Here is a 72,089-nt window from a genome sequence, read left to right as displayed (position 1 = left end):
GATAATAAATTTTTACATTATAGAATGCTATTCATTACAGAATTATATTGTACATATGAGCCAGATTCATCTGATGTATATGATATATATCGATATATATATTTATAGTAGAAATGTCCTATTAAACAGTATGAGGAATGACTCCAAAAGCATCTCACTCCAAGCTAGATTTCGGAGTGAACCCTAATTAAGTGAAAGAGGTGTAACCTGTTCCAGGATATATAAGGAAGTAAAGATGGATCCCATAACCAGCTACTGAGGAAGAGGTCAGAGACCTTGAAACGCGTATAGCAGGACGGGATCCTTATATTGAAAGAGACACTTCACCATACCGGAATCACCAGCACGCAGAGTTATGGACATAACCGCATAGACGGTAACTAACATTATTCTTGACTCAAACATAGGAGCCTCGAACTTATCTACAAGCGAGGACTCCCTGACGCCCTAACCTCGTGGATCGTTGGTAAAACACAGGACGCCAACTACACGTGGGGCGCATAGGAGTCAATTGTAAGCAGGTATTTCATCTACCATAACGATACTGCAGAGTGGAGCAAGTGGAAGCTAGCCTACAGCGCTATAAAGAAACCGGGTGAGTGCACTAACCTGTGGTGGGACGCCACCACGGACTGATACGCACAAGCTGGACCCCAAATAGTGAGTAATATTGAATTGTAAACTCACGAAGATACCGCATGGAATTGTGAGCCTTTCCTCTCAGCATAGATATAAGACTTTGTAGCGCAATACAGGTGCAGCGCATATAAAGAAACAATAGGGATTTTCTATATTTATTTATTTATTTATATAACTATTTTTATAATAAGTTTAAATTTTTATTGATATATAATAGCGATTCATATTGATATATAACAGTGACACTTCTTATTGGATTTATACTAGCGATACTTTATATCAGACTGAGTTATTAATACATTGTTCTATTTTTATGTAATATATGCTGTAGTGTGACTTAATAAATAATTTATACAAATCGGACCAGATGCAGATCTAAGATTAGACCCGAAATTCATGTGGCCCCTAAATCATCAGATCCTTACAGACCTGAGATGAGACCCCAAAATTAATTTGGCCCTCTAAATAATCATATCCCTTCAGACCCCAAATTCATGTGGCCTCCTAAACCCCCTTCCCTCAGATCCCTGCAAATGTTAGATCAGACCCCAAAAATTCATCTGGCCTCCCTAAATCAGCAGATCTCTACAGTCGTCAGATCAGACCCCAAATTCATATGCCCCCCTCCCAAAGATCCCTGCAGACCTCAAATCAGACCCCAACATTCATGTACCCCCCACAGATCCCTGTAGCCTTCAGACCAGACCCCAACATTCATATGCCCCCTCCCACAGATCCTTGCAGATCTAAGATTAGACTCCATAATTCTATGTGTCTCATCCTGTCCAACAGATCCCTGCAGACCTCAGATCAGACCCCAATATTTATGTGCCTCCCACCCCCCTCAGATCCCTGCAGACAAGATCAGATCCCAATATTCATGTGCCCCCCCACACTCAGATCCCTGCAGACCTGGGCTCTGGGTATCCCCATCTCCATAATTTCTGTGGCCAACCTGAGCTCTGGGTGTCCTTTCCCCCTACTCACCTAGGCATTGTTGCCTGCTGCGCTTTCCCTTCACCAGTAGCAGTGCTTTCCTTCCGGCTGTGCTGCTGACTGTGCCTGGATGGTATTAGAGCGGTGCTTTTCGTTTCTTTCATACTGATGGAAGCGCTCATGTTCTCTTCAGTGATTTTTTTAACTGACAGACCAATGAGCGCTTACATCAGTATGAGAGGAAAGAGCTCATTGCCTGATTACTGGAGCCTGAACCCACACTGAGCTGGCTTGCTTCTCCCCTGCGCGGCGGTCCTAGACAGATAGCAAGTGTCTGCTCGCAATCTGTCAGACACTGACACTATAGACTGACTGGCCCTGACAGCTCAGTGAAGGCTGCTCCTTACCACACATGCCAGTTACAATGGCAGTCAGTTTTTACACTATCTCCTTGTCACAAGTACTGATGATAATGCCTATACCCACCACCTTTTGTTTCAATAAATTGTTTGAGATGAGGAAATCACCATTGCATGCTTCTACTTACAGTGGATATTAAAAGTCTACACACCCCTGTTAAAATGTCAGGTTTCTGTGATGTAAAAAAAATATAAATTTTTGAACTTTTTCCACCTTTAATGTGACCTATAAACTGTACAACTCAATTATCGAGGTACCGTTTTACAGAATAGCTATGGATCTTATAGGGCCCGTACCAAAGTCCACCAGAGGGCACCAACACATCTTACTCATCCTAGACTACGCCACTCAGTACCCAGGGGCAGTCCCACTGCGACATACATAGGCCAAACTCATAGCTAAGGAGTTAAGGGAGATGTTTTCCTGAGTAGGACTACCTAAAGAGGTTTAGACCGATCAGCGGACCCCTTTTATGTCCAAGGTGATGAGGGAACTCTAAGTTGCTGCACATAAAACAGCTACGGGTCTTGCTTAACAGGGCTAATCACTAGCTACACTTCTCCCCCCCTTCCACCAACGGTAAAGGAGGATAGGTCCTTTTGATCTTGGTACCTCTGGTGAGGCTGGACGCCTGCTGGTGCGCATTAAATTGATGGACCCATACATCTTGACACTGAATCATATTCCACTGCAGGTATTTCTGGATCAACCAGCCCCACCTCTTGGCTGAAAAGGGGGGGGGGGGGAGGGGGAGGGGGAAGTGTAGCTAGTGATTAGCCCTGTTAAGCACCCTCTATGTGTACCCCCTGATGAACCCAAAGATTGGGGGAAACCCATCGGGATGATAGGGTACTTAGTGGTTTGTTAGGGCGTATTAGGGCAATCCAGGGGAGGTACACGAACGGAGGAGAGGATGACCACCTTTAGGCCTTCGGGCTGAGGAGCAACCAGGATCATTATAGGGAAAGGAATTTCCTCATATGGTTGTTTCCTTGCATACACCTACTCCTGGGCCCTTGATTGATCTGAATAAGGGTATTTTTGTGTATTGTTTAGTTACATCTGACCACTTAGGGTCATTTTAAGGATATCTATTAAAGCTTATGTTTTAGGGTTCCACTACTTCTTTTTCGATTTACTGGGAGTCACTATATCCATTTGATTATCAGATAACTTTTTGTTTGTTGATTTGGTAAAAAGTGCCATTTCCACTCCTTAAAATGTTCGTACAGGGGTGCACTTTCCAAAATGGGGGTCACTTTTTTTTTTTTTTTTACTGTCTGGGGACCTCAAAATCCATATTTTGCTGTTTCCCTTCTAAACCCTGCTGTGCACAATACAGCAGGACAGAAACACAAATGAGGTGTTACCAAATTCAGCAGAAGATGGGTAAAAAATAGTGGGGTGCATTTTCTCCTTTTACCCCTAGTGAAAATGAAAAATGTGAGCCTTTAGCGACATTTTTTTGTAACAAAAAATAATATTTTAAATTTTCAAAGCCAAACTTTTCCTAATTCCAAGTGCTCACTACACGCCTTGGAAGATTCCTTGAAGGATGTAGTTTTCAAAATGGGGTCACTTCTTTGAGGGGATTTTCACTATAGGGGTACCTCAGGTGGTCTCCATATGCAACATAGCTCCCAATTACCATTCCAGCAAAATCTGCCCTCCAAAAGCCATATGGCGCTTCTTCCCTTCTGAACCCTGCCATGCGCCCATACATCAGTTTTTGACCACATATGGGGTGTTGCTGTATTCAGGGGAAAATGGGTAACAAAATGTGGTGTGCATTTTCTCCTGCTATCCTTTGTGAAAGTGAAAAAGTTTGGCCTAAAGCAACATTAAAGAAACAAAACAAACAAAAAACACGGAATTGTTCAACTTCACAGCCAACTGTGAAGGGTATATTCTATGAAACTCTTGTAGGGTCAAAGCACTCACTACACCTCTCAAAAAATTACTCAAGGGGTTTAGTTTCCAAACTAGGGCCACTTTTGGGGGTTTTCGCTATAGGGGTATCTCAGGGTCTTGTCAAATGCAACATGGCACCTGAAAACCATATATACAGGAAAAAATTATTAACATAAAAACATTTTTAAATTTTAGCTCCATTTTGCATTAACTCCTGTAAATAACTTGGTGTGTAATTTCTAAAACAGGGTCACTTTTGGGGGGTTTCTGTCGTGTAAGTGACTTCATAACTGAATTGGTCTTAAAGTCAGTTTTGGAAATTTTGTTGAAATTTAAAAAAATTGTTTCTAAAATCGTTAGCCTTTTAACATCCAAAAAAAAAAAGAAGACATTTTCAAAATGATCCCAACATAAAGTAGACATATGATGAATGTTATTTTATAACTATTTTATAAGGTATCACTATTTGTCTTAAAACCAGTTCTAAGAAGAAAAATCTGATATCTGACCTTAGTTAAACAGAGTTCTGAGAAGAGCCAAGTTAGTGTGCAGGCTGGGAGTCGTAGTTTCACCACAGCTGGAGGTTGCTGATTCCTGTGATAGATGATACTTTGTGTTGGTCTATGTGTGAAGTGAAAAAATAATTATACCCAGGTTTCAAAATGTTTAATAAATATCTGAAAAGTGTGGCGTGCATTTATATTCAGCCCTCTGTACTCTGATACCCCTAAATAAAATCCATTCTGACCAATTTCCTTCAGTATGTAATTTGTTCTCAGTATACCTACAGGCCTGTGAAGTGAGGTTTGTTAGTTAAGATTATTGATCAAACAGCATAATGAAAACCAAAGAACACACCAGACAGGTCAGGGATAAAGTTATGGAGAAGTGTAAAGCAGGTTTAGGATATAAAAAAAATATCCCAAGCTCTGAACATTTCACAGAGCACTGTTCAATCCATCATGCAAAAATGGAAGGCGTGTGGCATAACTGCAAACCTACCAAGACATGGCCGTCCATCTAAACCGACAGTCCAGACAAGTAGAGCACTAATTAGAGAAGCAGCCAAGAGGCCCATGGTCACTCTGGAAAAACTGTACAGATTCACAGCCCAGGTGGGAGAATATGTTTACAGGACAACTATTAGTCGCGTACTCCACAAATCTGGCCTTTATGGAAGAGTGTCAAGAAGAAAGCAATTTTTAAAAGCCAGCCATAAGAAGTCCCATTTGTAGTTTGCCACAAGCCATGTAGGGGACACAGCAAACATGCGGAAGTAGGTGCTCTGGTCAGATGAGACCAAAGTGGAACTTTGTTATGTAAATGCAAAACTCTATTGGGGTCATTTATCAAACTGGTGTAAAGTAGAACTGACTTAGTTGCCCATAACAACCAATTAGATTCCACCTTTCATTTTTGACAGCTCCTTTGGAAAATGAGAGGGGGAATCTGGTTGTTTGCTATGGGCAACTAAGCCAGTTCTACTCTACACCAGTTTAATAAATGGCCCCATATGTGTAGTGGAAAACTAACACTGCACATCACACTGAACACACCATCCCCACCGTAAAACATGGTGGCAGCATCATGCTGTTGGGATGCTTTTCAGCAGAGCAATGACCCTAAACACACAGCCAGAGCTACAATGAAATGGTTTAGATCAGGGATGCTCAACCTGCAGCCCTCCAGCTGTTGCAAAACTACAACTCCCAGCATACCCGGACAGTCTACAGCTATCAGCAGGGCATGATGGAATTTGTAGTTTTACAACAGCTGGAGGGACGCAGGTTGAGCATCCCTGATTTATGTCAAAGCATATTCATGTGTTAGAATAGCTCATTCTAAATCAGATTGAGAATCTGTGGCAAGACTTGAAAATTGCTGATCAATCTGGGCTTGAGCTATTTTGCAAAGAAGAATGGGCTAAAATTTCAGCCTCTAGATGTGCAAAGCTGGTAGATACATACCCCAAAAAACTTGCAGCTGTAATTAGAGCGAAAGCTGGTCCTACAAAATATTGATTCAGGGCTGAATACAAATGCACACCACACTTCCAGATTTTTATTTATTAAATTGTGTGAAAACCATGTATCATTCTCTTATCACTTCACACATACTGGCTACTTTGCTTTGGTCTATCACATAAAGCCGGTAATTACTCACCGGTAATTCTGTTTCCTCATGGTCACGACAGCACCACCAGAGAGATGGACTCCCCCAGGCACAGGAAACCTAGAGCACAAAAGGAAGCACTTCCTTCCCCTTCATCATGGAATTACAGAGATCTAGGAAGCCTTCCAGTTAGTTAACATCTTAAAAAATGCATACAACTTAAACAACCAAGAATCGGCTAACAAAATATATATATTTTTTTACCACACCGCGTGAACACCACTTGTGCACAAACAAAATAAAAGGGTGGGAAGTCCCGTGGTGCTGTCGTGACCATGAGGAAACAGAATTATCAGTAAGTAATTACCGGCTTTCCCCCTGTCACGACAGCACCACCAGAGAGAATACCAGAGAAGAAATTTAGGGTAGGACCACCGCCTGAAGCACTTTACGGCCAAAAGTTAAGGAAGAAAAGGAACCCACATCCAGTCTATAGTGACGGAAAAAAGTGTGTGGAGACGACCAGGTAGCCACCCTGCAAATCTGGTCGATAGAGGCCCCTCTCCTTTCTGCCCAGGAAGCTGCCACCGCCCGAGTGGAATGGGCCTTCAGATTATCCGGAGGAGACAAACCTGCAGAGACATAAGCCGTAGAAATGCCCTGCCTGATCCATCTAGAGATGGTGTCTCCTCTTACTTTGTCCCCTTTATTTGGCCCTGCCACCTGAATAAAGAGTCTATCAGACTTCCTGAAGCTCTTAGTCCTGTCTATGTATTCCAGAACACATCTACGTACATCCAACATATGAAAACGCCTTTCTCCTTTGGAAGAGGGATTAGCACAGAAGGAGGGCAGTATCACCTCCTGGGACATATGAAAAGCAGAGACCACCTTGGGCAGAAATGCTGGTTCCGGCTTAAAGATTATTCTGTCTTCTAGGATCTGAGTATAGGGCTCTCTGACAGATGAGGCTGCTAACTCCCCTACGAGCCGATGTTACTGCAACCAAGAGGGCGGTCTTCTGCACTAGCAGTCTGAGAGGAACATCAGTTAAGGGCTCAAAGGGACCTACACATAAAGGACTGAAGAACCACTGAAAGGTCCAAAGATGGCGATCTTATCGGTACGGATAACTGCAATCTCTTGACTGACTTAAGGAATCTGATGATCCAGGGATGATCCGCAATCTTCTGGCCAAACAAAGCTCCCAAGGCCGAAACCTGAACTTTGAGAGTGGCCAATCTCAACCCCTTTTCCAGACCTTTCTGCAGAAAATCCAAAATATCCGCCAAGCTGGGTTTTCCTGGGTCAAAGGAAGCAAGGTCAATCGTGGACAGAAATTTTCTCCAGATTCTGACATAAATCTTATGCGTAAAGTCTCTCCTGCTGGCTTGTAACGTGGAGATGACGGCATCCGACAATCCCTTAACTTTTAAGGTTAACCTTTCAATAGCCAAGTCGTCAAATGGAGATTGAGCACCTCCGGATGACATACTGGGCCCTGTAAGGGCCGTTTCACCCGAGCGGATGCCGTGCGTGACATCCGCTCCGTGAATGACAGCCAAGACCCGATGCAGACTGCAGAAGCACGAAGCATTAACATGATTGATAATGCTCCGTGCCTCTCTCGGGGGCGGAGCCTGACCGCGCTAGATGGTGGAAGCAAGAGAGTAGAGCTCCCGCCACCAAGCCTCTATTAAGCCACTTATTCAGCACACTAACCATCCGGAATGGTGAAAATCCAGCCGAAGAACTTACCGGGCAACTCTGCATCAACTTTGGAGAGTTCCCAGCTCCAGCAGAACATGGAGAAGTTCGTCAGCCGCCAACCCTCACAGCAGGCCGGGCGCGCTCCTAAGATGGCGCCTCGGCTGAAAGATACGGCCCTGCCTCACCCCGACTCCCCGGATTTCTCCTCGCAATCAGAGGTGAGCGATCCGGCCACCCTCACCAGGAGCTACCTGGACGAGGCTCTGTCTAGGGCTTTGGCCCCTATAGCCGCTGATCTAACGGTCATTAAGACAGAGGTCCGCCCTATTGGAAATAGGGTGGAGACCCTAGAACAAAACCAAGACTCCCTGATAACTTTTAACACGGCGGTTAGGGTCACACTAGACTCACACCGCATGGCTATAAACAGCTCCCTATTGCTCCTGGAAGATCAGGAGAATAGGAGTCGTAGGAAAAATCTGAGAATTAGGAATCTCCCTGAAGCGGCAGACAAAGACGACTTGTTTAAAGTAATGGGGTCCCTATTTGAATTACTGCTTGGCCCTGACAGAGCTAACAATGTTGTGGTGGAAAGAGTGCACAGGGCCCTGCGCCCGAAACCCCCGCCATCCGATAACCCCAGAGACATTATATGTGGGCTGCTAAGCTTTAGGGACACTGAAGCGGTCCTACAACGAGCTAGATCTATGGGAGAAATCCAGCTTATGGGCTCCAAAGTACAGATATATCAGGACATTGCCTCCTCTACTTTACAGAAACGACGGCTATTGAAACCCCTCACTGATATTTTGCGCTCCTCAAAAATCGCATACCGCTGGCTATTTCCTTTTGGCCTCATCACCAATGGGAATAAGCGCTTCACTATTCGCATGCCAGAAGACCTACGACAGATTTGGGAGCCACTTAATCTGGAACCTATGTTCATATCTTCTTGGTTGCCGATTCCTTTGGAGGAGGACTTACCCTCTTTACAAGTCCCGCAGAAATGGTCTACAGTCAAGAAACAGAAGACTAGAAGAAATGTCGGTCCTTCCAGAATGGACACTAATGATTGATTGCTGAGTCAATCTTCTTTCTTTATTTTACCTAAGTCGGGCATTGTATAGTGCCTGCTTCTTATTTGAGCCTTGCTTGTTGAATCTGTCTGTCTTGTTTGTCCCCCCCCCCCCCCATTACTATATTATTCCCCTTCATGTAACTTACTGTTATATACTGTTTTGATTCAGGCTGGATCTACAAGGCAAGCGCTTTAGTATTTTTCCTGGTCACCGTTCCACCGGTGTTAGTCCTTTTACCTTGTCATCTGACATGGGCTTAAGACATTTGAGGCTTGGGTAGATCAGGCTATCACATGTTATTGTTCTTCTTAACCCTCAATTTTTTGTGCGCAATAACTACGCGCACACTTGGAGCCTTGAGTTTTAGCAAGCTCCTTTCAGTTATTGTATGGTTTAATATGTTGGATCATAGAGCTTTCAATAACCAGCCTTTAGTGAAGTATAATTCTTACAGATGACTGACCTAAAACTAAATGTGACCACTTTTAATGTTAATGGGGGTAATAACCCTATCAAGAGGAGTCGCATCTTCCAGATACTAAGATCGGGCAAGTCACAAATAGCTATGCTACAAGAGACGCATTTTAAAAAAGACAGGGTCCCCAATCTAGCCCGCTCCTCTTTTCAGCATTGGTTCCATGCATGTAATAATTCTGCAGCCTCTAGAGGGGTTAGTATTGGTATACATAAAAGTGTCCCCTTGCGCGTAATGGCGGACCTTGAGGGGAGGTTCCTCTTCTTGAAAGGCATTTTGGGTGGTGTAGAAATCACTTTATGTAACGTCTATGCTCCTAATAACAATACTTCTAAATGGTTGAACAGAATCTTGCGCAAAATTTTCATTTTTTCCTCAGGTTTGTTAGTCATAGGTGGGGATTTTAACTTAACATTGAACCCCCTTTTGGATGCCTCCATTCGCAGGTCCGCGGTCTCCGCTGTGGTACTAAAGTGGTTACTTAGCAAATTTAGGAATATGGGTCTATGTGACGCATGGAGATCTATACATGCTGACAAAAAAAAAAAGAGTACTCTTACTACTCGCACCCCCATAAATCTTATCAGCGACTGGATTACTTTTTCATCTCTGACAGATTGCTGCCTCAGGTCGGTGGAGTTGAAATACATAGCATCACAATTTCGGACCATGCTCCGATTACTCTCTCATTAGTCGTTCCTGGGGCCTCTGGTAGGGAGTGGGTTTGAACCCTAAATCCTACACTTCTATCTACTCAAGCTGACACTGTCTCATTTGAGAAAAAAAATAGCTGACTATTTCACTCTTAATGACCTAGAAGGGACCTCTCCAGCTTCTCTCTGGGAGGCGCATAAAGCTGTTGTAAGAGGTGAGTTCATAGCATTGGGCTCATTCCTAAAAAAGAAACGTGATAGTCGCCTAAATTTTCTTCTTTCTAAGATCACTTCCCTTGAGCAAACACATAAAAAGGTCTATGTCAGAATCCGTTTTGGAGGCTCTTCTGGCTTTAAGAAGAGAGCTAGGGGATCTTCTGAATGTTAAAGCTGCTAAAGCTTACCTCAAAATTCGACATAGACAATATGCACATGGGAACAGAGGGAATAGATTAATGTCGGCCCAAATCAAAATGAGAAATGAACAATCCTACATCACTAAGATGCGAGATAACTTGAATGAGCCAGTATCTGACACCCCGTATATAGCCAAAATATTTAACGCATATTATTCTGCCCTATATAATTTACGCGGGAAAGAGTCCCTTACTGCCATCCAGAACAGGAATATCCTTACTAATTCCTTCTTATCCTCGCTTAACTTACCAAAATTATCCCCTACTGACAGCGAATCTATGACCTCCCCTGTCACCCTTTCAGAAGTCCAGAAAATCCTTAACTCCACCCCCTTGGGAAAAAGCCCCGGCCCTGATGGACTGCCAACTGCGTATTACAAGAAATTTTTCCATGTATTAGGTCCCCACCTGGTATCTTATTTTAATTCAGTATTAAACGGTGCTTCCCCAGCAAAACAGGCCTTTGAGGCTCATATTGTAGTCCTCCCAAAACCTAACAAAGATCCAGAATCTTAGTCTAGTTACAGGCCTATATCTCTCTTAAATGCTGATATAAAACTATGGGCCAAATTAATAGCCCACAGAATTGCCCCCTTTCTGAAAAACCTCATAGCTCCAGATCAATCTGGATTTGTTGGGGGGCGGGAGTGCAGGGACAGCACTTTTAGAGTTCAGCTGTTAATTCAACACGCTTTGAGATCTAAAAACAATCTGACTCTGTTAAGCACGGATGCCGAGAAGGCGTTTGATAGAGTAGATTGGGGGTTTATGGTGGCCACCCTAAATTTGTAGATGCAGTGATGTCCCTGTACTCAGCCCCTCATGCCCGGGTGAGGGTTAATGGCGTTCTATCCCCTTATTTCTCCATTTCTAATGGCACTCGCCAAGGGTGTCCACTGTCCCCATCCCTTTTCATTCTTTGTCTAGAGACAAAGCGACATCATCAAGGGGTTTAGAGTTGGATCGACTTATCACACCGTAGCGGCCTTTGCAGAGGATATGTTGCTTATCATGTCAGACCCGGTCACTGCTTTCCCTGAGGTTTTGAAACTATTAGACGAATTTGGCCATATATATAATTTCAAAATTAATCTTCCTAAATGTTCAGCAATGGGTATTAATTTACCCAGGAATACAGTGGCTGGCCTATCCAACGCCTTTTCCTTTCAATGGTCTACATCCCATATTAAATATCTTGGTGTCAATTTAACTCCTTCCCCCAAACACCTATTCCGCTCAAATTATATACCCTTATTGTCTGATATTAGGACACAATTGGAAAACCTTAAGATCCCCTTCTTGTCCTGGATAGGTTTTCAGGAGGTTTTTCCTGCCTATGTCCTACCTAGACTATTATACCTTTTTCAGACCCTGCCGATCTCCCTTCCTACTTATCTCAAATTCAAACCCTCTTCTCAGGTTTTATTTGGAAAAAATCTAGGCCTGGGCTATCTTATAGTTGCTTATCCTAGCCTATTGTCAGAGGAGGTTTTGGCCTCCCAGATGTTAAAAACTACTACTTGGACAACCTGATTAGACTGCATTCGGAAATTCTCAACCCTAATTCCCACAAACTAGGTTGTCAAATAGCCAACACTTCCTGGTCCCCCTCGGAATTGGCCAGATTATGGGAGACCTCGCCTCCAACCGTAGTGGTAAATAACTTAAATAACCCCTCGTTTGTAGGGATCCACAAAGCTTGGAAGAAATTCACTTCTCAAGTGTCATTACCAAAAGGCCTCTTTCCTTTCACGCCAATCCGCCTAATCCCCTATCTTCTTCATTCAGATTATGTTGACGTCTTTAACTTGTGGCCTAGGTTTGGTAATGATGTGGTGGGTGACGTGCTGAAAGATAATAAGGTACCTGATGCTGAGGCTATGAAGACATCTTATAAACCGCGAAAATGGTCGCATTTACATTACCTCCACTTTAAAAAAATTTGCTTGGAATATCTACACAATGCTCCCCAGGGGTATGATCCCTCTTGGTACGATGTTATCCTCCAGTCTCCAAACCCTAGAAGCAAACTACTCTCATACATTTATAACAAAAGTCTGGAACCAAAAGATAAGTACCCTCTCTATATCGCCCAATGGGAATCCGATCTGAATACACATTTCTCAGATGCAGATGTAAAAAGGATCCTTAGCCAGTCACATGGTTTTTCCCGTTGCATCTCTGTCCAGGAAAATGCTTTCAAGATCGTAACTAGGTGGTACCGTACGCCTGATCTTCTGAACAAAATGTTCCCTGAAGTATCTGCTAACTGTTGGAGGTGTGCTACAGAAAAAGGTACTGCCTTGCACATTTGGTGGTCGTGCCCTGTTATCCGTCCATTTTGGGATACTGTAACTAGCGAAATAAAGAATATCTGTTCTACCAACACAACTCTATCACCAACTGCTGTTCTTCTCAATCTCCCAGATCTCCATTGCCCTCTCAGTAAGCATTCCTTGTTATCTCACCTTATAGCGGCTGCCAAATTACTCATTCCACTAAAATGGCTTTCTGCGCAACCTCCAACCGTGCAGATGTGGAATGAGAAAGTGCAAGAGATATGCAGAATGGAGGAATTGTCTAGCTGGGAGAGTTTATCCCATGACAAGTTTTTGATCACGTGGTATAAATGGCTTGAGAAATCTTAAGGCATCCAAACCCCCCCCCCCCTTTTTCTCTATTATGTCTGAGTCATCTGCGATGTAGTGCCAAACTCATAACTGAGGCTTACAACTTGTTTTTATTCATGTGTCATGCTCTGTGTTATATGATCCTAGGGTGTGTTTTTCCCCCTTCTCTGTTTATTGTTCATTGAACATAAAGTATACTTTGATTTAATATGCTTAATAAAAATAAATTTGAATGAAAGATAATGCTCCGTGCCTCTCTGTGATCTCTTTACTACGAAATCACAGTGAGATAAAGTTGTCACTGTGATTTCGTAGTAAAGAGATCACAGAGAGGCACGGAGCATTATCAATCATGTTAATGCTTCGTGCTTCTGCAGTCTGCATCGGGTCTTGGCTGTCATTCACGGAGCGGATGTCACGCACGGCATCCGCTCGTGTGAAACAGCCCTAAGAGTAAGTTGGGAAGCTCCGGAAGGACCCAGGGATCCCCCAGCGACATGGCTCTTAGACAGGAGAACCAAGCCCTCCGAGGCCAAAAGGGAGCCACCAGGATGACCCTTGCCCTTTTTTTCTTTATCTTTTTGTGGACTCTGGCGACCAGCGCCAGCGGGAGAAAAGCGTACGCTAGGTCCCAATCCCATTTTTGAGATAAAGCGTCCACTGCTAGATTTCTGTCCACTGGAGATAGGGAGTAAAATCTGCTGACTTGCCTGTTTACTCTCGTGGCAAAGAGATCTATCTGAGGCTTGCCCCATAAGGCCGAGATCTTCCGGAACACCTCTGGATTTAACTTCCACTCTCCACGAATCCGGTGTCTGCTGAGATAGTCTGCTCTCAGGTTCAGGTCTCCTCTTAAAGGGAGTCTTTCACGCCGATTCACCGTATTAACCTAGTAACAGACTTATGTCCACGGCATCCCCCCTATTAAAACTGTGCTTACCGTATGTTGCTTGCTATCATCGTTCTGCCGAAAAAACACTTTTAATCCATATGCAAATTAGGCTATGAAGGTGCCCAGGGGCGGCGTTACAATGGCCGGTGCCCAGGCCCCTGGGTCATTTTCATACAAATCCACTCCCCCTCCGCCGCGTCTGCCCGCCCTTGGTCTCTGCTCTAACCTCCCTCCTCCCGTCCGTAATCCCGAGCATGCGCCGATGACCGCGATATCTGCGCGTGCGCATTGAATGACCACAGTCTGGCCGGGGCATCACAGTTTACCGTGCGCATGCACCGGCCCCGGCCTAACTTACGTTCTTGCCGTGATCACGGATCACAAGACCCCTGGCAGTTTATCTCCCCCATGTGCGCCCCCCACCCAAAGGGGCTACCATCTGTGGTTATTACCGCAGAACATTGAGTGTTCCAATCAAGACCTCTGGATATATTTTCCTCCTGCAACCACCAAACTAAGGAAGAGATAACATCTTCAGAAACTTAATTTTCCTATCCAGGCCTGACTGAGAACCGTCCCAGGAATCTAACAGTTGTAATTGCAAACTCCTAGAATGCAGCTGACCCCATGGGACTGCAGAAAAGGCGGCGGTAAACAGACCTAATAGAGACATACACTTCCTAATAGTTATAAGGGGAGCAGAAGAAACTTCTTGCACAAAAGAAAAAATTCTCTCAATTTTCTGTCTGGGAAGAAAGGACTTTTGCACCTCAGAATCCAATAAAATTCCCCAAAACACCTTCTGTCTTGTTGGAAGGGGAGAAGATTTTTCCCAGTTAATTAACCAACCCAGTTTTTCCACAATTTTCTGTGTATGAACTAGGAAATCCTGTACTTTTTCCTTGGACTCTGGCACCAGCAGGAAGTCACCCAAGTACGGGATGAAGATGCCGTCCCCCTCTCTGATGTGGGCCGCCATCTCGGCAATGATCTTTGTGAAGACCCTTGGAGCGACGGCAATTCCGAATGGTAGGGCACAGAACTGTAGGTGCAACAGATGGGAGTTTACATGAACTGTCAACCTTAGGTACTTCTGAAAGTAGGCTTCCCTTAGGTCTAGAGTTGCCATATAACAGTCCCTTGTTAGCAGATTTATCGTTGACTTCAGGGTCTCCATCTTGAAACGATGGTAAGTGAGAAACTGATTCAGAGGCTTCAGATTTATGATGACTCTGAAGGAAGAGAGTTGAATAGAAACCCTGACCTACTTCCTCTGTTGGCACCGGAACCAGAACCCCTTTTTCCATCTGGGATAAGACTTCCAGCTGGAGAGAAGACAGACCTGAGGGACCCGGTGGACATTTTGTGACTAACGGGTAGGTGGCAGGCTGCAGAACTCGAGACGAAGACCATCCCTTATGGTCTCTAGGACCCACGAACTCCTTGAAATTAACTGCCACTCTGCCAAGAAATTTTTTAGCCTGCCACCTACCCACAAGACCCCGTCATTGGGGGCTGGGCTTTTTAGAGGAGGAAGAGGAGGGCTGGTTAAACATAAAGCCACTACATTTACAGGAACCCCTCCATCTAAAGCCTGACTGGCCTCTACCTCTATCCTGTCCCCCTCCCCTACCCTTCGCACGAAAGGACCGGTATTGCCTAGACGACTGAGGAAGAGGGAACCCTTTCTTCTAACTCCCTTCTAATAAATCTGTGAGGACCGAACCAAAAAGCAACTCGCCCTCACATGGTATGGCACACAATTTATTTTTGGAGCTGAGACCGCCCGACCAGTTCTTTACCCATAGAGCCCGCCTAGCTGAATTAGTCAAGGCCCCAGCCCTAGCGGACAGCCTCAGGGTATCCGAAGAAGAGTCCGCCAAGAAGGTGGCTGCTTGCCTAATAGCGGGAAGAGAGGCAAGCAGTTGCTCCTTAGGAACTTCATTTTGGATATCTGCTGAGAGCTGGTCAATCCATAATATCATGGACCTAGCCACTGAGGTCCCTGCTATGCTTGGTTTAAGAGCTGCCCCCGTGGACTCCCAGGCTCTCTTAAGGAACCCCTCCGCCTTTTTATCCATGGGCTCCCTAAGCGACCCCAAATCTTCAAAAGGTAGAGAACCCTTTCAAGAAATTTGGGCAATAGCCACATCAATTTTAGGCGGATGATCCCAGGAACTGGTCTCTGCGTCATCAAAGGGGTATTTCCTCTTTATGGCCCTAGGAATAAACGATTTCTTGTCTGGGTTCTCCCATTCCCGTTTAATAAGTTGGGACACAGTCCGGTGAATAGGGAAAACTTTCCTTTCCTTTACTTCAAGACCCTCAAACATGATGTCCTGGATAGATTTCTGCTCTCTAGCCTCCTCCAGATCCAAAGCTGATCTCACTGCCTTGACCAACTGCTCCGTATCTTCACAATGAAACAACGGTCTGCCTGACATATCATCTTCAGACCTTTCCATCTCTTCAGAGTCCGAATGGGCCATAATTAAACCCTCTTCCTCAACATCAGATAGCACTGGGACAGAAGGGGCAACTGCCGGCTGAGGTGTAGGTGACATAAGCGCTGGCAAAACTCCTCTTAGAGAGTCTTCTATCTGGTTCTTGACCATGTCCTGCATCTGCAGTAGTAATGACTGTTTCTTGCGCAATAACCTTATTAGTGCAGCTGACAATTAGGTTTATTATAGTCAGCCGCAAGACTGACTTTGCACATGGCACATTCCTTATTCTTAACCTTTTTAGATTTCCTGGGACCCTCATCCTAAAAAACAGTAACCATACCAAGGGTCAGGAAAAAAATTATTCACAAACCAAAACGCATACACTCACCACCTCGCCGCACTGTACCGTAAATGGGACCTTGGAAGAAGAGTCTGAACGAGCCCTCCTGGAGCCCGTATCCTCACTGGAGACACTCATCTTCTGGGCAAACACTCCCTCCTGGAAGCTGAATCACCGACGCTGGCTGTTCAGTTCACTTTAATGGAGGCAGAACTGCAGCCAAAGGAACTCCTTTTAAATCTGCCGCTCTGAGCCGGCGTCTGACGTCATCAGTGAGCACCGCATCACCCCTCCTCCTCCACAGCCCCATGTGATTTTTTTGTCCTGCCTCCAACATGGCCGCAGCCATCGGCACTCCTAGCGCAACCACGCCGGAGCACCGGACCCGTCCTTCACACCACCAGCCTTAGCTGAAGCGGTAAGTTTCCAACAAAAACTGCCGCAGCCCCTCCCGAGCTACGAGCGGGCTGCGGCGAGGAGCGGGCGGAGGAAGCAGGAGGCGGGCGCAAGTCAAAGGACCTGCAGCCGGGGGTGAACGAACCGGCTCCACACCGGGAGCCATACTGAGGACCTAGCTACCCTGAACTACAGGGATTTCTAACTTCCCAGGTCCCCCAGCCAGATCTTACACACAGCCCACCAGGCTATGAGCTTACTTCAGGCATCCTAGGGACAGGAAACCACTGATAAAGGGGAAGGAAGTGCTTCCTTTTGTGCTCTAGGTTTCCTGTCCCTGGGGGAGGAGTCCATCTCTCTGGTGGCGCTGTCGTGACAGGAGGAAAATCCCAATGAAGTACATTTAAGTTTGTGGGTGTAAAGTGTGAAAAAAATGTGGAAAAGTTCAAGGGGTATAAATACTTTTTCAAGGCATCTCATAAGTCCTTTGCACATGTCTGTAATACAGATGTATGTTGCATGGATCCGTAAGCAGGTACTACTAGTTAAAAAAATATATATATAATTGCGCCATCTCATGCCAAGTATGTAGGTATTAACCCCTAGAAGAACTGCACCACACTGAGTACCCCTGGGTCCATAATACAGAACTATAGGAACTTGTCACGTGCATGGACCCAAACGTAAATTTTTATGCATAGTTACATCTTACAAGAATAATAATAATAATAATAATAATAATAATAATAATGAGCAGATAATGTATAAAACAATTAAGATGTTTTTTTTATTATCAGTGAAGGAAAACATCAGCCACTTTCACCTTTCCTGTGTTCAGAATTAAATGTAAATCATGAGAAATCATACATTGCTTTCTGCAAATTTGGACATTTGGTATATTGTACATTGTTTCTGGTAGTTGCTTCTAGCTGCAAAATAGATTGTCTATTACTATTACAAATACAATGTCCCAAAAATTAGGTCACTAGGACACTTTGCAGCTCTTTACTCTGTGACGTCTTTTTATGGAATTGCTTTCTCCATGGACTAGTGAATTTGTTCCCCTTCTGAGTGAGTAATTTGGGATAGGCCTGCCAAGGAAAAATCCTTCTGGCTCAGAGTCCGATGATGAGCATGAAGTGTCCTCCACACCTTCCACGATCTGGCTGTGTTCTGGCAACCAGGATTCACTTGGCTCCCTCCCTGTGTCTAAACATAGTCTTGGGAGCACTTCTTGACACCTTGAGAGGGAACATGTTTCATACAGTGAGGATGTTATTTGTTTGCCGTTTGATCCCACTATCGTCTTGTTCCAGGGAGTGCAATGTGTGTGATGGCTGTAGTTTGCAGATGAAGCTCTTGTCATATTGCTGTGGCACTTGGAAGGATGGTGCATCCCAGGGCCAGATGACAAACAGTGTTGGGAGCAATAGGGGCGATCATCATGAATCATAAAGTCTAACCTATGGAGAGGTGTCCTACAACTGGAGCAGCAGAAACAGGAGGGCAGCGTGTGCCAGTACTGCCCTTTTAACATCACAAGTTCTCCATCGGGATCTGCAAAAGATGAAACTATTAAAAATATATATTCTTCTTTAGTTTAATATAGACTAATTCTAAAGAAGGTATTCATGACATAATGCAATTGATATTGTGGCAATTATGTCTACCTAGTGACTACCTTTCGCATGTGTCACTTAAACACTAACATGTAATGCCAACAAAGGTTTATCTGCATGAAAACTCACCAATAGCTTCACCACAGGCCTCACAACTTTCAGCATGAAGACGCTGAAAACAGCCACTGCAGAAAGGTCTTCCACCTTTCATAACATAACGACTTCCTCCTAACACTATCTCACACTCCCAGCAGCAGAAGTGTTCCACATGCCAGCAGAGTCCTTCAGCTATAGTACATTTCTCGGACATAATCAGCTGCAAGAAATAAAAAGACATTTTCTGAAAACTAGGGCCAAGGATGTTCTAAAAGGTTCACAAACTTTCCAGCCTTCTGGTCTTCTACATATCCAAGTGCAAAAACAACACCTGAATGTCTTTGTATATAACATTAAACAATGCTCAAATTCCTTAGGCCCCATGCAAATGGTAAAGTACTATGTACAAACTAGAGGTGGGACGACGAATCCGTCGAATCCACAAATCCCTCGAATCTAACAAGATTCGAGGGATTCGTGGACTCGAATCCCGACCTATTTTGTAAAATTTGAATCCGACGAATCCCGACAGCGGGGACCGGTGCAGTCCCTGTATTCTAATGCACCAGCCCCACTCACTGTTGTATAATCTTATTCTTATCTAACCTGTAGGCATCATTTGTAATCCAGCTGTATTACTTACAGCTAAGTTCCGTAGCAGGGAGGAGGCAGGCCGGGAGGACGGCGCGTCACTCACTACGTCACGCACCTGCGCCACCTGCTTCACTCATAAAGTGGGCGGCGCAGGTGCATGACGTAGTGAGTGACGCGTCGTCCTCCCTCCTATGGAACTTAGCTGTAAGTAATACAGCTGGATTACAAATGATGATTATATTTTAACAATGCCTACAGGTTAGATAAGAATAGGATTATACAACAGTGATCGGGGCCGGTGCATTAGAATACAGGGACTGCACCAATCCCCGCTGTCATTACTAATCCAGATGCTGGCCCCCAGCCCCTGTATTGGGGGTTATTCCCACTGCAGGGACACTGTTATAGGGGGAAGGGGGGGGGGGGGGAATCTGTGGATGGCACATAGCATAAGATGCATGTGTCACAGATCCCCCCCCCCCCCCCCATCACAGTACCATCCACAGATACCCCCCATAACAGTGCCATCCACAGATACCCCCCATAACAGTGCCATCCACAGATACCCCCCATAACAGTGCCATCCACAGATACCCCCCATAACAGTGCCATCCACAGATACCCCCCATAACAGTGCCATCCACAGATACCCCCCATAACAGTGCCATCCACAGATACCCCCCATAACAGTGCCATCCACAGATCCCCCCCATAACAGTGCCATCCACAGATCCCCCCCATAGCAGTGCCATCCACAGATCCCCCCCATAGCAGTGCCATCCACAGATCCCCCCCCATAAGTGTTCGGATCACTTTGTTTCTTACACCGTTCACACAATTCTTATGTGTAGGATTCGAGATTCGAAAGATTCGATAGATTCGAGAACCTATTCGGATTCTAAAAAAATTGGATTCATCCCACCTCTAGTACAAACCTTTAAGGCTCCCTAGTATAGATCTGCTGCTGCAGCGCAGGCTTTGCTGGGAGCCATATATCCACGCAATTCACGGTCCATCTGCCTACACAAATCACAGCATGTTCTATCTTCATCAGTTTTTGAAGTCAATGAGTTAGTTTGCTTGTTATATTACTATTACACTTGGTGAAATAAGGCACGTATATACAGTCAGGTCCATAAATATTGGGACATCAACACAATTCTAAATTTTTTGGCTCTATACACCACCACAATGGATTTGAAATGAAACAAACAAGTTGTGCTTTAACTGCAGACTGTCAGCTTTAATTTGAGGATATTTACATCCAAATCAGGTGAACGGTGTAGGAATTACAACAGTTTGCATATGTGTCTCCCACTTGTTAAGGAACCAAAAGTAATGGGACATAATAAAAATCATAAATCAAACGTTTACTTTTTAATACTTGGTTGCAAATCCTTTGCAGTCAATTAACAGCCTGAAGTCTGGAACGCATAGACATCACCAGACACTGGGTTTCATCCCTGGTGATGCTCTGCCAGGCCTCTACTAAGACTGTCTTCAGTTCCTGCTTGTTCTTGGGGCATTTTCCCTTCAGTTTTGTTTTCAGCAAGTGAAATGAATGCTCAATCGGATTCCGGTCAGGTGATTGACTTGGCCATTCCTTAACATTCCACTTCTTTCCCTTAAAAAACTCTTTGGTTGCTTTTGCAGTATGCTTTGGGTCATTGTCCATCTGCACTGTGAAGGGACGTCCAATGAGTTCTGAAGCATTTGGCTGAATATGAACAGATAATATTGCCCGAAACACTTCAGAATTCATCCTGCTGCTTTTGTCAGCAGTCACATAATCAATAAATAAAAGAGAACCAGTTCCATTGGCAGCCATACATGCCCATGCCATGACACTACAACCACCATGCTTCACTGATGAGGTGGTATGCTTAGGATCATGAGCAGTTCCTTTCCTTCTTCATACTCTTCTCTTCCCATCACTCTGGTACACGTTGATCTTGGTCTCATCTGTCCATAGGATGTTGTTCCAGAACTGTGAAGGTTTTTTTAGATTTCGTTTGGCAAACTCTAATCTGGCCTTCCTGTTTTTAAACCTCACCAATGGTTTACATCTTGTGGTGAACCCTCTGTATTCACTCTGGTGAAGTCTTCTCTTGATTGTTGACTTTGACACACATACACCTACCTCCTGGAGAGTGTTCTTGATCTGGCCAACTGTTGTGAAGGGTGTTTTCTTCACCAGGGAAAGAATTCTTCGGTCATCCACCACAGTGGTTTTCTGTGGTCTTCCGGGACTTTTGGTGTTGCTGAGCTCACCGGTGCGTTCCTTCTTTTTAAGAATGTTCCAAACAGTTGTTTTGGCCACACCTAATGTTTTTGCTATCTCTCTAAAGGGTTTGTTTTGTTTTTTCAGCCTAATGATGGCTTGCTTCACTGATAGTGACAGCTCTTTGGATCTCATCTTGAGAGTTGACAGCAACAGATTCCAAATGCAAATAGCACACTGGAAATTAACTCTGGACCTTTTATCTGATCATTGTAATTGGGATAATGAGGAAATAACACACACACACACACCTAGCCATGGAACAGTTAAGAAGCCGATTGTCCCATTACTTTTGGTCCCTTAACAAGTGGGAGGCACATATGCAAACTGTTGTAATTCCTACACAGTTCACCTGATTTGGATGTAAATACCCTCAAATTAAAGCTGACAGTCTGCAGTTAAAGCACATCTTGTTAGTTTAATTTCAAATCTATTGTGGTGGTGTACAGAGCCAAAAATGATAGAATTGTGTCGATGTCCCAATATTTATGGACCTGACTGTATATACTGCTTGAAAAAGGTTCCAGTGTGCGAACCGAAACGTTGTATTTCTGGTGAATAAACACTTACGTTTTTACTGAAGGAAGTGCCGTGGATTTCTTGCCCATCCCTCCCCGATGCTTAGCCCACCCCGGGGAGGGAGAAAAAAAAAATTGGGGTTCTCCGCCCTCCCCTCTCTCTCCGCACGCCCCCACCCCCAGTGTCGCCCAGCCGCAGCCAGCTAACCTAGCCATTTCTGCCATGTTATAGCAAATCTATGTTTTTTGTTATTTGATAGCAAGTGGAATTCCTCTCTAGCAAGCAAGGCTCTAGTCAAATTCTCCCACTCCCTAACTGTAGGTACCGCCCTGTCACCCCAATGTGCGACAATGCATTTCCTTGCATAAAATAGTAGTTTAGATGCTACCTCTCGATCTTGGGAGATATCCATTTTATCCATCATTCCCAGAACACATATCTCGAGACTAATAAACTTATTATACACTTTAACTAACAATCAATTAAATGAACAATAAAGAATAATAATCTGCATTAGTTCCACCAATACCTGGTCACAAGCTGCACAACGCGCTCTAGAAAGCTCTGCATGATGACGGCCACAATAAATTCTGCGGTCCTGTAGAAAGTATATGAACTGGGACAAGGGAAGGTGGCATGTTTCACAGACAAAACATTTAAGATGCCAGCGAAGATTCTCATCTTCAAATCTTTCTGTACACACAGCGGTGTCACCCATAAGAATCTTGCCACCACACTAAAATGAAAACAATATGCCAAAAATAATGTTAGCAATCAAATGTTAACACCGAGCAAAAATGTGTGTGATCTCTGTGTACAAACAGTACAAATGCCTAGGCCAGAGTGATACATTTCTATAATAGGAATGCACACTACATGTTATTATATACCTCTTCTTAAGGCCTCCTGCACACGACCGTTGTGTGCACCCGTGGCCGTTGTGCCGTTTTCAGTTTTTTTTCGCGGACCCATTGACTTTCAATGGGTCCGTGGAAAAATCGGAAAATGCACCGTTTTGCAGCCGCATCCGTGATCCGTGTTTCCTGTCCGTCAAAAAAATATGACCTGTCCTATTTTTTTGACGGACAACGGTTCACGGACCCATTCAAGTCAATGGGTCCGTGAAAGAACACGGATGCACACAAGATTGGCGTCCGTGATCCGTGGCCGTAGGTTACTTTCATACAGACGGATCCGAAGATCCGTTTGCATAAAAGCTTTTTCAGAGAGGAGTTTTCACTTCGTGAAAACTCATATCCGACAGTATATTCTAACACAGAGGCGTTCCCATAGTGATGGGGACGCTTCTAGTTAGAATATACTACGAACTGTGTACATGACTGCCCCCTGCTGCCTGGCAGCACCCGATCTCTTACAGGGGGCTGTGATCCGCACAATTAACCCCTCAGGTGCTGCACCTGAGGGGTTAATTGTGCATATCATAGCCCCCTATAAGAGATCAGGGGCTGCCAGGCAGCAGGGGGCAGACCCCCCTCCCTCCCCAGTTTTAATTTCATTGGTGGCCAGTGCGGCCCCCCCCGGCCCCCCTCCCTCTATTGTATTATCATTGGTGGCCAGTGTGCGGCCTCCCCCGACCCCCCTCCCTTTATTGTATTATCATTGGTGGCCAGTGTGCGGCCTCCCCCGACCCCCCTCCCTCCCTTTATTGTATTATCATTGGTGGTCAGTGTGCGCCCCCCCCCCCCCCCCCCCCGATCATTGGTGGCAGCGGAGAGTTCCGATCGGAGTCCCAGTTTAATCGCAATATTACAAGCATCATACTTACCTGCTGCGCTGTCTGTGACCGGCCGGGAGCTCCTCCTACTGGTAAGTGACAGATGCTTAAGCAATGCGCTGCACAGACCTGTCACTTACCAGTAGGAGGAGCTCCCGGCCAGACACAGACAGCGCAGCAAGTAAGTATGATGCTTCTAATATTGTAATATTGCTAAGTAACCATGGCAACCAGGCCTGCAGTAGCGTCCTGGTTGCCATGGTTACCGTTCGGAGCCCCAGCGATTAAACTGGGAATCCGATCGGAACTCTCCGCTGCCACCAATGATCGGAGGGGGGGGGGGGGGGGGGGCCGCACACTGGCCACCAATGATAATACAATAAAGGGGGGGGGGGGGGGGGCCGGGGGAGGCCTCACACTGGCCACCAATGATATTACAATAGAGGGAGGGGGGGGGGGCGCACACTGGCCACCAATAAAGGGAGGGGGGGCCGGGGGAGGCCGCCCACTGGCCACCAATGATATTACAATAGAGGGAGGGGGGGGGGGCCGCACACTGGCCACCAATGATAATACAATAGAGGGAGGGAGGGGGGGGGGGGGGGGGGGGCCCGCACTGGCCACCAATGAAATTAAAACTGGGGAGGGAGGGGGTCTGCCCCCTGCTGCCTGGCAGGCCCATATCTCTTACAGGGGGCTATGATATGCACAATTAACCCCTCAGGTGCAGCACCTGAGGGGTTAATTGTGCGGATCACAGCCCCCTGTAAGAGATCGGGTGCTGCCAGGCAGGAGGTGGCAGTCATGTACACAGTTCGTAGGATATTCTAACTAGAAGGGTCCCCATCACTTTGGGAACGCCTCTGTGTTAGAATATACTGTCGGATATGAGTTTCACGATCTAACTCATATCCCACAGTATATTCTAACATAGAGGCGTTCCCATGGTGATGGGGACGCTTCAAGTTAAAATATACCATCGGATTGGAGAAAACTCCAATCCGATGGTATAATAGGGACTCCTGACTTTACATTGAAAGTCAATGGGGGACGGATCCGTTTGAAATTGCACCATATTGTGTCAACGTCAAACGGATCCGTCCCCATTGACTTGCATTGTAAGTCAGGACGGATCAATTTGGCTCCGCATGGCCAGGCGGACACCAAAACGACATTTTTTTCATGTCCGTGGATCCTCCAAAAATAAAGGAAGACCCACGGACGAAAAAACCGGCATGGTTCACGGACCAACGGAACCCTCCTGCACACGACCGTTGTGTGCACCCGTTGTGCCGTTTTCTTTCGCGGACCCATTGAGTTTCAATGGGTCCGTGGAAAAAACGGAAAATGCACTGTTTTGCAGCTGCATCCGTGATCAGTGTTTCCTGTACGTCAAAAAAATAGGACCTGTCCTATTTTTTTGACGGACAACGGTTCACGGACCCATTCAAGTCAATGGGTCCGTGAAAGAACACGGATGCACACAAGATTGGCATCCGCGTCCGTGATCCATGGCAGTAGGTTACTTTCATACAGACGGATCCGAAGATCCGTCTGCATAAAAGCTTTTTCAGAGCTGAGTTTTCACTTCGTGAAAACTCAAAACCGACAGTATATTCTAACACAGAGGCTTTCCCATAGTGATGGGGACGCTTCTAGTTAGAATATACTACGAACTGCGTACATGACTGCCCCCTGCTGCCTGGCAGCACCCGATCTCTTACAGGGGGCTGTGATCCTCCCTCCATTGTATTATCATTGGTGGCCAGTGTGCGCCCCCCCCCGGCCCCCCCTTTATTGTTTTAATATCATTGGTGGCCAGTGTGCGCCCCCCCCCCCCGCCCCCCTCTATTGTTTTAATATCATTGGTGGCCAGTGTGCGGCCTCCCCTCCCCCCCCCAATCATTGGTGGCAGCGGAGAGTTCCGATCGGAGTCCCAGTTTAATCGCTGGGGCTCCGATCGGTAACCATGGCAACCAAGACGCTACTGCAGTCCTGGTTGCCATGGTTACTTAGCAATATTAGAAGCATCATACTTACCTGCTGCGCTGTCTGTGACTGGCCGGGAGCTCCTCCTACTGGTAAGTGACAGATCATTAAGCAATGCGCCGCACAGACCTGTCACTTACCAGTAGGAGGAGCTCCCGGCCGGTCACAGACAGCGCAGCAGGTAAGTATGATGCTTCTAATATTGCTAAGTAACCATGGCAACCAGGACTGCAGTAGCGTCCTGGTTGTCATGGTTACCGATCGGAGCCCCAGCGATTAAACTGGGATTCCGATCGGAACTCTCCGCTGCCACCAATGATCGGGGAGGGGGGAGGAGAGGGGAGGCCGCACACAGGCCAACAATATTAATACAATAGAGGGGGGGCCGGGGGGGGGGCGCACACTGGCCACCAATGATAATACAATAGAGGGAGGGAGGCGGGCGCACACTGGCCACCAATGATAATACAATAGAGGGAGGGGGGTCACCAATGATATTCAAACTGGGGAGGGAGGGGGGTCTGCCCCCTGCTGCCTGGCAGCCCCTGATCTCTTACAGGGGGCTATGATAAGCACAATTAACCCCTTCAGGTGCAGCACCTGAGGGGTTAATTGTGCTGATCACAGCCCCCTGTAAGAGATCAGGTGTTGCCAGGCAGCAGGGGGCAGTCATGTACACAGTTCGTAGGATATTCTAACTTGAAGCGTCCCCACCACCATGGGAACGCCTCTGTGTTAGAATATACTGTCGGATATGAGTTTTAGGATCTAACTCAAATCCGATGGTATATTCTAACATAGAGGCGTTCCCATGGTGATGGGGACGCTTCCAGTTAAAATATACCATCAGATTGGAGAAAACTCAGATCCGATGGTATATTAATAGGGACTCCTGACTTTACATTGAAAGTCAATGGGGGACGGATCCGTTTGCAATTGCACCATATTGTGTCAACGTCAAACGGATCCGTCCCCATTGACTTGTAAGTCAGGACGGATCCGTTTGGCTCTGCACGGCCAGGTGGACACCAAAACGCTGCAAGCTGCGTTTTGGTGTCCGCCTCCAGAGCGGAATGGAGGCGGAACGGAGCCAAACTGATGCATTCTGAACGGATCCTTATCCATTCAGAATGCATTGGGGATGAACGGATCAGTTCGGGGCCGCTTGTGAGAGACCTCAAACGGATCTAACAAGCGGAACCCCAAACGCAAGTGTGAAAGTAGCCTAACAAAAACAGCAAAAACAGGCTTTATGGGGTGGAATATAGAGGAGAGAGAGAGGCACAGGTATTTTCTCTGACACAAGAAGGCGTGGAGGAATTGACCACTATCCTCAATGTCATCCACATCATAAGACGCATGCATACAGGCCTGGAAAAATCTTATCCCAACCTAGGAGCCAGCAAACACAGACTTGAGCCAGATCAACACAACCTGGTTAAGTAGTGACTAAAAGCAAGACAAACAATATGTCCAGCAAACACTCCTGATCTTCCTTCACTAGTCAAAATGAAGTCACTGTAACGTCACTACACTGTACAGTCCCTGCGTTACCACAGCCAAGGGTCCTATTCTGTTTAACAGCCTTAGCAACTATTCGTGCCTGATAGAGAACAAAGTTTCACTGAAAACTTCAAATGGTAATTACTGCAGTGACACCCCCATCTAGTTGTATAAGTTGTGTAGTTACCGCAGCCGCCACCTACAATCTCATAAACTGCTAGGATCCAGTGACTACACACCTGCAGTATCTCCTGATTTATGCATGAGACACACAAGGCCCTGACATTACATGAGAGCTGCCATGTGCTTACCCTGCCCTGCAGGAGGAGTCTGTCATCATATCTTCATGAGAGAGGATGTGGCATCAGGTGTAAGCACTGGACAACAGAATAATGGGCAGGGAGCAAAACCTGACCACCAGGGCCAATTTTCTAGTTGCCACTTGCCATGGCAACTTAGTTTTGCCAAGCAAGAATTCATTTTACCAATGGCACATCACATGAAGCATGGAAAATGGCATTCAGATGATTGCGGATGACGCTAGGGAGGCTGCTATTGGCTGGCCCCACCCTAGCCAGCAGATGTTGCAGCGGTGGCCGTGTGGCCATCAGAAGAAACGCGGGTCCCGGGGAGTGAGGTAAGAACAATTTGTGTGAGGTGCCTGGGCGTTTTGGGGGGCATTATAGGGGTTGGATAACCGCTTTATAATGGTCATTGTAAATGAATAGTTATAAAGGCAGCTAAATGTCTAGAACCACCGAGGGACCCTGGAGACAAGCTAGATGTCGCTCACTGACAGGTTGGCTGTATCTGTGACAAGTGACTGCCAGGATGCTGGTAGCAGAAGGCTCTTGCAGGGTCTAACAAAAGCCAGCACTTCTCTAGCAGTGACAGCTATCCCTAAAACAAGCCAAATTTCATGTGTAAATACTTTTATATTTTAATAGTTTTGGCATTTTCAGATGTGGTGATACCAATTATGTTTATTTTTTATTTATATGTAAAATATAGGGTGATTTATTTTATTTTATATTTTTTTTAAATTTGTTTCATCAGATTGCTTATACCAAAGACTGCAATGTTTTGCCTATGGGAAATTACTATGGAACTTTACTACTGCAGGCCTGGGAGCGTTCAGCTATACAGCAGCTCTATAGCGTAACAGTGGAAGTTGCCTCCACAGCTGCTGTGTTAGTCATGGAATATAATGAATCACCAATCTTTTACAAAACAGAAAAGACTGAAATCACTAAAAGTGATCAAATTCCTTCTTCTTATACATTTTTAAACCATTGTGTGTCCAAATATACTACTGCCAAGCAATATAAAACATCACACTTACCCTCATACAAAAGTCAGACATGTCTGCAGTGACCTGCAAAATGACCCCGTTTCTCATGGAGTGGACTCTCCGATGTGCACTGAATTTCTGAAGTTCCCTTCTTTCAAACTCTCCCAGAGCGGTACAGAACCTTTCCTGAAATATTACAGGGGTAGAGGAAAGTCATTGTTTGCACATATATCAAAGCCAGATTTACACTGATGGATAGGGGCGTAACTGCAAAAGGCTGAGCCCCATTGCAAATTTTTGAACCCGTCCCCGTCCCCCCCGCAACCCCTCAGTCATGTAAAAAACCCACACAGGCCACTGGGGGAAAGAGGAATAAATAGCCTCACTAACAATCAAACCCAATACACCTGAGGGGAGGTGGATCCAGCTAAAACCCAAACAAACAGAGAAGTCAGACATGTGCAGCCAGTCTGACAGAACTCTGCATATTCACAGGGCAAGGCGTGACAGTACCCCCCCCCCCCTTCTACGGGTGACCTCCGGACACCCCAGACCAACTCTTCATCTGGGTGTGCCCTGTGAAAGGCCCTCACCAGGCGGCTAGCACTAACATCAGTAGCCGGAACCCACATTCTTTCCTCGGGACCATATCCCTTCCAGTGCACCAGGTACTGAAGGGAACCCCGAAGAACACGCGAGTCGAGAATCCTAGAGATCTCAAACTCCAAATTCCCATCCACCAGGACAGGGGGAGGTGGCAATGGAGATGGTTCCACATATTTTTTTTATAAAAACCTGTGAAACACATTATGGATCTTCCAGGTTTGTGGAAGATCCAGACGAAACGCCACCGGGTTGACAATAGCAGAGATTTTCTAAGGGCCAATAAATCTTGGACCCAATTTCCAAGATGGTACCTTCAGCTTAATGTTTTTAGTGGACAACCACACCAAATCACCCACACACAGGTCAGGACCAGTCATACGTCTCCTGTCAGCCATCCGTTTATATCTTTCACCCATCATTTCCAAATTAACTTGGATCCTCCGCCAGATAGATGACAAGGCGGAAGAGAATCTCTCCTCTTCTGGCATCCCAGAAGATCCAGTCCCAGAAAAAGTACCAAACTGAGTGAAAACCATATGTGCCAAAAAATGGCGACTTATCAGTGGACTCCTGTCTACGGTTATTCAAGGCAAATTCGGCTAGAGACAAGAACAAGGACCAGTCATCCTGGTTCTCGGAAACAACACACCTCAAATAGGTCTCCAGGTTTTGGTTAGTGCACTCTGTCTGACCATTCGACTGGGGATGAAAAGCCGAAGAGAAAGACAGTTGAATTCCCAGACGAGAGCAGAACGCCCTCCAAAACCTGGAAACAAATTGCGTCCCCCTATCAAACACCAAATCAGAGGGAATGCCATGTAGTTTCACAATGTTATTGATAAGAACCTGAACGAGAGTTTTGGCATTGGGCAAGCTAGGTAACGGTACAAAGTGGGCCATCTTACTGAAGCGGTCCACTGCCACCAAAATCACAGGTTTCCCAGAGGAACTTGGTAAATCGGTAATAAAGTCCATGGACAAATGCGTCCAAAGACGAGACGGGATGGACAAAGGAAGAAGGGATCCTGAAGGTCGAGTTTGAGCAACCTTCGCTCCACACCTTGCGCAACCCTGGCCACCAGAATCTCCGGGAAATAATATCTATGGTGGATTTGCTTCCAGGATGTCCCGCAAGGACCATATCATGATGATCCTTGAATACCTTGTATAGCAGTTCAGCAGGAACAAACAACTTGTCTGGAGGACAAGAATCAGGAGCCTCCTCCTGGGTCTCCAACACCTCCATCTCCAACTCGGGGTACAGAGCGGAAACCACCCCATCATCCAAAATCGGAGCGGGATCCTCAGAATCACCGCCCCCCCAGAAAAACTAAGTGACAACCAGGGTGGATTTGATTTAAATCAAAATGATTTAAATCACAATTTAAAATCACGATTTAAATCACTAGTCAGTAAGGCTTGATTTAAATCATAGTTTTCTACATAAAGACTAATATGACTAATAAGACTAATATGCAAGTAGATGAAGATTTAAAAGCTTTTCATATTAGTTTGATTAGGTTAATTCTGCATTCATAGGTTTGTAGAAGTTAGGATTAAGGTATTTTTCTCAACTCTGTTCATGTTATAACATTTTTGCTGTGAAGAAGAGTCAAATTCAGTTTTGAGAACTGCAAAAGTAAACCAAACATCTGTGAAAATATCTTGTAGACAGAAACTGCCCAATAATCTTACAAAAACCTCTGGAAGAGCATGACATTGTGAATGGATTAATGGAATTTATTTACCCAAAAAATTACACATATAGAAACATAGAATGTGTCGGCAGATATGAACCATTCTGCCCATCTAGTCTGCCCAATATACTGAATACTATGGCCCTATCTTATATGAAGGATGACCTTATGCCTATCCCATGCATGCTTAAACTCCTCCACTGTATTTGCAGCTACCACTTCTGCAGGAAGGCTATTCCATGCATCCACTACTCGCTCAGTAAAGTAATACTTCCTGATATTACTTTTAAACCTTTGCCCCTCTAATTTAAAACTATGTCCTCTTGTAGCAGTTTTTCTTCTTTTAAATATTCTCTCCGCTTTTACCTTGTTGATTCCCTTTATGTATTTAAACGTTTCTATCATATCCCCTCTGTCTCGTCTTTCTTCCAAGCTATACATGTTAAGGTCCTTTAATCTTTCCTGGTAAGTTTTATCCTGCAATCCATGTACTAGTTTAGTAGCTCTTCTCTGAACTCTCTCCAAAGTATCAATATCCTTCTGGAGATATGGTCTCCAGTACTGCGCACAAAACTCCAAATGAGGTCTTACTAGTGCTCTGTAGAGCGGCATGAGCGCCTCTCTTTCTACTGGTAATGCCTCTCCCTATACACCCAAGCATTCTGCTAGCATTTCCTGCTGCTCTATGACATTGTCTGCCTACCTTTAAGTCTTCTGAAATAATGACCCCTAAATCCCTTTCCTCAGATACTGAGGTTAGGACTGTATCACTGATTTTATATTCTGCTCTTGGGTTTTTATGCCCCAGGTGCATTATCTTGCACTTATCAACATTAAATTTTAGTTGCCAGATTTTTGACCATTCCTCTAGTTTTCCTAAATCCTTTTCCATTTGGTGTATCCCTCCAGGAACATCAACCCTGTTACAAATCTTTGTGTCATCAGAAAAAAGACACACCTTACCATCGAGGCCTTCTGCAATTTTGCTGATAAAGATATTAAACAATATGGGTCCCAGAACAGATCCCTGAGGTACCCCACTGGTAACAAGACCATGGTCTGAATATACTCCATTGACTACAACCCTCTGTTTTCTGTCCCTCAGCCACTGCCTAATCCATTCAACAATATGGGAGTCTACGTACAGCCTTATTCTACATAATTAAAAAAACTAATATTTATTTCATGATGGAATAACCTTTGGATGGTAATATGTTTTCCTCAAAAAGCATTTTATCTAAAAAAATCCGATTTAAATTAAAAAAAATCCAATTTTTTTGATTTTTTTTTTAAAATCATTGATTTTTATCCACCCTGCTGACAACACATCTGTCTTGACGTTTTTAACCCCAAGGCGAAAGGTGCCCACAAAATTGAACCTTGTAAAAAACAAACAGTGACCATCTAGCCTGTCTAGGATTCAGGCGCTTAGCAGACTGCAGGTAAGCCAAATTCTTGTGGTCTGTATATACCGTAATAGGATCAGTAGCCCCTTCCAACCAATTACCACATTCCTCAAAGGCCAATTTGATGGCCAGTAATTCTCTATCGCCTAAATCATAATTTCTTTCAGCGGCCGAGAGTTTCTTGGAGAAAAAAGCACACGGATGCCATTTGCTAGGGGTTGGACCCTGTGACAGAACTGCTCCGACCCCCAGGACGAACGGTTGAGACACATCAGGTTGCATCAGAATGGGAGCAGACGCAAAACATTTCTTAATAGCAGAAAAGGCCTTTAATGCCTCATCCGACCAGACAGAGAAGTCAGCGCCTTTTTTGTCATATCTGTCAAAGGTTTTACAATGGTGGAATAATTCAAGATGAATTTTCTGCAGTAATTGGTAAAACCCAAAAACCGCATCAGAGCTTTCTGATTCTCAGGCCGGTCCCATTCCAGTACTGCCCGGACCTTTTCGGGGTCCATACGAAAACCAGAGTCAGAAAGCAGGTATCCCTAAAACGGTAGCTCCTGGACAGCAAATACACATTTTTCCAACTTTGCATACAATTTATTCTCCCGAAGGATCGACAACACCTGTCTCACGTGATCCTGATGGGTCTCTAAATCGGGTGAGTAAATTAGTAGGTCATCAAGGTAAATAACAATGAACCTTCCCACTAAATGATGGAAAATATCATTGATAAATCGCTGAAAGACCGCTGGCGCATTAGTTCAACCAAAGGGCATGACAAGATTCTCGAAATGACCTTCAGGTGTATTGAAGGCTGTTTTCCACTCATCTCCTTCCTTAATTCTGATCAGAATATAAGCTCCTCTGAAATCCAACTTGGAGAACACCTTGGCTCCGACAATTTGATCAACTAGATCAGAAAACAAAGGAAGGGGATACGGATCACGGACCATAATGAGATTCAATTCCCGTAAATCTAAACACAGTCTAAGTGATCCATCTTTCTTTTTTACGAAAAAGAAGCCGGCGGCCACAGGGGACTTAGATGGCCTAATACGTCCCTTTGCCAAACTCTCAGCAATATACTTCCACATAGCTTCTCTTTCGGGTTGGGAAAGGTTGTATAGCCGAGATTTTGGCAGTTTAGCTCCAGGGATGAGATTGACCGGACAATCATATTCTCGATGGGGAGCTCCACCCTCCGAGAATACGTCCGCAAAAATCAGAGAGAAACTGATGACAAAGACAGTTGTCCGTACAAAATCACCCCAGCTACTGATTTGTCTTGTTTGCCAGTCAATAGTAGGGTTATGCTTTATCAACCACGGTAAACCTAGAACCATCGGAGCAGGCAAGCCCTTCATAACAAAACAAGAAATGAACTCAACATGTGAATCACCCACCCTTAACTGAATGTCATGAACGATATGAGTAAGACTCTTTTGTGAGAGAGGGGAGGAATCAATAGCAAACACTGGTATTTCTTTATCTAATACAATAAGGTTTACCCCCGCACCACTGTCAACATACCTCAAAATCTAAAATTTCTAGCGCCACCATGGCAGGCAGGAGGAAATGGGCATTGCAGGGAGAATGCATATTTGCTTGCTCAGACTCCCCATTCACACTACCAAGAGTCAGGGAAGTTTTTGTTTTTTTATCTTTATGTGAATACCTCCGTAGTTTTTCCATTACCGATTTGAGGTTTAACAAAAGGACACGCACAAACAAAATAACCTTGTTTTCCACAGAAGTAACATAGCTTATTCAGCTTCCTAAAATCCCTATCACCTGAGCGAAAGGAAACCTGGCCCAACTGCATAGGCTCCTCTCCTGCCCCAGATTTAAATGTCATATTACCCCGGGGAATAGGTGGGACGGATCCACTTTCAGACGGAACCACCCGCTCGAGAGGAATCTTATACCTCTCTCTAAGACGTCTATCAAGCCGCACTGCCAAAGACATGGTCGTCTCCAATGAATCGGGATACTCATGAAAAGCAAGGGCATCTTTCAACCTCTCAGATAGCCCCTGACAAAACTGACTCCGGAGTGCAGGATCATTCCACCCCGAGTCAGTTGCTCATCTTCTAAATTCTGCACAATACAACTCTGCAGTACATTCTCCCTGTAACAAACTGCGCAACTTGGATTCAGCCATAGAGACCCGGTCTGGGTCATCATAAATCTAGCCCAAGGCTCTGAAAAATGTATCCACCGACCGAAGGGATGGTGAACCGGTTGGCAGAGAAAAAGCCCAGGACTGCGTGTCCCCTTTGAGCAGAGATATAACGATCCCCACTCTTTGATTCTCGTCACCAGATGAAATCCGCCGCAGACGAAAATACAACTTGCAGGACTCCCTGAACCGAATAAAGTCATCACCACCCCCTGAGAACCTATCAGGGAGAGTGACTTTAGGCTCTAAGCAGACCTGATTTCCTCCAATGGCGCCAGACGCCAGAGCATTCAGACACAATGCAACAGAACTGCGGAAGTCAGCATCCTCCAGCGATAATCCCTCCATGCGATCAACCAACGCATCCCTAGCCTCCATTTCGCAAACAGCAGGGAAAAGACAGTTTTTCGGGCAGGTTATAATGTCACGATAGGTAGGTAAGCGGGGAAATAACCAAACACAGGAAAACAAACATAACAAATGACTAGGCCCAAAAGCTAGGGAGAAAAGGGTCACCTCCTAGCGATCCCTAAAAAGTTTTCCCTAAACTGCTTTGCCCATGTGCATATCCTAATGGTGGATATGCACATGCCCTCGTGCCTAAACTATAAACCCTGGGCAAACCCTAAGCTGTAGGGAAAAGGGAAGAGGCAACCTGCTTCTTCAAACCAGGAGGAGCAAGCGTCTCCCTAGAGGCCTAGATAAAACACACAAAGGGAAATAACAAAGAGGACTTATCTAGAGCAGAGCTGGAGCAGACGATTCACCACACATCCAGAGCTCACAGGAAAGAACTATAACCCGCACAGGCCACTGGGGGAAGGAGGGATAAATAGCCTCACTAACAATCAAACCCAGTACACCTGAGGGAAGGTGGATCCAGCTCAAACCCAAACCAAAACAGAGAAGTCAGACATGTGCAGCCAGTCTGACAGACATCCGCACATTCACAGGGCAAGGCGTGACAGATGTCCCACAAATAATATTCTACAGTTCTCAAACCAGCACCTGGATCTGAATACTTTTGCAACTGCATGTAATTAAAATTTTTGTAAAGCCACTGAGTTAATCAACAAAATGTATCTGCATAGCACCACCTGCTGTTTGTTTTTGTTCTTATTTCTTTGTCCTGTTCACTGAGAAGGCCGCACATGCTCAGTTTCATCCTTTAACTGTCTTCATCTAAGTTGTGATAGGGAGAGCTGAGACACGCCCCCTTAGCTGCAGCAGAAAAGACACTCCCCCTGAGCTGTCAGCTTGATATAAATCTAGCAGAGCAATGAATAAGGAGATCTCTGGATCCATGGTAGGTACAGGGCTGGTTCTAGCTTTGAAAGAAAGAGGTTGTCATGTCCGAGATGATGTCCGATTTTTATTTTTTATCTTAGTTATTATTAGTTATAACACGCTGCTCAGTTCTGCTTTTTATCATAACATAAATTAATGATCATTGTAGTTTCCCTTTTATTAAGCATTATGTATAATTAAAATTTTTAGTCTCACGTCAGCCTACTTACATCACAGTCTTGTGGCGGCAGCAACTGAAGCAGAGTCTGGACAAACTTGATTTCTTCTGTGTCATTGTTGGGTAACATGTGTTTTAGAGAACTGGAATGGGGCTGAGGAGACAAAAAAAAACTGCTGACATGTTTCCATATTTTTTTAAGCATACCAATCTCAGAAAATACACACAATAAAAAAATACCCCAGCACTTTTCTTTTCCCATGGTCCCATTTTGTCTCATATTACAGTTAAAACTGAGAAATATATCAAGGAATCTTCTCTGTGTCCCTATGGCCCCCCTCACTGTCCTGTGACATGCTATAAGACGAGTGGCTGGAGCAGGAGCCTCACTGTGGCTGCCAGATAGAAAGCTTGTGTAGTCCTGCCTCTGCCCCATCTCCTGGGTCTGTCCCCTGCTGACCATGGAGATGATCAACAGGAGATTAGATGTGTCAAAATTGAGCAGAAAATGACAAACCATGAGGGCAGCTTGCCTATTCTTAGCTTCCATTTCTAGGTTCAGTGTTCCTTTAGTTCGGCTATACCTGAACTGCAATTTAGTTATGTAGCAAGAAAAGTATCCAAAATACAAAAAGCAGGGCTATATCTAATTCAAAGGGCTGAGGAATAAGGGTAAAAAAAGCAAATGGGACCAAGCTGTGTACAAGGCAGACACTTGCATGCACTGTTTTGTAGCTGGGTAAACAATGCAGAGACCAATGTGCCTTATTCTGATCTCAGGCATTGGAACCCTAATGATCAAACACAGATGACCTTTCATAATCATAGCAGAGAACCCCTTTAATTATTTTAAAGAGGTATTCCATTTATAAGCTATCCTCTATTCACTGAATAGAAAATAACTCTTAGATCAGTGAGGGAATTCCAACTATTACAGAACAGATGTCCCTTGTCACCAGTGTGAATGGATGTCAGGATTGCGCACTGCCACTCCATTCAGACTCCGAAACTGCCCCTGTCTAAAGGGCGATGTACTCTGCTGTCTCCAGCAGCCCTATAGAGAAGGAGAGTGGCAGCGTGGTTAGTCGACTGCCACTCCATTCATATGGGGGAAAGAGGGGGGGGGGGGGGGGGTAGGGGGGACAGGACCCCCACCCAATAAACAGTTATCCCCTAAACTTATTGTTAATGAAATACCCCGTCAAAGGCTACAGACATTGCTGACCTATCCTCAGGTCTGACAACACCCAATTAGCTGTTTCGGGCCGCTGCAGTGTCTGACTTTATGCTGTATAGGGAGCTGAAGGCAGACAGTTCCATACACAAAGTAGTGGCGGGACTGGGGTACTGCAGCTCAGTTCCCACTCAAGCCCGAAACAGCTGATCGGTCGCGGTGCCGGTGTTCGACCCGACACTGATAACCTGTCCTAAGGATAGGTCATCAATGTCTGTAGCCTGGAAAACCACTTCAATGTATATACATTTGCCAATGCTGCCCTTTCAGCGTTTTATACAGGACTACTGCCAGTGCACCCCCTTTATTCTTTTTATTGGTGAGGGTCCCAGAATAGGACCCCTACCAATTTTTTGCAAATCTGACTAGTGTCACTTTATGTGTGAATAACTTTAAAACGCTTTTACTTCGAAGATTGTTTTTTCGTCACATGTTGTACTTCATGACACTGGTAAATTGGAGTAAAAAAAATGCATTTTTATTTATAAAAAAAATACCAAACTTACCAAAAATTTTGAAAAATTCGAAGTTTCAATTTTTTTACTTCTATAATACATAGTAATACCTCCAAAAATAGTTAGTAATTTACATTCCCCATATGTCTACTTCATGTTTGGATCATTTTGGGAATGCCATTTTATTTTTTGGGGACGTTACAAGGCTTAGAAGTTTAGAAGCAAATCTTGAAATTTTTACGAAATTTTCCAAAACCCACTTTTTAAGGACCAGTTCAGGTCTGAAGCCACTTTGTGAGGCTTACATAATAGAAACCACCCAAAAATGACCCCATTTTGGAAACTACACCCCTCAAGGTATTTAAAACTGATTTTACAAACTTTGTTAACCCTTTAGGTGTTCCACAAGAGTTATTGGCAAAGGCGTCATGCACACGACCACGCCGTTTTTTGCGGTCCGCAAACCGGGGATCCGCAAAAAACGGAAGCCGCCCGTGTGCCTTCCGCAATTTGCGGAACGGAAAGGGCGGCCCATTGAAGAATAGGACATGCTATTTTTTTTTTTTGCGGGGCCTCGGAACGGAGCAACGGATGCGGACAGCACACGAAGTGCTGTCCGCATCTTTTGCGGCCCCATTGAACTGAATGTGCATGAGGCCAAATGGAGATGAAATTTCAGAATTTCAATTTTTTGGCAAATTTTCCATTTTAATCCATTTTTTCCCGTAACATAAGCAAGGGTTAGCAGCCAAACAAAACTTAATATTTATTGCCCTGATTCGGTAGTTTATAGAAACACCCCATATGTGGCCATAAAACTACTGTACGGGCACACAGCAGGGAGCAGAAGGAAAGGAACACCATATGGTTTCTGGAAGGCATATTTTGCTGGATTGGTTTTTAGACACCATGTCCCATTTGAAGCCCCTTGATGCACCCCTAGAGTAGAAACTCCCAAAAATTTACCCCATTTTGGAAACTACGGGATAAGGTGGCAGTTTTGTTGGTACTATTTTAGGGTACATATATGATTTTTGGTTGCTCTATATTTCACTTTTTGTGAGGCAAAGTAACAAAAAAATAGAAATTCTAAAATTTCATCTCCTTTTGCCATTAACTCTTGTGGAACACTTAAAGGGTTAACAAAGTTTGTAAAATCAGTTTTGAATACCTTGAGGGATGTAGTTTCTTAAATGGGGTCACTTTTTTGAGTTTCTACTCTAGGGGTGCATCAGGGGGGCTTCAAATGGGACATGGTGTCAAAAAAACAGTCCAGCAAAAACTGCCTTCCATAAACCATATGGCATTCCTTTCCTTCTGCGCCCTGCCGTGTGGCCATACAGCAGTTTATGACCACATATGGGGCATTTCTGTAAACTACAGAATCAGGGCAATAAATAGTTTTGTTTGGCTGTTAACCCTTGCTTTGATATGGTAAAAAAATGGATTAAAATGCAAAATTTGCCCAAAAAATAGCTGTTTTGGCACTGTTTTTTTAAAATTATTTACAACATTCATCTGACAAGTTAGATCATGTGCTATTTTTATAGAACAGGTTCTTACGGACGCGGCGATACCTAATGTGTATACCTTTTTTTATTTATTTAGGTTTTACACAATAATATTTTTGAAACAAAAAAAAAAATCATGTTTTAGTGTCTCCATAGTCTGAGAGCCATAGTTTTTTTTAAGTTTTTAGGCGATTGTCTCAGGTTGGGTATAATTTTGTAGGAATGAGATGACTTTTAGATTGGCACTATTTTGGGGTGCATATGACTTTTTGATCGCTTGCTATTACTCAGTACGGGCGTTTACAATCGCGCGTCGGACAGAAGCGAACGCCCATTGTCGCGCGTTCCCGGAAGTCTATGTACAGGAACACGCAACACTATGCCCCAAAGAAGCTCCTGAACTTCTTGGGGCGTCGGGCGTTTTACAGTGCGATCGTACGGGCTGTAAAATGCCCAGGTGAGAACCATGCCGATAGGGAGGCATTGGTTTCTCCTTGTTGAGCGTTTTACAGCGCGTAGGAACTCGCTGTAAACCGCTCAGGTCTGAACCGGCTGTTAGTGACGTAAGGTGACAAAACAAATGTTTTTTTAGCACAGTTTTTATTTTTTGACAGTGTTCACCTGAGGAGTTATGTCATATGATATTTTTATAGAGCCAGTCGTTACAGACGTGGCGATACCTAATATGTATACTTTCTTAGATTTTTTTACGTTTTACACGAAATAATTTTTGAAACAAAAAAATTAATAATCATGTTTTAGTGTCTCCATAGTCTGAGAGTTGTAGTTTTTTCAGTTTTTGGGCGATTGTCTTAGGTAGGGTATCATTTTTGTGGGATGAGATGACGGCTAGATTGGCACTATTTTGGGGGACATACGACTTTTTGATTGCTTGCTATTACACTTTTTGTGATGCAAGGTGAAATATAATGGCTTTTTTGACACTTATTTATTTATTTTTTTACGGTGTTCACCTTAGGGTTTAGGTCATGTGGTATTTTTATAGAGCAGGTTCTTACGGACGCGGCGATACCCAATATGTCTACTTTTTTTTTTTACGTTTAACAAAGCATTTAAAAAAAAAAAATAATCATGTTTTAGTCTGAGAGCCATAGTTTTTAAAAAAAAATTTGGGCCATTGTCTCTTTGGGCTCATTTTTTGCGGGATGAGGTGACGGTTTGATTGGTACTATTTTGGCGTACATACGACTTTTTTTTATCACTTTTATTACCTTTTGTGGGAAGTAAGGTGGGCAAAATTTTTATTTCATCCTAGTTTTTATTTTTATTTTTTAATGGCGTTCATCGTGCGGGGAAATTAACATGACCGTTTTATAGATCAGGTCGTTACGGACGCGGTGATATCAAACATATGTAGGGACTTTAATTTTTTCTTTTTTAATCAGTGATAAATGTGTTTTCTTATTTTTATTTATTTTTTCACTTTTTAAAAAAAATTGACCCAGACCCACTTGTTTCTTGAAGATCCAGTGGGTCTGATGTCTGTATAATACAATACAGTACACTATATACTGTACTGTATTTTCACTTTACTTAGTCTGATCAGACTTCTGCCTTTATATTGATTTCAGCAGGCACCCAGTTCCGATCACCACGATCAGAACTACACAGGATGTACCTATACGCCCTGTGTCCTTGAGTACCAGGATATCAGGGCGTACAGGTACGCCCTGTGTCCGTAACAGGTTAAGTCTTCTTAGTGACACTGAACATTACCTACTATTACAGTAACTGTCTCTCACCTTAAGATCAAGATACTCTTCCAAGGCACAGCCGGAATCACTGTCACAAGAGGAGACGGCAGGCGCCGGGGACATAATAATCTGCTCTGGAGTCTCTGGTGCCATTGGGAAATACTATCCACTGAAAGGGACATCCACAAATGCCTGTCAAATAAGAAAAGATGGAAATAATAATTATATATATATATATATATATATATATATATATATATATATATATATATATATATATATATATATATATATATATATATATATAGCGCCACCATATTCTGCAGCGCTTTACAAATTCATAGGGTTCATGTATGAAACAAAACTGGCTAATGTGCAACGGAAACACTAGGAGTCAGGGCCCTGCTCACAAGAGCTTACAATCTATGAGGAATTGGGGGTGACACATAAGGTAGTTGATTGTGATAAGTAGGATTTGAGCCATTATTGAACTGACAGGAGTGGTGACGGCCGATCTGCTTCAGGTTTGGGACTACTAGAGGATCGAGTTTAGGCCAGACGAGTTGGTGGGGGGGGGGGGGAGGTTTAGTCGGGGAATAGTCAGTTTAGGTAGCTTGATAAGCCTGCCTGAAAAGATGTGTTTTTAAGGCACGTTTGAAGGTGAAGTTGTGAATTGACCTAGTATTCCGGGGCAGAGTATTCCAGAGAGTAGGTGCAGCTCAAGAAAAGTCTTGAAGACGGGAGTGAGAGGTACGAATTATGGAGGTCATTAATCTTAGGTCGCTAACAGAACAGAGCGCACAAGTAGGGTGGTAGATGGAGATGAGGGAGGAGATGTATGGAGGTGCAGCAGACACATTACAAGAGACTACCTGCATTCAGTGACAGTCACAACTGCCCCAGCAAGCTTTCAACTATTCTACTCATGTTACACAGTAGGGTTAAAGCGGACGTGTCACCGCTCCGGACATGCCTGTTTTAATAGCTACATGCATTAATAACAATTCTGGAGCATCTATTCTTATGACTATAGGATTTTTCATTCCTTTATTATTCCTGCTAGAAGTTATGAATGAATTGCTATTAGCCTTCAGTAAGGGTACAGAGGGGAGGTAACCAGTTTGGGGGGGGGGGGGGGGGGGGTGTACCTGCACAGACTCACTGCATCCAATCAGTGCTGCCATTTTCAGACTGTGCAGGTACACAGCCCTAACTGGTTACCCCCCTCTGTACCCTTACTGCATACTGCTATAAATTAATTCATAACTTCTAGTAGAAATAATAAAGGAATGGAACAGCATTCAACCATAAGACTAGATGCTCCAGAATGGTTAGTTCACGGGGAATGCATGAAGCTATTGAAACAGGCATGTCAGGAGCGGTGACAGGTCCTCTTTAATCATGTTGTTTCCTACGTGATCAATAGACTGTAAATTTCATCAAAGAGCAATTATTTTAAAGCATTTAAAGAGGACCTGTCACTTTTCCTGACAAGTCTGTTTTAGTTACTACTTGCATTCCCCACGCAGTAACAATTCTGGAGCCATTCCTCTATCATTCCTACGGGAAGTTTACAAACGAATTGCCCGCTTGGTGTTTTCCAGTTAGGGCAGTGTCCCTGCATAGTCCGACACCGACAGTACTGATTGAACAGTGTCAGACTGTTAAGTGTTAGTATGAATAATGGAGGAACGGCACAATACACAGTCATAAGAAAACATGTTCCAGAATTACTGCTTGGTATGTAGTTACTAAAACAAGACAAGTCAGGCATGTTGACAGATCTTGTAAGATGCAAATAAAGACCAGGGAGAAATTGACTAAGACCAGCCTCTGTTGGATTAACCCCTTAATGACTAGTGATATGGGTTTTTACAGTAGTCATTAATAAGCCTAGAATAAGCCCTGCAGGGGTCTCCTGTGCAGCAGGGAGCAGGAGTTCAGCTCTCATATGCCTGATGGGCTTTTATAGACCAGAAAATTGATGTAAATTATTTAATAAATTTAGGGTCCATTCACACATCCGTGTGTGTTTTGCAGATCCACAAAACACGGACAACGGCAATGTGCGTTCCGCATTTTGCGGACCGCTCATCACCGGCACTAATAGAATATGCCTATTCTTGTCGGCAATTGCGGACAAGAATAGGGCATGTTCTATTTTTTTCGTTAACAGAAATGCGGACCCGGAAGTGCGAGCCTTGAGGAAGGCTCTTGTGAGCCGAAACGTCGCAAGTTTGCCATATAATGGGTGAATAAAAGCCTTTTGATTTCACTACATTTCAGGAGTGCAGTCCCACTTTTTCGCTCTAATATATATATATATATATATATATATATATATATATTTTTTTTTTTTTTTTTCTTTTTTTTTTTTTTTTTTTTTTTCTTGTTCATGATAATGCAATGGGAGGCGGATCCGTTTTCAATTGCACCATATTGTGTCAGTGACGGATCCGTTCGGCTCCGCATCGTCAGGATTTTGACAGTTATCGGTATCGGCATCTATTTTGCTGCTATTCCGATAACGTATGGGGAGCACAAATCGCGCTGCTCTCAGCGCTCTCCGTGTTCCCTCAGCAGCACAGGGGAGAAGGAAGCAGTGTCACCCTCCCCCTGTGATGCCGCTGCCGCCAATGAGAGGAGAGAAGACAAGAGGAGGGGAGGGGCTGTGGCCACTGCGCCACCAATGATGTTAACTTACTCATTCATTCAAATTGAACAGGAGGCGGGAGCTGGCTGCAGAATCACATAGCCGGCTCCCGACCTCTATGAGCGGTAGCTGCGATCTGCGGTAGTTAACCCCTTAGGTGCCGCGGATCACAGCTACCGCTCATAGAGGTCGGGAGCCGGCTATGTGATTCTGCAGCCAGCTCCCGCCTCCTGTATATGAATAAATGAGAGATTTATGTTCATTGGTGGCGCAGTGTGGCCCCCCCAAGCCCCCCAGTATTAATCATTGGTGGCGCAGTGCGCCCCCCACCCCAGTATTAAAAACATTGATGGCGCAGTGCACCCCCCACCCAAGCCCCCCCAGTTTTAATCATTGGTGGCAGTGGCCACAGGGTCCCCTCTCCCCTTCTCCTCCGATCGGAGCCCCAGCAGTGTAAGCCTGGGGCTCCGATCAGTTACCATGGCAGCCAGAACGCAATTGAAGCCCTGGCTGCCATGGTAAGCTCAATGCTGCTGTGTGCACAAAGCACATAGCAGCAGGGACAGTGTGAGACCCTTTTCACCCTGATAGAGATCTATCAGGGTGAATAGGACAAGGGTTCTAGTCCCTAAGGGGGTTAAAAGTTTGTAAAAAATAAACACCAAAATATTAAGTATAAATAAAAAAGAAAGATTTACAGAAAAAAAAAAATACACATTAACAATAAAAATATTTATTTTCAGCAGGTGTGTAGGATTTTTTATTTTTTTTTAAATGAAATTTCACAGAATATCGGTATAAATTATCGGCTATCGGCCTGAAAGTTCACAAATTATCGGTATCGGCCCTAAAAAATCAATATCGGTCGATCCCTAATATATATATATATATATATATATATATATATATTATATTTTTTATTTTATTTTTTTGTTCATGGTAATGCAAACGGATCCGTTCTGAACGGATACAAGCGTTTGCATTATCGGTGCAGATTATGCAGATACCAGACGGATCCGCACCTAACGCAGGTGTGAAAGTAGCCTAACCCCTTTAACATAAGCCTCCTATTGTTTTAATGCCTACAACGCAGATTTTTTCACAAGCCGATTTGAAATCTGCATCATGGAAAAAAAGATAAGTAGCATGGTCTTCATTGGTGCAATATAGACACGCAAACTGTGCCAGGTAGCCACAAACAGATCAGCCTCATTGAATGACCAGAATAACTCATGGGTGCAAGTAACGCAGAAGGTGTAGATCCACTGTCCCTCTGAATGGATTTGTCTTAGTGCTACTCCTGAGGGAGCTGTCAAGATGGACCTCTAGTTTTCACCCTTTCACCCCTGTACAGGGATCTGGACTTCGCTGCAGGGGTTAACTGGCCACCAACTCTAAGAGGAGTCTCCTTTCAGAGGCTGCTGCCCCAGGCGGATCATGAAACATGAATTTTTCCAATGTGTATTTCCTCTGTGTACACAGATCCATGTGTCAATATTTACTTGCACGGCTGATTTTATGCCGAATCCACCAGTGGGGAGTGACGGGGGCTGTGCTGAGGATGGGACTCCAGCCCAGGCAAATCTATGAACATTTACACCTGGAAACAGGTGCAAATGTTAGCAAAAAACTTTACGCCAAGAGCAAGGAAAGCCACATGCCTCGTCATAAATTAGACAAGTCTTACGGCAGAGCAGAGGGGAAACCAAGACCGGTGTAAAAAGCCGCTCTTAGTAAATGTGACCCATAGTGTTTTTCCTGCAGTGAGATGTTAGCTGTAAAAGGCAAGAGGCAAATATGAAACGCCCTTCAAACCAGAGAATTATTTCCCTCACTTTCTGTGTTTTTTGGGTCAACTCTATAGGGAAAAAAAGGACTGAGAAACAACACACATGGGCCTGTATAAGTGGACTGATGCTGATATTTCTGTTTTTCTGTAGTTTCTCCATTTTGCTGTATATAAAAGCACAGTATGAGAAGAATCATCTCATCATCATCAGAAAGTGGGCAAACCACAGACAGGTCTACAACACTACAACATACAGAGCACACATTATTTCTCTCTGCATATATACATTTAATAAATGGGACTAAAATTAAATAGACATTCTGTTTAATTGTAAATCACCTGATTTTTCTGACACGCGCAATGCAAGAGAAAATGGTGGCAAAAATGTATTAGATGGGCTGTCCTGAGTATAACTGACCCTTTGGATGTTATTCACACAAGGGAGTTCACTCACAAGTGCAGGCATCAAAACTGCATGTGTGGTTCCAGCGTACAAGAGGAAGACATGAAACCTGCACGGTGGATGCCTGTCTGTAGTCTATGGACGAGAAAGCACACTGGGGGTCATTTATCAAGGGACGTGTGACCTTTTTTAGCCATAAAAACAGTAGCAAGTTCCTTTTTTGACCGGCTGTGTGACAATATTTAGTCGTATGGCCTGTTTTCGCCACGTTTGACAGTTGGGGCGGGATGGGGACAAAGTGCGGGCATGTCAGGGCCAGTTTACTAACATTTACGCCAGGCATAATTGTTAATGAAAAATTACTCCAGCTAGGGACTGAAGTAGGTTTTATGCCAGGCGCACAGACTGCCTCATTTTTGACAAGGCGCAGGTCTCGTCATGATTTAGCTGAATCTAAGACCAGGACTACTTTCTTAGTAAATAACCCCTATTGTTTTCAATATCCTTTACGTGTGGAGGCCACACAGCAGAAAAACCACTGCAGTTCACCAGGGCTGTGGAGTCGGAGTCGAGGAGTCGGAGGCAATTTTGGGTACCTGGAGTCGGGAAAAAAAATGAACCGACTCCGACTAGATTTAAATTGGAATAAAAAATAAAAAAACAAGTTTAAATGTCCCAATTCACAAAAAGTTATAATTAATTACCATCTTTTTCGCCCTATAAGACGCACCTGCCCATAAGACGCACCTAGGTTTTTGAGGAGGAAAATAAGAAAAAATATATTTTGAAACAAAAGGTGTGCTTTTGGTGGGTTTTGAACTAATGGTGGTCTGTGGATGACACTATTATGGGGGCATCTGTGGGTGGCACTGTTATGGGGGCATCTGTGGGTGGCACTGTTATGGGGGCATCTGTGGGTGGCATCTGTGGGTAGGGTTGGGTGATTACTGGTTTTTCGATATACCGCGATATAAAAGAAAACGGCGATATGGCGATATCGCCGTTTCCTAATACCGCGGTATATTTCGTGACGTCACAGCTTTAAAAACTGAGTCCGCAGCGCCGCTGCCCCCCCCCATCATTATCTATATCTACCAGCGGCTCCTCCTGCTTGCTCTGAATGTGCTGTGACTGTCTCCGCCCACCGACCGACGTCTAAGGTCGGAATCAGGTGACGCCCCCAGGCTGAGACTAGAGGAGCGCAGTACATACAGACTACAGCAGCGAGTGGTAAAAGGTTTGTAATGTCACTCCAGTCCACTCTGCCTATTACTCCAGTTATATGTATTGGCCCACAGCCCACTCAGTCCTTCATGCCTGCCAGTGGCTGCATGCTCCGCAGTGAGCCATCATGAGTCCCTCGACTCCCTCCAGTACCTCCCGGCTCCCCCATGACATGATGAGCATGACCAACAAGAAAGAATTATGGTGGTGGCAGCCTGGCAGGCAGGTGACAAGTCACAGTCACACAAGTGGCCATAAGACATGGGGGGGCAGCTGCTGCCCCGCCATAAGACATGGGGGGGCAGCTGCTGCCCCCCAGCCCCATACTCTAACTAAGTAATGTCTCCTTTTGTGGCTGCTGCAGGCGCAGCTGCCCCCATACTGTATGTAATGTCTCCTTGCGGCTGCGCTCCTTGTGGCCCCCATACAGTATAACGTCTCCTTGTGGCCCCCCCATACAGTATAACGTCTCCTTGTGGCTGCCCCCACACAGTATAACGTCTCCTTGTGGCTGCCCCCACACAGTATAACGTCTCCTTGTGGCTGCCCCCACACAGTATAACGTCTCCTTGTGGCTGCCCCCACACAGTGTAACGTCTCCTTGTGGCTGCCCCCACACAGTGTAACGTCTCCTTGTGGCTGCCCCCACACAGTGTAACGTCTCCTTGTGGCTGCCCCCACACAGTGTAACGTCTCCTTGTGGCTGCCCCCACACAGTGTAACGTCTCCTTGTGGCTGCCCCCACACAGTGTAACGTCTCCTTGTGGCTGCCCCCACACAGTGTAACGTCTCCTTGTGGCTGCCCCCATACAGTGTAACGTCTCCTTGTGGCTGCCCCCATACAGTGTAACGTCTCCTTGTGGCTGCCCCCATACAGTGTAACGTCTCCTTGTGGCTGCCCCCATACAGTATAACGTCTCCTTGTGGCTGCCCCCATACAGTATAACGTCTCCTTGTGGCTGCCCCCATACAGTATTACGTCTCCTTGTGGCTGCCCCCATACAGTATAACGTCTCTTTGTGGCCCCCATACAGTATAACGTCTCCTTGTGGCTGCCCCCATACAGTGTAACGTCTCCTTGTGGCTGCCCCCATACAGTATAACGTCTCCTTGTGGCGGCCCCCATACAGTATAACGTCTCCTTGTGTTTTTTTCTTTAAAACTGGTATTTATCGCGATATATATAGTTATCGCGATTAATTTTTTAATATAGTTATCGTCTGAATATTTTTGATATCGTCCAACCCTATCTGTGGGTGGCACTGTTATGGGGGATCATTGTGGGGGCATCTGTGGATGACATATATATAGCATCTTATCTTAGGTGTCATCCACAGATCCCCCCCATAACCGTGTCCCTGAGTAGTGAATGGGGGCCAGCATCTGTTTCTGTAATGGCAGCGGGGCCCGGTGCCTGCTTCATTCATAAAGTGAGCGGAGCAGGCGAGTGACGTAGTGAGCTACGCTACTAGCGCACACCCGGCCTCTCACTGATAACTGATTAAGTAACTATGTTTTTTGCAGGACTAGAGACACTTGTATAACTGAAGGGAATGGATAGTCAATAGTTCAAGACTGAAGCTGTAAACCATTTGAAAAACTGCTGTCATTCAGCTAAGGCTACTTTCACACTTGCGTTCAGAGCGGATCCATCTGGTGTCTGCCCAGACGGATCCGCTCATATAATGCAGACTTTGGATCCGTTCAGAACGGATCCGTCTGCATTATATTGTAGAAAAAATTCTAAGTGTGAAAGTAGCTTCAGACGGATCCGTCCAGACTTTACATTGAAAGTCAATGGGGGACGGATCCGTTTGAAAATTGAGCCATATAGTGTCAAATTCAAACGGATCCGTCCCCATTGACTTACATTGTAAGTCTGGACGGATCCGTTTGCCTCCGCACGGCCAGGCGGACACCCGAACGCTGCAAGCAGCGTTCGGGTGTCCGCCTGCTGAGCGGAGCGGAGGCTGAACGCCGCCAGACTGATGCATTCTGAGCGGATCCGCATCCACTCAGAATGCATTAGGGCTGGACGGATGCGTTCGGGGCCGCTTGTGAGACTCTTCAAACTGAGCTCACAAGCGGAGCCCCGAGCGCTAGTGTGAAAGTAGCCTAAGGCTATAAAAACTTGGAAACTCAGATTGTTAGCTTAAAAATGACTATGGGATTCTACTAGGGAAATCATGTTTTACAATAAATGCCCCTTCCCCTGCCCCTTCCTGGATCCCCCCACTGCCCTATTTTCAGCAGAAGATCAGCACACAAAGGAGAAGGCAGCAGCTTCCTAGCCAGTAGTTCTGTGGTAATGACATGTATGTTGCCTTTCTTTCCTTCAAGGAATGTATAAAATACATTTGCATATTAAATACAGAGGAGTCGGAGTCGGAAGTTCGAAAAACGGAGGAGTCGGAGTCGGACCATTTATCTACCGACTCCACAGCCCTGCAGTTCACAGTAAATTGACCTGCTGCATGTACAGTGGCGGAAATAATTATTTGACCCCTCACTGATTTTGTAAGTTTGTCCAATGACAAAGAAATGAAAAGTCTCAGAACAGTATCATTTCAATGGTAGGTTTATTGTAACAGTGGCAGATAGCACATCAAAAGGAAAATCAAAAAAATAACTTTAAATAAAAGATAGCAACTGATTTGCATTTCATTGAGTGAAATAAGTATTTGAACCCCTACCAACCATTAAGAGTTCTGGCTCCCACAGAGTGGTTAGACACTTCTACTCAATTAGTCACCCTCATTAAAGGGTTTCTATCACTTCGTTTCACCTATTTAGCTTTCAGACACTAGCGATCCGCTAGTGTCTGCTTTATCTAACCATCCTAATATAAGAGCTTATTGTCCTGCCGTTTAGCTAAAAAAATAACTTATATAGATATGCAAATGAGCCTCTAGGTGCTATGGGGGCGTGATTAGCACCTAGAGGCTCCGTCTACCTTAACAAACTGCCGCCGCCCAGCGCGTCCCTCCAGCCCGCCCATCTCCTCCGGAATGCGATGCTCCTCGTATTCGGCGCATGCGCAGTGAATGTCTGATCGCTTCCCTGCTCAGACATCTCCACTGCGCCTGCGCCGATGACGTCATAGTGCTCCGAGGAACAGGCGCAGTGGAGATGTCTGAGCAGGGAAGCATCAGACATTCACTGCGCATGCGCAGAACAGAAACGCGCACGGAGAGGATCGCTTCAGCTGGACATGGGCGGGCTGGAGGGACGCGCTGGGCGGCGGCAGTTTGTTAAGGTAGACGGAGCCTCTAGGTGCTAATCACGCCCCCATAGCACCTAGAGGCTCATTTGCATATCTATATAAGTTATTTTTTTAGCTAAACGGCAGGACAATAAGCTCTTATATTAGGATGGTTAGATAAAGCAGACACTAGCGGATCGCTAGTGTCTGAAAGCTAAATAGGTGAAACAAAGTGATAGAAACCCTTTAAGGACACCTGTCTTAACTAGTCACCTGTATAAAAGACACCTGTCCACAGAATCAATCAATCAAGCAGACTCCAAACTCTCCAACATGGGAAAGACCAAAGAGCTGTCCAAGGATGTCAGAGACAAAATTGTAGACCTGCACAAGGCTGGAATGGGCTACAAAACCATTAGCAAGAAGCTGGGAGAGAAGGTGACAACTGTTGGTGCGATTGTTCGAAAATGGAAGGAGCACAAAATGACCATCAATCGACCTCGCTCTGGGGCTCCACGCAAGATCTCACCTCGTGGGGTGTCAATGGTTCTGAGAAAGGTGAAAAAGCATCCTAGAACTACACGGGAGGAGTTAATGACCTCAAATTAGCAGGGACCACAGTCACCAAGAAAACCATTGGAAACACATTACACCGCAATGGATTAAAATCCTGCAGGGCTCGCAAGGTCCCCCTGCTCAGGAAGGCACATGTGCAGGCCCGTCTGAAGTTTGCCAATGAACACCTGAATGATTCAGAGAGTGACTGGGAGAAGGTGCTGTGGTCTGATGAGACCAAAATAGAGCTCTTTGGCATTAACTCAACTCGCTGTGTTTGGAGGAAGAAAAATGCTGCCTATGACCCCCAAAACACCGTCCCCACCGTCAAGCATGGGGGTGGAAACATTTTGCTTTGGGGGTGTTTTTCTGCTAAGGGCACAGGACAACTTATTTGCATAAACGGGAAAATGGACGGAGCCATGTATCGTGAAATCCTGAGCGACAACCTCCTTCCCTCTGCCAGGAAACTGAAAATGGGTCGTGGATGGGTGTTCCAGCACGACAATGACCCAAAACATACAGCAAAGGCAACAAAGGAGTGGCTCAAGAAGAAGCACATTAAGGTCATGGAGTGGCCTAGTCAGTCTCCGGACCTTAATCCAATCGAAAACCTATGGAGGGAGCTCAAGCTCAGAGTTGCACAGAGACAGCCTCGAAACCTTAGGGATTTAGAGATGATCTGCAAAGAGGAGTGGACCAACATTCCTCCTAAAATGTGCGCAAACTTGGTCATCAATTACAAGAAACGTTTGACCTCTGTGCTTGCAAACAAGGGTTTTTCCACCAAGTATTAAGTCTTTTTTTGTTAGAGGGTTCAAATACTTATTTCACTCAATGAAATGCAAATCAGTTGCTATCTTTTATTTAACCACCTCCGGACCGCCTAACGCAGGATCGCGTTCCGGAGGTGGCAGCGCTGCGCACAGTCACGCATATACGCGTCATCTCGCGAGACGCGAGATTTCCTGTGAACGCGCGCACACAGGCGCGCGCGCTCACAGGAACGGAAGGTAAGAGAGTTGATCTCCAGCCTGCCAGCGGCGATCGTTCGCTGGCAGGCTGGAGATGTGTTTTTTTTAACCCCTAACAGGTATATTAGACGCTGTTTTGATAACAGCGTCTAATATACCTGCTACCTGGTCCTCTGGTGGTCCCCTTTGTTTGGATCGACCACCAGAGGACACAGGTAGCTCAGTAAAGTAGCACCAAGCACCACTACACTACACTACCCCCCCCCCCCCCCCGTCACTTATTAACCCCTTATTAGCCCCTGATCACACCTAATCACCCCTGATCACCCCATATAGACTCCCTGATCACCCCCCTGTCATTGATTACCCCCCTGTCATTGATCAACCCCCTGTAAAGCTCCATTCAGACGTCCGCATAATTTTTACGGATCCACTGATAGATGGATCGGATCCGCAAAACGCATCCGGACGTCTGAATGAAGCCTTACAGGGGCGTGATCAATGACTGTGGTGATCACCCCATATAGACTCCCTGATCACCCCCCTGTCATTGATTACCCCCCTGTAAAGCTCCATTCAGATGTCCGCATGATTTTTACGGATGCACTGATACATGGATCGGATCCGCAAAACGCATCCGGTCGTCTGAATGAAGCCTTACAGGGGCATGATCAATGACTGTGGTGATCACCCCCCTGTCATTGATTACCCCCCTGTAAAGCTCCATTCAGATGTCCGCATGATTTTTACGGATGCACTGATAGATGGATCGGATCCGCAAAACGCATCCGGACGTCTGAATGAAGCCTTACAGGGGCATGATCAATGACTGTGGTGATCACCCCATATAGACTCCCTGATCACCCCCCTGTCATTGATTACCCCCCTGTCATTGATCAACCCCCTGTAAAGCTCCATTCAGACGTCCGCATAATTTTTACGGATCCACTGATAGATGGATCGGATCCGCAAAACGCATCCGGACGTCTGAATGAAGCCTTACAGGGGCGTGATCAATGACTGTGGTGATCACCCCATATAGACTCCCTGATCACCCCCCTGTCATTGATTACCCCCCTGTAAAGCTCCATTCAGATGTCCGCATGATTTTTACGGATGCACTGATACATGGATCGGATCCGCAAAACGCATCCGGTCGTCTGAATGAAGCCTTACAGGGGCATGATCAATGACTGTGGTGATCACCCCATATAGACTCCCTGATCACCCCCCTGTAAAGCTCCATTCAGTAGTCCGCATGATTTTTACGGATGCACTGATAGATGGATCCGATCCGCAAAACGCATCCGGACGTCTGAATGAAGCCTTACAGGGGCATGATCAATGATTGTGGTGATCACCCCATATAGACTCCCTGATCACCCCCCTGTCATTGATCACCCCCCTGTCATTGATTACCCCCCTGTAAAGCTCCATTCAGATGTCCGCATGATTTTTACGGATGCACTGATAGATGGATCGGATCCGCAAAACGCATCCGGACGTCTGAATGAAGCCTTACAGGGGCATGATCAATGACTGTGGTGATCACCCCATATAGACTCCCTGATCACCCCCCTGTCATTGATCACCCCCCTGTCATTGATCACCCCCCTGTAAAGCTCCATTCAGATGTCCGCATGATTTTTACGGATGCACTGATAGATGGATCGGATCCGCAAAACGCATCCGGACGTCTGAATGAAGCCTTACACGGGCGTGATCAATGACTGTGGTTATCACCCCATATAGACTCCCTGATCACCCCCCCTGTCATTGATCACCCCCCTGTCATTGATCACCCCCCTGTCATTGATCACCCCCCTGTCATTGATCACCCCTCTGTAAGGCTCCATTCAGATATTTTTTTGGCCCAAGTTAGCGGAATTTTTTTTTTTTTTTCTTACAAAGTCTCATATTCCACTAACTTGTGTCAAAAAATAAAATCTCACATGAACTCACCATACCCCTCACGGAATCCAAATGCGTAAAATTTTTTAGACATTTATATTCCAGACTTCTTCTCACGCTTTAGGGCCCCTAGAATGCCAGGGCAGTATAAATACCCCACATGTGACCCCATTTCGGAAAGAAGACACCCCCAGGTATTCCGTGAGGGGCATATTGAGTCCATGAAAGATTGAAATTTTTGTCCCAAGTTAGCGGAACGGGAGACTTTGTGAGAAAAAAATTAAAAATATCAATTTCCGCTAACTTGTGCCAAAAAAAAAAAATTTCTATGAACTCGCCATGCCCCTCATTGAATACCTTGGGGTGTCTTCTTTCCAAAATGGGGTCACATGTGGGGTATTTATACTGCCCTGGCATTCTAGGGGCCCCAAAGCGTGAGAAGAAGTCTGGTATCCAAATGTCTAAAAATGCCCTCCTAAAAGGAATTTGGGCACCTTTGCGCATCTAGGCTGCAAAAAAGTGTCACACATCTGGTATCGCCGTACTCAGGAGAAGTTGGGGAATGTGTTTTGGGGTGTCATTTTACATATACCCATGCTGGGTGAGAGAAATATCTTGGTCAAATGCCAACTTTGTATAAAAAAATGGGAAAAGTTGTCTTTTGCCAAGATATTTCTCTCACCCAGCATGGGTATATGTAAAATGACACCCCAAAACACATTCCCCAACTTCTCCTGAATACGGCGATACCACATGTGTGACACTTTTTTGCAGCCTAGGTGGGCAAAGGGGCCCATATTCCAAAGAGCACCTTTAGGATTTCACAGGTCATTTACCTACTTACCACATATTAGGGCCCCTGGAAAATGCCAGAGCAGTATAACTACCCCACAAGTGACCCCATTTTGGAAAGAAGAGACCCCAAGGTATTCCGTGAGGGGCATGGCGAGTTCCTAGAATTTTTTATTTTTTGTCACAAGTTAGTGGAAAATGCTTATTTTTTTTTTTTTTTTTTTTTTTCATACAAAGTCTCATATTCCACTAACTTGTGACAAAAATAAAAACTTCCATGAACTCACTTTGCCCATCAGCGAATACCTTGGGGTCTCTTCTTTCCAAAATGGGGTCACTTGTGGGGTAGTTATACTGCCCTGGCATTCTAGGGGCCCAAATGTGTGGTAAGGAGTTTGAAATCTAATTCTGTAAAAAATGACCTGTGAAATCCGAAAGGTGCTCTTTTGAATATGGGCCCCTTTGCCCACCTCGGCTGCAAAAAAGTGTCACACATCTGGTATCTCCGTAATCGGGAGAAGTTGGGGAATGTGTTTTGGGGTGTCATTTTACATATACCCATGCTGGGTGAGAGAAATATCTTGGCAAAAGACAACTTTTCCCATTTTTTTATACAAAGTTGGCATTTGACCAAGATATTTATCTCACCCAGCATGGGTATATGCAAAAAGACACCCCAAAACACATTCCCCAACGTCTCCTGAATACGGCGATACCAGATGTGTGACACTTTTTTGCAGCCTAGGTGGGCAAAGGGGCCCACATTCCAAAGAGCACCTTTCGGATTTCACAGGTCATTTACCTACTTACCACACATTTGGGCCCCTAGAATGCCAGGGCAGTATAACTACCCCACAAGTGACCCCATTTTGGAAAGAAGAGACCCCAAGGTATTCGCTGATGGGCATAGTGAGTTCATGGAAGTTTTTATTTTTTGTCACAAGTTTGTGGAATATGAGACTTTGTATGAAAAAAAAAAAAAAAAAAAAAAATCATCATTTTCCACTAACTTGTGACAAAAAATAAAAAATTCTAGGAACTCGCCATGCCCCTCATGGAATACCTTGGGGTGTCTTCTTTCCAAAATGGGGTCACTTGTGGGGTAGTTATACTGCCCTGGTATTCTAGGGGCCCAGATGTGTGGGAAGGAGTTTGAAATCAAATTCAGGAAAAAATGAGGAGTGAAATCCGAAAGGTGCTCTTTGGAATATGGGCCCCTTTGCCCACCTAGGCTGCAAAAAAGTGTCACACATCTGGTATCCCCGTACTCAGGAGAAGTTGAGGAATGTGTTTTGGGGTGTCTTTTTACATATACCCATGCTGGGTGAGATAAATATCTTGGTCAAATGACAACTTTGTATAAAAAAATGGGAAAAGTTGTCTTTTGCCAAGATATTTCTCTCACCCAGCATGGGTATATATAAAATGACACCCCAAAACACATTCCCCACCTTCTCCTGAGTACGGAGATACCAGATGTGTGACACTTTTTTGCAGCCTAGGTGGGCAAAGGGGCCCATATTCCAAAGAGCACCTTTCGGATTTCACAGGTCATTTTTTACAGAATTTGATTTCAAACTCCTTACCACACATTTGGGCCCCTAGAATGCCAGGGCAGTATAACTACCCCACAAGTGACCCCATTTTGGAAAGAAGAGACCCCAAGGTATTCGCTGATGGGCATAGTGAGTTCATAGAACTTTTTATTTTTTGTCACAAGTTAGTGGAATATGAGACTTTGTAAGGAAAAAAAAAAAAAAAAATAAAATCATCATTTTCCGCTAACTTGTGACAAAAAATAAAAAGTTCTATGAACTCACTATGCCCATCAGCGAATACCTTAGGGTGTGTACTTTCCGAAATGGGGTCATTTGTGGGGTGTTTGTACTGTCTGGCCATTGTAGAACCTCAGGAAACATGACAGGTGCTCAGAAAGTCAGAGCTGCTTCAAAAAGCGGAAATTCACATTTTTGTACCATAGTTTGTAAACGCTATAACTTTTACCCAAACCATTTTTTTTTTACCCAAACATTTTTTTTTTATCAAAGACATGTAGAACTATAAATTTAGAGCAAAATTTCTATATGGATGTCGTTTTTTTTTGCAAAATTTTACAACTGAAAGTGAAAAATGTCATTTTTTTGCAAAAAAATCGTTAAATTTCGATTAATAACAAAAAAAGTAAAAATGTCAGCAGCAATGAAATACCACCAAATGAAAGCTCTATTAGTGAGAAGAAAAGGAGGTAAAATTCATTTGGGTGGTAAGTTGCATGACCGAGCAATAAACGGTGAAAGTAGGGTAGGTCAGAAGTGTAAAAAGTGGCCTGGTCTTTCAGGGTGTTTAAGCACTGGGGGCTGAGGTGGTTAAAGTTATTTTTTCGATTTTCCTTTTGATGTGCTATCTGCCACTGTTACAATAAACCTACCATTGAAATGATACTGTTCTGAGACTTTTCATTTCTTTGTCATTGGACAAACTTACAAAATCAGTGAGGGGTCAAATAATTATTTCCGCCACTGTATATGAAGCTTTAGGGGTTCTTTAGGTACAGATCTGTTTCTTTTCCACAGTTTACACACTTTCACGGACACTTTCTATTAGACATATTAGCACAATGCAAGGTTTGTTCAGATATAATAAAAGGTATAGTGTATATATTCAATGTGTCATTGGTTTACTTTGATCTTAAATGCTACACCTCCGATTACAGAATTAGCTCGCTGTTTGACACCATAAAATCCTACACCCCTCCCCCCGTTCGCCCACTCTCCCTGCTGGGTGACAGCGCACACTCCCTTCCTGACTCAGGATGCCTTGCAAATCCTGTCCTGCTAATATCCTTGGGTAGAGAAGCACACAGAAGGCAGAAAACCTGCGCTGTGCATCACACAGACAATGCAGACACTTGGTTATGGCACCTCAGGCACACCCATAGCAGGTGCATCATCTCCGCACAGAAGCTGGGGAGGTGTAACCACAGAAATAATGGTGTGGGCTCAGTCTTTCATAGTCCTAGCTGGGCCCTTAGATACCTTGCACACAGTAATGCGGGCACCCACGATAACCATTAGGCTCACAAATGTTGACAGGACAAAGAAGGTTTGTCATTGCTTCACCATGCATACTATTGTCTCTTAGGATACCCTTGCTTTTTGCTTTGGGAACAAGGCATAATATACAGACCACTGTGGGCATCCAGCGTGTACATGACCATGGTGCTTTGGGTCACTTTTCATTGGTAGACTCATCTGATCTCACCGTCTTGGTCCATTACTATATTTCCAGATTATGGGGGTCAATAATGACACAACTAACGCTTGTCATATGTGCTGTTCATCTGAGGTCGTATTTACCTTACTTAAAACCTTCTAAGGGCCAGATATTTTTTATTATGTCATGTAAAACCATAGAATTCAAAAGAGGGTGTACTTTGTTTTTCTCATGACTGTAGATTTAAACAGATAACCTTTAAATTAAAAAGGTTTTCCAGGATTTTTATACTGACGACCTATCAAGATAGATCATCAGTATCTGATCGGTGGATGTCCAACACCCGGAATCCCCGCAGATCAGCTGTTTTTAGAAGGCAGCGGCACTCGTGAGAACGGCTGCCTTTTCACAGCTCACCAAGCGCAGCGCCGTACATTCCATATGGGGCTGAGCTGCTCCTAGGCCACGTCACCGATGAACGTGTTGTCACTTAGCCTAGGAAAAAGCAGAGAGGGTAGGGTTGCACCGGATATTAAATGGTCGATACCCAATTCATACTTCTGTACCGGTATCGATTCGATACCGGGATTTGCCATTTACCGATACTATGCTGCGCTACTGCACAGCCTAGTATCAGAACATGGCGCGTGCTGCTCTCAGCGTGCTCCATGTTCTCCTCAGCAGCACAGGGGAGGAGGAGTCTCACTCCCTCCTCCTGTGCCGCCAATAAGAAGAGAGACAGGAGGAGGAGGGGAGGGGCGGTGGCCACTGCATCACCAATAATGATGATAACTAACCCATTAATACAAATACAGGAGGTGGGTGCCGGCTGCAGGATCACATAGCTGGCACCCGGCCTCTATGACAGGGCGCTGCGGCACTTGAGGGGTTAACTGCCGCTGATCGCAGCTCCCTGTCATAGAGGTCGGGTGCTGAGTATGAGATTCTGCCGCCGGCACTTGCTTCCCGTATCCGTATTAAAAGGTTACTTATCTTCATTGGTGGCGCAGTGCACCCCCCAACCTCAGTATTAAAGTCCTTGGTGGGGCAGTGCGCCCCCTTAACCCCCCCCCAGTATTATAATCATTGGTGGCAGTGGCCACAGGGTCCCCTCCCCTCCTCTTCATTCACTGGTTGTGCAGTGGGAGCTTCTGATCGAATAGAGCTCTATTAGGGTGAACCAGACAAGGGATGAAAAGATCCCAGGTTCTAGCTCCTAAGAGGGCCAATAGTTATTAAATAAATAGTAAAAAAAAAAAAAAGTATTAATCACCCCCTTTCCTAATTTTTCAAATAAAATATATAAACAATAAACATATTACATATCGCCATGCCTGAAAAAGTGCGAACTATTAAAATATAACAAAAATATCTCCTATGCGGTGAACGCCGTAACAGGAAAAATAAAATAAAAACTGCGCGATTCGCCATTATTTTGTCACCTTGTCCCCCCAAAAAATAGGATCGTACTGTTGGATTATGGGCTGGACGTTCCATAAAATGCGGAATGCACGTGGCTTTTTTGGTGTTTTATTTTTTTCGCATGGTATTGAATGGTATCAAGTATTGCAATACCATACTTTTTTATGGTATGGAAATCAAATCAAAATTTTGGTATCGTGACAACCCTAAGGCCCTCTTGCACACGAACGCGTGCGCCCCGTGGTCGTGCTGCGGCCCGCAAAATGCGGGCCGCAATGCACGAACACAGTCCGTGGGACAGCCACAGTGGATTGCTGACCCATTCACTTGAATGGGTCCGCGCTCCGGCCGTTCCGCAAAAAGATAGGACATGTTCTATCTTTTTGCGGAACGGATGTACGGGACGAAACCCCACGGAAGCACTCCGTAGTGCTTCCGTTCCGTACCATTCCGCATCTCCGGATTTGCGGACCCATTCAAGTGAATGGGTCCGCATCTGTGATGCGGAATGCCCACGGAACGGCACCTGTGTATTGCGGATCCGCAAATCCGGTCCGCAATACGGCAACTGGAAGCACACTTTCATGTGCAGGGGGCCTAAGAGAGAGTATAGTTCATCAGTATGAAAATCTCAGAAAACCCATTTAATCATTTCTGAAGGTACAGTAGCTGTCATTCTGTAATGTATTTCTTTCACCTTTATTACTTCCATTTTGGGAGCAATCAGCACTTTCCACAGACGGCACCTCTGAGGATCCGAGGACTGCCCCAGCTATGTTCTATTGTTCCTATGAAGACCCTCCCTCTAGCAGGGCTTCATAGAAACACACTGAATTTCTCACAGGTTTCAATGCTGATGCATTGGACTCTATGACAGACGTTAACAAAAGTTTTTACCAAAAATTAAAATCACCCTGTTTCCCCATAATAAAAATAAAAAATAAACATTATAGGCATCTTTGCGTTCCAAGACGCCGATACTATTAAAATATAAAATAATTATCCCATTCAGCAAATGGACAACAATAAAATAAAATAAAAATCGCTAATTCACTGTTTTTCATTGCTTCACCTCCCCCTATGAATTGAATAAACAGTGATCAAAATGACGCACATACCCCAAAATGGTAATAAGTAAAACCTACAGATCACTACTCAAAAATTAGCCCTAAGGCCTCTTTCACACTTGCGTTGTCCGGATCCGGCGTGTACTCCACTTGCCGGAATTAAACGCCGGATCTGGAAAAACGCAAGTGTACTCAAAGCATTTGAAGACGGATCTGTCTTCAAAATGGTTTCAGTGTTACTATGGCAGCCAGGACGCCATTAAAGTCCTGGTTGCCATAGTAGGAGCGGGGTAGCGGTATACTTACAGTCCGTGCGGCTCCCGGGGCGCTCCAGAATGACGTCAGAGCGCCCCATGCGCATGGATGACGTGCCATGCGATCACGTGATCCATGCGCTTGGGGCGCCCTGACGTCACTCTGGAGCCCCCTGGGAGCCGCACGGACGGTAAGTATACTGCTCCCCCGCTCCACTTTACCATGGCTGCCAGGACTTTAGCGTCTTGGCAGCCATGGTAACCATTCAGAAAAAGCTAAACGTCGGATCCGGCAATGCGTCGAAACGACGTTTAGCTTAAGGCCGGATCCGGATCAATGCCTTTTAATGGGCATTAATTCCGGATCCGGCCTTGCGGCAAGTCTTCAGGATGTTTGGCCGGAGCAAAAAGCGCAGCATGCTGCGGTATTTTCTCCGGCCAAAAAACGTTCCGGAACTGAAGACATCCTGATGCATCCTGGACGGATTTCACTCCATTCAGAATGCATTAGGATAAAACTGATCAGGATTCTTCTGGCATAGAGCCCCGACGACGGAACTCTATGCCGGAAGAAAAGAACGCAAGTGTGAAAGAGCCCTAACACAGCTCCAAAGACTTAAATATAAAAAAGTTATGGGGGTCAGAATATGGTGATGCAAGGAAACACTATACAAACGTGGCATTGCTGTAATCGTACTGACCCAGAGAATGGAGGTAAAACGTCCTTTTTATCTCATAAGGAAAAGCCGTAAAAGCAGAACCCATAAATCTGTGTCAGAAGTGTGTCGTTTCCATTGCCACCCTATTTGGATTTTTTTTTTCAGCTTCCCACTACATTACATGCAATGGAAAATTGTGCCATTAGAAAGTACAACTTGTTCCGCAAAAACAAGCCCTCATATGGCTATGTGATCGGAAAAAAATAAATAAAAAATAAAAAAGATATGGCTTCTGGAAGGCTGAGAGGAAAAAAGAAAATTCAAAAAGAAAATAATCGTTGAAAGGGTTAAGGTACAGAACCTGGCAGAATAAAAGTTCACATTCCCTTTAAAGCACTCTTCCAAGCCTTAACGAAGTTATGGTTATCCATTTATCTGTTTTAATGCATTTTTCTGATTTTTAACATTCACTGACAATAATGCTTCAATGAGCTCCTGCTACCAGGCATGTAATTATAATAAATGCAGGCGCCCATCCCAGGAAAATATAGGACAGCAAAGTTTGGTAAAGCGAATATTTCATCACAGCCTCTCAATTACGCCAGGGATACACACAGACTGTAGCGCGTCAACGTCCTGACATCCACCAGAAGATATGCCACTTACATGAGATCTTCATGCTTATACTATAATGAGAAAATTGCTATTCTGTGCCTCTAAAGATGCCATGCTGCAAAAGCTGGTCCCATGTGAGGCTTCTGTTGGACATCCTAAGTTCAGATGTGTAAATGCTGCACTCTACTGTAGAAGTGCAAACTCAAGTTCTGATACCTATGCAATACATCAAGGTGACTACGCTCCCACCATCCATAAGGCCACTTTTACACGGTCAGTAATCCTCATCAGTACCTGTAAGGCAAAACCAGGAGTGGGTCCACAACACAGAGGAGGCACAAATCTTTCCATTGGCTAATTTCAGTCCAGGAAACACGCTCCGTGTGATGGATGCATGTCCACACTGCTCCTCTGACAGGACTCACAGCATCATAAAGATTTCTGATGTGGTGCGTTCCTGCCTGACCACAGGTCTCCCGTACTCACGCAAGGGTGGCTCCAGGAATTTCAGCAGTCCCACAAGGAGGTTTCCCAGACTAAACATGCTTTTGTGAAGTTAGACATACTATTCTCTAGGAGTCACTCTTGATTTTGGCTTACAAATATTTATGACAAATGCTGACCAAATAATGACCATGTGAACGTAGCCAGGGTCAGTATCACACTGGTGTGTTCGGTCCGGGAAATATGCTCCATGTGATAGCCATATTCAGACCGCTGTTTGTCTGACCCAAACTCATGGCATCATAATGATTTTTGATGCTGTGAGTTCCTGCCCAACCGTGGGTTTACTGTGCTGTACTCAGCATCATGTGAGTAAGGAACAGTGGACCAGCACAGCATCATAAATCACCGTGATGCCATAAGTTCAGGGCAGGCAAGCAGCGGTCGATGCAGGAAATATGGCCGTCCCGCACAGCGTATTTAGTGGACTTATCATACACAAAACTGGCCTGGCTGGTTTTACACCTGGCGGTTGTGTACTCTGCTGTAAAACTGAATGGAGATCTATCAAAACTGGTGTAAAGGAATACTTTCGTAATACCAGTTTGGTTTTCACAGGTAAACTTTTTTTTTTTTTTTAAGAGTGTGTGTTACATAGAAAAAGTGTACAGCAAAAAAAACGCAGCAATATGTGCAGTTTTACCACAAGGAACACTATGATCACCAGTCTTATTCCGGTTCACACCATGACCAACATTTCTTGATTTCTAAAATTGGCGTATCTAGATCTGGAGAAATATCCTGCCTGACAAGAGGAGCAGCTTACAGGGAAGGCCAGCGGTTTCACTGGAAAGGGGTGTGAACCAATATGAAACACTTAGAGCTGTATTACACTGGCTAATTTTCCGTCCGACAATCGCTAACCAGCGGTCGCATGTGCTGTCTAATAATGATTTGCCGCCGGCAAACCACTGTACTGTATGGGGACGAGCGATGGCATAGCGATCGCTCCTCCCCATGCTGCGGAGGAGATCACTGCATGTAATAGCAGTGGCCTCCTCCACTAGCTAAAAGGAGATTGGCGGGGGGGGGGGGAGGCTGAGAACACTTCCCTCCCAACAATCACGTGGTCAATTGAACTGTGTAATACAGGCATTAGGGTTGGTTCACATGTGACTAATTAGCTGCAGATTCTCCGCAGCATTTCGCAGTTATCTGCAGCAGAAAAAAAAGCACCAAATAGTACATTTTTGTGGCTGCAATGCTGCGGATCAGACACATTCAATTCTTTGCATTAGAAAGGATGAAATCCGCAGTATAAGCTGGCATGCTGCAGATTTAAAATGCGCACCACAGGTCCGTTTCTGATGATAAGCTAGAGACGTTTTTGTCTAACTTTATACCAGCTACTGGTTGGCTAAGGTCAGAAACCTACAAGCGAGTCCAATGCGAGAAACTCGCAGAGTGTGTCAGTGTGAGGCCCCATTCTGACCCTCGCTCCCCTGACAGGACTGCACAGTGTTAGGCCTCATGCACACCACTGTGTGGCGGTCATGCCGATGCTGCAGACCGCAAAATGCGGTCTGCAATGCACAAGCACTGAACTTGTGTCCACAGTCCCATTCTCTTGAATGGGGTCCGCAACGCAAAAAAGTAGTGCATGTTTTTACTGAAACCTCCAATTACACAGAAAAATGATTATACTACAAGACTTTGGAAATAAAAGTTTTTCTATATCATTTCTTTAACCCCTTCACGACATCCGCATGGAGGATGTGTTCCCTTTAAAGATGGCTCCAGCTCTGGGGTAGGCACTATAGCCATCAGGTGCATGCTGTTTCACACAGCAGACACCCGGGGCTAATGTCAGCAATTGGCAATAACTCTGATCGCAGACATTTAACCCCTAAGATGCTGAGGTCAACTGCGACCAAAGCATCTGAGGTGGCTTTCCCCAGGAGCGCTGCAATCGGAACACTGAGATTGGGCAAGGTATTTCTTGGTGGTGATAGGCTTGAGCCTGTACAAGGCTACCAGACCAATAGCACTGAATTTGAATATACCGAATTCCCCACACACTAATGTATTAAATATAATTTGCGGGTGAGAAAAGCAATCTGACTGCATGTTCAGATCCCCTAGGGGGGATAGGGGCTAAAAAAAAAAAAAAAAAATCTAAAATCACCCCCTTTCCGATAAAAAAAAATAAAGATCATATGCATTGCATTCCCTCACCTCAAAATGCCCAAACGATTAAAATACAAATGTAGTTATCCCATACAGGGAATGCCATATCTGAAAAAAATAAAAAATAAAATAAAAATGGCTGAATTGCAGGGGGCTTTGGCGTTTCACCTCCCCCCCAAAAAATTTAGTAAAGAAAAGTCATACACAATCCTAAATTGTATAATTTGTATAACTACCCTGCAAGAAATGAGCCCTCACACAGTTCCGTATATGTGAGAATAGTTGAAAGTTGTGGGTCAGAACATGGCGATACAAAGAAAAATCTATTTTTTTAAGTATTAAAACACAAGAAAAACTATATAAATGTGGTATTGTTGTAATCCTAGTTACCCAGAGAATGAAGGGAGCAGGTCAGTTTTAACACACAGGGAATTAAAATGAAACCCATAAAAACTATGGCGCAATTGCGTTTTGTTTTTCAATTCCATCCCATTTGGATTTTTTTCCTGCTTACCACTTCATCGTATGCAATATTAAATGTTGCCATTAGAAAGTGCAACTTGCCCTGAAAAAAAAACAAGCCATCATACTATGTGAATGGAAAAATAAAAAAGTTATGGCTCCGGGATGGCAGGGAGTGAAAAACGAAAACGCTAAAATGGAAAAAATCACAGTGTCTGCAAAGGGTTAAACTCTATACTGCTTCTAAATAGGACACAATGAAGGCCTACTCATAACTGATAAGCACGGACTACTCATTACTCTGCAGTAACTACAGAACATACCAGTAATAAGATCCTACAGCACCAACTAGAGACAAGAGCCTAATAGACACAGGAGGACCCACAGAAGAGTCACACCGTCTTTTGGAGCGTTAAAACCAGGTCAGAAACTCTACATTACATGAATGACAGGAAAAAAGTCTGATGCAACTTCACACTCATAAGTATTTCAATGAGAAATCACTGTATGACGGGAGAGCGCGGGAGCTGCGTCGTACAGCAATCAATGCGGGTTCTGACAGCCGCTTTAGAATATGCAGGAGGTAGCACGACATTACCGTAAGTGCCATCTGACATTTTCATTACCTCGAGAAGATGGAAATGTCCCATTGCATCTGCTGACTGTCAATGGGGTTATGGTGCAGCACTTCTCATCGTATGTCATCCACAGATTATAGAACGTGTCCGCAGGGGGCGTACACAGATCTCATAGGGCCCCACAGCAAAACTGCCTTCCCCTGCATGTGTCAATTACTCCCAGGCATGTGCAATGCCCCAGATTTCTTATGGTTTTCCTTTTTTTTTTATCAAGTGGAAGAAATTTTAATTAAATAGAAACTGTAATAAGGAAAAGCTCGCCCACTTTATATGACTTATGTTGGAAAAAGTGGAACATCTGCTTCAGATATATGTATTCTGAACATGATATTTCTTAATGTCTTTACACAAGAAAACTGGAAAAAAAACCTTGATCAATCTCCCGTTTCTCTTCTAAGGCTACTTTCACACTCGCGTTTGGTGCGGATCCGTCATCAATCTGCACAGACGGATCCGTTCAGATAACACAACCGTCTGCATCCGTTCAGAACGGATCCGTTTGTATTATCTGTAACATAGCCAAGACGTATCCGTCTTGAACACCCCATTGACTTACATTTTGTGTCAAAACTGATCCATTTGGCTCAGTTTTGTCAGACAGAAGAGGTGTCCGCCTCCAAAGCAGAATGGAGATGGAACGGAGGCAAACTGATGCATTCAGAGCGGATCCTTTTCCATTCAGAATGCATTAGGGCAAAACTGATCCGTTTTGGACCGCTTGTGAGAGCCCTGAACGGATCGCACAAACGGAAAGCCAAAACGCCAGTGTGAAAGTAGCCTAATACAAAGCTATCTGCCTGGAGCCACCACTAGGGGGAGCTCAGTGAACAGGAATTAATACAACTACGACGGAAGCTGTAATAATCTCTTTCACTTGAGCTCCCCCAAGTGGTGACTGTGTGAAAAGTGTTTTTCACCAGAGGAAGAGATTAAGTTCAATGCCGGACCCCACAGCAGTGGCGTAGTCTGCCTCTACTGCAGGTACACCACTGCTTGTCTGTATTGTGGACAAGAATAGTCAATTCTAGGAATTGGAGTGAGAAAAATGCGGATTGCATACTGGAGTCTGTATCTCTCAGTTCTGCGAATTACCGACCGCAATACGGACACGGTTGTGTGCACAAGTCGTAAGGGTCATGACTAGTTTGTGGGGGCACTCTAATGTGGTAGGGGTACTGAGTGGTAATAACTACTGTGTGAGGAGACCATGCTCATGGTGGTGGGTTGTCTGGTGAGCAGGGCAGTCTTGATATAGAGATATATAGATATAGATATATATATATATATATATATATATATAAAATTCAGTCTATCCCATTGTACATTTGTAAATGTCGGCTCTGATGCGGCTTTGTGTTGTTATAGACTTCTCCTTAATGTTCAAGTTTTGAACTTTTTGAAGCATTTTTAAACGTTTGGGGGTATCATTTAGTTCCGGCATATGCATTACAAGTGTGTAATAAATATATATATATATATATATATATATATATATACACACACACACACACACAACGCCTGGGTTCATCGCTCTTTGACTGAGTGATAAGGCCTCTTTCACACAAGCAAGTTTTCCATCAAGATGTGACGTGTTTTTTTTTTTCACGCGCGTGAAAAACGCATCCAAGACCGATTGCACCCGTGTGGAAAAAACTGAAACACTGAACACAATCAAAGACAAAACTGACTGAACTTAGGCTACTTTAACACTTGCGGCAGGACGGATCCGACAGGCTGTTCACCCTGTCGTATCCGTCCTTCCGCTATTTCGCCGCTCAGTCCCCATTGACTATAATGGGGACGGGGGCGGAGCTCTGGTGCTGCACGGCAGTGCACGGCGAAAGGCCGCTGGACTAAAAGTCCTGCATATCCTACTTTTTAGTCCGGCGGCCTTTCACCACGAACTGCCGTACTGAGACGGAGCGGCGGTCCAGCAGCACGGCGAAATAGCGGAAGGACGGATCTGACAGGGTGAACAGCCTGTCGGATCCGTCCTGCCGCAAGTGTGAAAGTAGCCTTAGGTGCAAAACCATCAGTGTCGCTGACACAATCCGTATCGCTGGTGTGAAAGACCGGGTCAGCAACTTCTGGCACTCCAGGTGTGCTCGGCTGTTCTCTGAACTCCCACAGAAGTGAAAGGAGCATGCTGGGAGTTGTAGTTTCACAACAGCTGGCGTGTGGAAGGTTGCTGATCCCTGCCATAGAGAATGCGCACATGACACAGTACAAGTTCTGGCATAAAACAGGGCGCATGCTGCCCATGTAATACTCCCAGGGCAGGTCCCTAGTACTGGGCACTGGCACAGTCAAGAACATAACCCCCTTATGCCCAAGAGCACAGCATGAAGGCCACACACCAGACATATCACCGGCTCTGCAGCAGCTCTCAGAACATTACTGCACCGGGTACGGTCATCCTCCGTATGCCGCGTCCACCTGGAGCTCCCACCACTTCCTGACCCCACAACACCAATGTCTAGAGATTTACAGACCTGGACTCAGGAGAGGGCACACACTAGACGCTGCCAGTCACTGCTTCCAGGATCTGAGGGACAAGGAACTGCGGCTCAGTTGCTGCAGCCAATAGCGGCGGAGGGCGGGGCCCGGCAGAGGGCGCTCTGAGGGCGCTGCCTTCCTTCCCGAGCTGCTGCGCTTTGTCCTGTGACACGGCTGACGCCCAGGTCACACTCAGCGTTTTGGTGTTGGATAGAAGTGGAAACGAAGTATTGTGTTTCCAAATCAGTGAGCACAGTGTCCTTCACCTGCTGAAAATGTGTGGAGGGGTGTGCAGCACTGCAGCAGGCGTGTCACTGTCAGGCCGACTAGCAGGTTTCTTGTGTAGGCAGGACACCTGTTCAGATTGTACCTGCAGCTGTGAGGGTACTGTGCAGTGGTAGTTTTGCTCTTTGTACAGTGGCAGTGTAATTCATGTGATATAGGGATAATGTAATATTGTATGTCTCTAAGAGCTCATGCACACGACCGTATGCATTTTGCGGTCCACAAAAAAAATGGATGATGTCCGTGTGCATTCCGTATTTTGTGGAACAGAACAGCTGGCCCCTAATAGAACAGTACTATCCTTGTCCATAATGCGGACAATAATAGGACATGTTCTGCTTTTTTGCGGAACAGACATATGGAATGCACACAGAGTAAGGCCCCTTTCACACGAGTGAGTTTTCCGCGCGGGTGCAATGTGTGAGTTGAACGCATTGCACCCGCACTGAATCCGAATCCTTTCATTACTATGGGGCTGTGCACATGAGCGGTGATTTTCACACATCACTTGTGCATTGCGTGAAAATCGCAGCATGCTCCTCTTTGTGCGTTTTTCACGCAACGCAGGCCCCATAGAAGTGAATGGGGCTGCATCAAAATCGCAATCATCCGCAAGCAAGTGCGGATGTGGTGCGATTTTCACGCATGGTTGCTAGGTGACGATCGGGATGGGGACCCGATCTTTATTATTTTCCCTTATAACATGGTTATAAGGGAAAACAATAGCATTCTTAATACAGAATGCATAGTAAATTCGGGATGGAGGGGTTAAAAAAAATAATTAAACTCACCTCATCCACTTGTTCGCGCAGCTCGGCTTGTCTTCTTTCTTCTTCTTTGAGGACCTGGGAGAAAAGGACCTTTGGTGACGTCACTGCGCTCCATCACATGGTCCAGTGATGAGCGCAGTGATGTCACCAAAGGTCCTTTTCTCCCAGGTCCTCAAAGAAGAAGAAAGAAGACAAGCCGAGCTGTGCGAACAAGTGGATGAGGTGAGTTAATTACTATTTTTTTTAACCCCTCCATCCCTAATTTACTTTGCATTCTGTATTAAGAATGCTATTATTTTTCCTTATAACCATAAGGCTCAGTTCAGACCTGAGCGTTCTGAAAGGAGCGCTCTGTATGCGCGATTGTACGGGCGTTTACAATCGCGCATACAGAGACAAGCGTACACACAGTGTCGCGCGTTCCCGAAAGTCTATGTACGGGAACGCGCGACAAACGCCCAAAAAAACGCTCCTGTACTTGTTTGAGCGTCGGGCGTTTTACAGCGCGATCGTACGCGCTGTAAAACGCCCAGGTGAGAACCATTCCGATAGGGAAGCATTGGTTTCTCCTTGTTGAGCGTTTTACAGCGCGTAGGAACGCGCTGTAAAACGCTCAGGTCTGAACTGAGCCTTAGGCAGGCATGCCCAACCTACAGCCCTCCAGCTGTTGCAAAACTACAACTCCCAGCATGCCTGAACAGCCTACAGCTATCAGCCTACAGCAGGACATTGTGGGAGTTGTTTTGCAACAGCTGGAGGGCCACAGGTTGAGCATGCCTGTTATAAGGGAAAATAATAAAATTTACACAACACCGATCCCGAACTTCTGTGAAGAAGTTCGGGTCTGGGTACCAAACATGCCGATTTGCACTCGCGCAGAAAAATCGCGCATTTTCCCGCAACACACCCGCATCCTATCCGGCCCTCACACGCGACGCCCGTGTGACAGAGGCCTAACTTTAGTTTTTTTTGCGGACCCATTGAAATGAATGGTTAAAAAAAAAACAGAACGGACACGGAAAGAAAATATGTTTGTGTGCATGAGCACTAATACTTATGCTATCATATATATTAGTTTTATGTCTGGGCAGATTATGTGGAGGCAGGTCCAGGCCCCACAGAGCTGATTATTTAGGGAGAGTTAGGGTACACCATATGGCACGGTCGTGTGGCGCTAGAGAAGGCTGGCGTAGCGAGCTCTAATTAAACCAGTGAGAATGCACTGTTCAGTCAGTCTGTAATGTTAATGGTCGGCGGATTAGCTGGTGCTACACGGCCATTAACAATGCAGACCACAAACAGTGCAGTCTCCGATGCAGAGAGGAGAAAATGAAAGGTGGAATCTGATTGGTTGCTATGGGCAACTAAGCCAGTTCTACTTTACACCAGTTTTATAAATGACCCCAAAAATGTTTATGCATTGCCGCACCCCAAGACCCATAACTTTTTGTTTTTCTTTCTACGGAGCTGTCTGAGGGCTTCATTTTTGCCAGACAACTTGTGGTTTTCATTGGTATTTTGGGGTACATAACACTTTTTGATCACTATTTATTGAGGTTTTTTTGTGGCAAATAAGTAAAAAACTGCAATTCTGTAATTTTTTTCATTTTTGTTTGTTTATTTTCTTTCAGGCATTCTCTGTGCGGGATAAATTACGTGATAATATTGTATAGTGCGAGTCGTTAGGGATGCAGTGATACTAAATATGTGGTTTTTATTTCCGCAGTTTTTCCATTAAAAACCATTTTTTCCAAAATTAACCACCTCCGGACCGCCTATCGCAGGATCGCGTTCCGGAGGTGGCAGCGCTGCGCAGAGTCACGCATATACGCGTCATCTCGCGAGACGCGAGATTTCGCTCAAAGCCGGCCCGCGCATGCGCATCGCGGGCCGGCAAAATTAAAAGAAGTATTTCGTCACCAGCCTGCCAGCAACGATCATTGGCTGGCAGGCTGGCGATTTTCAAAAAATCCAATCAAAAGTCATATAACAGATCATATTAGTAAATATGATCTGTTATATGGCTTGTCTGCTCCTGTGCTGGTCCTTTTCGTCGGTTGGATCCAGCAGAGGAGCAGACTGAACTGTGAGTAGCACCAAACACTACACCTTAGCCCCAGATCACCCCCCTGCACCCCAATTAACCCTTTGATCACCCCTTTGATCGCCCCTGTCAATCACTAGTGAAAGGAAAAAAAGTGATCAGTGTAAACTGTCACTTTTTTTTTTTCACTGGTATTGGCTGTTAGGTTTTAGGGATAGTTTAGGCCCCTTGGTTAGGTAGTTAGCGCCCACCCCACCGCACCGCAGTCACTTTTATTCGCTGTTTAGCGTATCGCTAATCAGCATTTGTACTTTTATAGTATCTGTAAGTGATCAAAACTGATCACGGTCAGATCTATAATTGTATTAGTGTCACCTTAGCTCGCCCTCCACCCAAAATGCAGTGTTTGCCCGATCAGGCCTGATCGGTCGCCCACACGTGCGTTCACCCACGCCCGCCCCACCGCAGTGACAAAAAAAATATATTTTTTTGATCACTGCACATTCATTTTACACGCACTGCGGCGATAAAAAAATCTGTTTTGATATTTTTTATCAACCGCAGCGGCCTCCGGTACTTCGCTAGCCTCCCCTTTGTAAGACAGGTTTGCTTTTTTTCTTGGGTAGTCTCAGGGAATACCCCTAAATTTAGTAGTCCAAAATGTCAAACAGGGGGTATTCTTCTGAAGAGGCCTACAGGATTCTGACCCAGTCGGATGAGGAGTGGGAACCCTCATCTGACGAATCTAGCGGGTCAGAATATGAACCTGTAGAAAGCAGTGGCTCTCTGACCCAAAGTTCGGACGAGGAGGTTGAGGTCCCTGGCAGCACCAGGCGTACCCGGCCCCGTGTCGCTAGACCACAGGTTACGCAGGATCCGCTTCAAGAGCAGCAGAGTGGGGCTGTCGCTGCCGGATCACGTGGTGAGGCATACACCAGCAGCGCAGCCCTTCCTGGACCTAGTACCAGCACTGCCGTACAACCTGGTGAAGTAGCGAGCACCAGAAGGGCAGTTGAAGCTGGTACGGTGGCACGTGCAATAGTACCCCGTCGCAGCCACCGCACAGACAGGCC

The 72,089-nt window shown here is 45.0% G+C and overlaps 1 protein-coding gene across 2 annotated transcripts; it reads right to left on the bottom strand.

Moving 5' to 3' along the window:
• Positions 1-17,819: 17,819 nt before the first annotated feature.
• On the bottom strand, positions 17,820-68,061 carry PRICKLE4 (prickle planar cell polarity protein 4). Of its 2 annotated transcripts, XM_040424108.1 has the most exons (7): positions 67,914-68,061; positions 41,006-41,149; positions 36,095-36,196; positions 28,735-28,869; positions 22,695-22,901; positions 18,805-18,991; positions 17,820-18,613 (listed from the first exon to the last, which is right to left on the bottom strand). In XM_040424108.1, the coding sequence occupies exons 2-7, from the start codon at positions 41,108-41,110 to the stop codon at positions 18,042-18,044; spliced, it is 1,308 nt and encodes a 435-aa protein (XP_040280042.1). In that variant the 5' UTR covers positions 41,111-41,149; positions 67,914-68,061; the 3' UTR covers positions 17,820-18,041. The 2 variants fall into 2 exon arrangements, with proteins under 2 accessions (XP_040280042.1, XP_040280043.1); XM_040424109.1 differs by lacking the exon at positions 36,095-36,196.
• Positions 68,062-72,089: the final 4,028 nt, after the last annotated feature.

This window comes from Bufo bufo, chromosome 3 (assembly GCF_905171765.1).
Source record: "Bufo bufo chromosome 3, aBufBuf1.1, whole genome shotgun sequence".
Taxonomy (NCBI): domain Eukaryota; kingdom Metazoa; phylum Chordata; class Amphibia; order Anura; family Bufonidae; genus Bufo; species Bufo bufo.
The sequence above is the reverse complement of the archived record's forward strand: the minus strand, read 5'-3'. Positions and strand labels throughout refer to the sequence as shown.

What these genes read in the sequence shown, in the direction of transcription:
- PRICKLE4 (XM_040424108.1), bottom strand. Translation starts at nt 41,110, where the DNA reads ATGGCACCAGAGACTCCAGAGCAGATTATTATGTCCCCGGCGCCTGCC. An exon ending in TGCCGCCACAAGACTGTGAT is followed by an intron (nt 28,870 to 36,094) that starts GTAAGTAGGCTG and finishes GTAATATTTCAG; the next exon opens with GAAAGGTTCTGTACCGCTCT. An exon ending in TGTCTGACTTTTGTATGAGG is followed by an intron (nt 22,902 to 28,734) that starts GTAAGTGTGATG and finishes TTTTCATTTTAG; the next exon opens with TGTGGTGGCAAGATTCTTAT.